A 72,089-nucleotide genomic window follows, 5' to 3' on the forward strand; every position below is an offset into this window, starting at 1 on the left:
AATTTCGAGAATCACAGATTCACGAAAAAATTACGAAGAACGATAGAACAAACAGATCTGAAAGCGGAATTAAAGAATAATTAGATCTGCAATTTAAAAACAAGATAACTTACTTGAATTTCAATGAACCTAAGCTCTGATACCAAATGATGTGAATCTTTGTACGAATGAATAGCAAACACGATTAAAATCGAATCGCGCCCTCAATTCAATAACAAACAAAGGATCGTTGTTGTCCCGATCTTTTGAATCAAGTGTGTGTGATGTGATATTCACCTCTAAACTATGAAAAGTCTAGCAACAAATAATCACGAGGTAAACAATCGAAATTATAACGAACCTTAGAAGAACTAATCGACGACAATCCGCACAAGCACGATCGACAAACGTCACAAAGTTGAAAACTTTGATAAGTTTGATTTTTGAATAACAAAGCGAAACTTTGAACGTTTGAGAGAAAAACTCTAAACTTTGATAAAAATCAATAATGTAATCTGAATTGTGTCCAAAAATTCGTCCAATATTCTTTACATACTCAAAAGATATCAATAATCTAGTTGCCAAATTAATTGAAACTCTAAACTAAGAAATTAAAATATTCTCGAAACTGGCTCGCGCTCGGACGGTAGGAAATTACCGCTCGAGCGCCGAGGGCTCTGGACTATTCGTGCTCGGGCGGTAGATTATTACCGCTCGAGCGCGAGGCTTGCTGTAAGTTTTCTCCGCGGGCAGTACATGTGGCGCTCGGACGGTAATCTTTGGCCGCTCGGGCACCGATGCTTCTGGACTCCTCTTCATTTATCACTTGAATAATGTTCTTGTGACTTCCAAACTCACTCCCATGCATCGAAAACCCTCCAGCACTTTGCACCTCGCTTGTAAGTCCTTCCTCCTTGCTCATAAGCCCTTGCAATGCTTCCTTGAATCTCTTTAGTCGTCCCCTCGTGATTGGTCCCTTCGGCAACTCTAAAGAGTCCCATGCTTTCCTTGGGACTTGACCATCCGTGTTCGCATCACTGAGGATATATGGGGGGAGCAGCTAATGGTGTTGCTGAAAATAATATATTGAATTTTTCAATTGAACACTCAAACCTGGTATTTATAGTAGAATACCTGGGTCTTTGATGGGCCTGCCTTCCATTTGGGCTTAACCCTGATGGGCCTATCCACGGGGTATCACCATGATTTTCTGACCACGCAAAAAATCATTTTATCTACTTTATTCACTTAAATTTCACTTACGACAAAAAATAAAACCCAATTTTTTAAAAAAATTAATTGCAAGCAGATAAATTTAAAATATCTTATTTAGTATTTAAAAATATATGATATTTTTAGACAATTTCAAAAATGCATATTCATACTTCAAAATATGTCAATGAAGTAAAGAATATATCAAACTCATGAGAAGAAGCTTGTATAATTAATCGAGATTAGACAAATGAATGACATTAGTCTATAAGTATGAAACATGGAAATAATATAAACTTTTTTTCAAAGTCGGCAAAATATTGAAACTCGCAAATGACTTTTACCTATTATTAATGAAGCAATTGATAAACAATTGCATATTTTCAAAAAACTAGAATATTCAAATAAGTTGACACGATCCAACACCCAAAATGATAATAAAACAAAAAAAAAATCTAAATAAGGTGACATGATCCAACACCCAAAATGATAACAAAACAAAAAAAAAATTCTAAAATGAAGATGATGAAGATATGCATTGGAAAAAAGAGATACAAACTATTAACATGAAAAATTGAATAGGTCTTTATAAGACGGTCTCGTGGATATTTATTCGTGAGACGATTAATCATGTCCATATTTACAATAAAATTAATTTGACATAAAAAGTAATACTTTTTCGTAGATAACCCATATAGAATATCCGTTTCATAAAATTGACCCGTGAGACCGTCTCACATGAGTTTTTGTTTAAAAAATTACAAACGTCTATAAAAAAAAGATGAAAAGATGTTTCATATAATAAGAAAATAATAGGTAAAAAATATGAGGCCCAAAAGTTATAATTACAATTAATTATCAAACAATATTAATTTAGTTTAAATATGCAGTGGAAAAATGATTTAAAATATTTAAAAATAGGCATCAGGGCCTGAAAAAATTTCGACATAACCTTTTCGTAAATAGGACATAAAAAAATTTAAAATACATGTAAACGAAAAATGACTCAAGGACTATGGTGCAGTATTCATAAACAATCACACAAATCAACAATTCACAAGCATCAATTCAAATACAGTCGGCAAAGCTCATAACAATATAAATTAAATCTAGACTCATCATAACAACTGCAAATAACCAAACAAATACACGAGACATCTATCTGATAAATAGACTCTGACATAAAACTGACCAGACTCAAAAATAATAAAAATGGACTACTTGAAAAACTTCAACTCTGACAAGCAAGTAATCATATCTCAATCACGAGCTTCACTGGTAGAACTTCCGCCTGGTGCTGCACAACTATTTGGGTGATCTACCATGGTGCCCAACATCAACCACAGTATCCCCTAATTATAAAATACCGATGTTAAGATTCTGGTATGAAATAGTTAAGCAACAATAACGATAATCATAAATAACGCATAAACATATAATAAAATGAAATATACAATGCATGACATGACTCAATAACAACATAATATGAGCCTGCACACGAATAAGTGCTGAAATCGAGCTCAATATATCTCTAGAATCGAAACTAGTATATGGATAGCAGCGACAACAGGTGTCTCACGGCGGTGCAGAGGATAGAGCCCACTAGAAACTCGTCGGAGCAGCTCTGAATTAACTCGACTGAAGAACTCACACCAACCAGCTCGTGAGCAAGACTCATGCTTGGCTTCGATTCAGCTTCTATCTTCTTCGCTTTAGGTCACAAATGGAATGGTTAGGTATCGGGCTACCTGCTGCGGTGTTCGGAGCTCCATTTCGTGGTGACGACGGCGACTAGCTGGTGAAAGGAGGGAGACGACGGGAACATGGGAGAAAGGAAGCTTAATGGAATAGCTTGTTCTTCTTGTCATTTTCCTTTCTTTATTTGGCAATTGTGTGTGTATATATGTATTTTAATATTAATTGGATAATAAAAATAGTAACACATATCCATTTAACTTGGTTTTGAATTTTAATGCTCTCGTATATTATTTAAATTTCTAAATATATTTTATATCGTATTAATTCTGATATTCTAAAATACATATTTTTAATATATTTTCTGAATTCATTTGACATAATTAATTATTTTAATTACTAATTAAATTAATAATTATTTTAATTAGGTCAAATGATCGGATAATTAATTACATAGATTTACAAAAAAATAAGAAAGAAAATAAAAATATCGAGATTATGATATGATAAATTAAAGAAATCATAAACAAGTACATGTTTTAATACACATCGTATATGTATGATATTATACAATTAATTTGTTAATGCACTAATGTGTTAATGCACAACTATATTTGTTAAATTAAATCGAAACAAAATAAATAAAAAATTGACGCAACATTAATTAATTTGGATAGTTAATTTTTACCAAAACAGCATTCTTCAACGTGCAACACATCATTTTTTTTTCTTATAGTTATGATGTAAATAATTACAAGATAAATTTGAGTTTCATCTATTTTTTTTTGAACTCATAGATTTTAAATGACTTAACTCAAATGTAAATAAGTAGAAGACGAAAATACCAATTGAAGTGTTGTGATATTTAAGTTTTGGTGATGAGCATGCTGTAAGGAATTTAATCAAGATTACTAAATTCAGCACTCCAAAAAATTCAATAGCCAATAGCTGAGGATCAGCTAAGTTTTCATAGAATACAAAACTTAATGGACAAAGAATTACTGAACACATCCACATACTGCTAAATTTTGACAACAATCATTTATGAATATTGAATATATCATCTTACTTATTGAAGCATAAAATCAACAAAAAAGAATATTAAAAAATGTTGAGGATTCTAGTTAAAGATGGCACATTCTGACTGATTGGACATATAATGTCAAGTATTTAATGTCACTTTCTATTTTTGGAGCATGACAAATTATATTTGACAATTTGGACAAGTGCATTAATGATCTTAATATGACCAATTTATAGAAGTTCAGATCCGAACGTTTGAAGATCACCTATATAAAATTATATCATATTTCAGCAAGTAATGACACACACGACACAAATATATCTCATTATTTAGAAGTACTGCTGAAATATATAGAAGCATACTTATACAAGCTTTATTAGATCTTCTAGAAGATCATCTTGTGTCATATTCTACTATCTTTAATCTAATGATTGTATTAGTATTTTGAGTAGATCTTTGTAACTGACAAAAAAAATATTTCTCATCAGAAGTAATGTGTAAGTCGTAAAGAAGTTGATATTAGGAGTTTCAATAGGCGGTATTAAGTGCTACCGAAGTGGGTGTTTACACAAGGCTACGTTTGGTACGAGGGATTAGGTGAGTTTTTAGTTTTTTAACCTTTCATAATCCCATATTTGGTATGATTTTTATTTAACCAAGTTAATCCATCATATAAATGATTATGTTATATTAACTGAGATAAAATAATCACTCCGCACTCTCTAGGATTATTTATCAAACTCTTAATCCATCATTTTTTTCTTCTAATTTTACCTTTCTCCTATATCCAAACTCATCACCACTTCCCGCCACCGACCGCCGTCGGCCGACCACCGCCCCCGGCCGACAACCGCCGACTGCCGACCGCCACCAACTGCCAGCCGAACGCCGTCGTCGAAGTGGATGTGCAATTTTGTCAATTCATCAAAAGATTCTTATTTATCTCATTTTTAACAATCAAACCAAACATCTTCGGACTTCTAGAAATAGTCATAGTGTCTTTTCTACTTTTATTATTGTTCACAAAGTTCACTAGAGTCATTCTGAATTGCGCATCAATTGCATACTGACATTTGAAGGTCGAAATCAGATTTTTGCTATTAATATCAGTATTGGTTGTCTGAAGTAAAAAAAATTCAAAATACGTAATGCTTTACGTATTCAAAAGATCATGGACTTCATTGCAAAATATTAAATTGTTGTCTTTTAAATTTTTTATTATATTTAATTATTTATGTTATTATTATAAATGGCTAGTTTTATTTAATTATCATATGTTTGATATTTTTAGAAATATTAAAAGAATATTCAAATTTATCACAACTTAATTTATAATCCGAACCTTAATACAAGAAAACTGAATCGAAGCAAAATAAAATAATTCGGTTTTCACATCTAATAATGTTACATGTACAACTAAATTTGTGTAACAATTCTTACAACATAAAATTTCAATTAAAAATTTCATTTATCAATATATCATAATAAATTTAATAAAAAATCTCACGATTTAATTGTTGTATCGTCCCTAACTAACAAATATTGTATATCGTAATTAAATTCCCTTTTTTTTTTAAAAAAAAATCTGTCAATCGTAAAAAAAATTATAAATTTCTTCACCAGATAAGGATGTTTTTGGAGAGAATAACTTGTGAATTATAGGCATACAAAATGGGAGAATAGAGCACGACGGCGAGGGCTTGTGAGAAAGTAGAGAATAATTACAGTAACTTCCGTAGATCAACGATGGCGTCGGAGACCCGTAAAGGTCAGTTTCTTCAAATTTGTAAAATTTTGTTTTTTTCTTTTTATTTATAGTTTGAATGTTCAGTTTTCCAATTACTTTGTTAATAATCCGATTGTGGTAGTTAATTATTCTCCCCCCCTCCATATTATCGGTTCGCATTGATTTTGATGCAGTGGTAGTTCACCTAAGAGCAACCGGTGACGCTCCAATCCTCAAGCAAGCTAAATTCAAGGTTTTGTTTTTCTTGCATTCGATGAATTGTTCGCATGATTGGGGAAATTTTGCGGGTTTAAAATCTTCTTCTTTGTGTTCGAATTTGATGGATCCAATCTAGACTGGTTAAGGTTCAGATCAGAATGGTTAAACTATTTTACTTACGTAATGCAAGAAGTAAAAAGAGCGTGGCCTTAGCTGAGAAACCCATCCCTTGATTCACTTACAGTTACAAATTCAGTTAGAACATGTTTTATTGATGATTGAAATAACATGTAGCAAAAATTAAATGACTATTACTTTAATGTCTGTGTATCAGGTAAAATGATTTATTATATCATCAATATTCACGCCCAAGTAATTTTACCCGATTTCTTTATTTGATTGGTAATTTGTAATGGATTAGGGAATATCACTGTTGAGTAGTTTCGTATTACAAACTTTCGATAAACTTGGTTGCTATAAAACAGGTTTGTTTATTTAAAATTCTCAAGGAAGAGATTTTCTTGTCTCAAATTTCACTTTTATGTTTCTATTCATTGAGTTAAGTTTTTTCTGAAATGCAGATTGCTGGGGCTGACAAGTTTGTAAAAGTGATTGATTTTCTTCGTCGTCAACTTCACAGGGAAACTTTGGCAAGTCATATTATGCATTACAAAATGGGCATGATATTTGAGTTTTACTCGAAATGTTTCTAAATTTCCTCTTGTTTTCATAGTTTGTGTACGTGAACAGCGCCTTCTCACCAAATCCAGATGAGTTGGTCATCGATCTATATAATGTAAGTCGTCTTATCTTATGAGTTATTCTTCTGTGGGATCTGCTGGTTGTGCTGTTGTTTTGGTCTCGGAGTTAGCCGAGTTATCCTTTATTTCTCATCTCTGTAGACTTTTTATTAGTTTTGAGTATATAACTTTTCATCGTTGAAACTGTTGCCGAGTTTTAATTTCTTAATGGTTCGGGATCCTATGAATTTAGGACATTACAATTTCTGTTTCTAACCTGATCCTATTCTAACTCCCAGCTTGAGAAATAGAGTTAAGCAGGTATTCTTGTGCTTGTCGCTAACAGTCATCTTCGCATTTCAGAACTTTGGTTTTGATGGTAAATTAGTGGTTAATTATGCGTGCTCCATGGCCTGGGGTTGACTACTACCAAATGCTGTCCCCTAACCACATACTGTATATTTGGTGTGGGCCACAATCATCCTTTTCCATACTTGTCTGCACACAGTGTTTGAGTAAGTTTTCATTGTTATGTTCCTCTATGATCCCTCAATTATGTTATATATCTTGATTTCATTTGGCAATCTATTGTTATGGTAGTTTGGCTTTACTAACTCATGCCAACTGTATGCAGGTTCTACTAAAGCAAATATGCATTCTTTCCATGGTTATTGTCATTGGATGTGAGCAAAATTAACCAATAGAAACGATCCTAAGCCTCCCCCACATAATATTTTTTTCCCTGGATAATATTTGATGGCATGATTCTGTATAAACGAGTTTGAATTTGAACTGTGATTGACACTTCCTAGTAAACGTCTTTGACTCCCTTGCACTTTTAGTTTTCACCCTTTCTTACGCTCTGCTCTTAGCTCGTTACTTCAAATTTTGCTACCTTTTAAGTTGGGACGGGTAATTGCTTTGCTTAATATTGATTTTTTATGTTGCTTGAGTTTATGAGCTAAACCAAAAAAATATATTAGTTGGATCATTGTTATAAAGTATATTTTAATACGATAGCAAATAGTAGATCCAAATCAATCGAGAGTAATAAGGAGAGAGTAGAATGTGACATCTGTGTAAGCAATAATTACTGCTATATCCAGTGCACGCATTGAATGTCTGACAGTTCTTTATTTTTGTAAGCGTATATGGATGCATGAATGGGAACTTGAAGCTTGGCTATTAATATATACGATTTGAGATGGTAGATTTTAAGAAGGGGTTGTAAAATTCGGTGGTTTCGAAACAACTCTATGAATTATGTTTAAACATGCAATGCACACTTCATTTTCTTTAACGCTACAATTGAAAACATACAAGGTAATGAAATGATTCAAAATGAATTACGATCATACTCGAGAAACTTGGTGACCCATTCCAATCCACATCAAAGCCGCTTTGCCAGCCTACCACAACACCACTACTAGTACTTGGGCTGCTGCTATTCACTTCTCTGGATAACTCGTCGTTCTTGGATCTTGATCTTGATCTTGAGATTTAATTTCTTCGCCTAATTTCTTGTTGCTGAGATGGGAATTCCAGTAGCTCTTTATCTCATTGTCAACAGACCGGTAACTTAAACTCCAAAAATTATAACCTAGTCGTTATAAAATAAAAGCTCATTCAACCTTGTGTTAAGTCTCACTTTGGCCTACACTATGAGCTTAGTGCACTAACACAAACGAGTTTCATTGAATGTCTTTCTCCTTGAATCATTCTTAGTACCGTAAGAAGAGTAAAAAATTATTATATTGCTCTTTCCTCAATACCCAAGAACTTCTCATAACTTATTTTATTTATATAAGATAATAGCCTATTTGTTATCTTAAAATAATATACATTTCTTAATCTAAAAATAATGTTCTCCACATTAATTTTAAACAAGATATTCCAATATACATATTTAAAGTTAACGCTTATAATTTAATGTTCACACAATTAACCATTGATACAAAAATCAACTTCTATATTATAATACCCAAAACTTATTTATTATATAATTATTATATCAGATTTTCTCATATTAGTTTTTCATAAATAATTTATCATCTCCGATTCAAATCTTTAATCTTAAGTCAAGTGATCTCTAATAGATACATTCCTAACAATATATGTTTTTCATAAATAGTTTATCATCCCCGATTCAAATCTTTAATATTAAGTCGGAAGTTTAAGTCAAGTTATCTATGATAAGTACATTCCAAACAAATCTTTAATCTCAAGTCGGAAACTTAATTCAAGTTATCTCTCATAGTTGCATTACCAACAATATATGCTGATACTAATTGTTTCTGTAATACAATTCCATAAAAATTCTACTAGCAGTACAATAAACGTGTGAATGAGGTTCTTCGAGAAATTTTCAAAAAATGAAAGGTTCAAGGATCGGCATATGGATTGAAGCATACATCGAGAGGAGTCTAGAACAATTGACGGAATCAAGTTTGGAATTTCCTACGAAAATAAGCTCTACGTTACTTTTCTAAAACGTAAAAAAATGCGATTTTCCGGAGGCCTAACCGAAATAATTTCGCGATTTAGAACCTTAACTCACACAAATTGCTGATTACTACAACATCGAACCTTTGATAAAATCAAACATTTTTTTGTTGGCAAATTTTTTTTCCCAACTCATTTTTCGTTGCTCGACTGTAAATACTCACACTAACTCCACCCAAAAAAATTCTAACAAAAAACAATCAGAACTAAACTGAAACAAATATAACAACACAACATTTGATTATATACTTAATTATCTACAAATCTTCAAATTTTCAAATGATTTTTGATTATTTTATCGTGAAAAACACAAAAATAACTAAATGAAATCTCAAATCGGGGAGAGAACCATAACAATTAAAAAATATTTTTTAAAAATGTAAAATCTAACTAACTAATTAATGAGCTAATAAATGACTTCACCTAACTAAAAGCAGTTAACTCCCTTTTCTCGATTTAAAAAAGTCCAAATCCTTTTTATTTAATTAAATTTAAAATAGATCATTTTTTTTATTAACCCAGCAAGAACACACCATTTAACTACATCTAAAACATAAAAATGCTTCAAATATGACTATATTATTATCCCAATGAATATAAGAAATGAGGGAGACATGAGAAAATGAGAGACGAGTCTCTTGTATGAATAAGTATACTGACTTCGTTATTTTTTAAAAAAGGTGAAAGAGACTGTTTCGTAACTTGTACTTTAGAAAAATAAGTTGATAAATAATATTTTTTAAAAACCATTGTCTTTTATCCAAAACACTAATAGATGACAATTTTAAAAGACAATGGTTAGATCCTAAAAACACGTTTATAGATAACAATTTTCAAAACCGTTGTCTTTTACCCAAAAAATGTTAATAGAAACGTAGAAGATCAGTTGAGTGTTTAGAGGAGAGAGTTGAATAAATACTAGACAAAATATGTTCTCTTCTTCGATTAGTTGAGATGGTTTGGTAACTAAACAGAATATTCTCGAATGTCTATGTCAGTTAGCTAACATATAAGTGCGGAAAGAAGCTAAACTGACAGATTAAAACAGATCACATAATGAATGGTGAAGGTAAATTGAAATATAAAATACACATGTATGTTTCTGGATGTTTGGAGAACAGAAGCTCCTATGTCATCCCTACTTCATTTTGGAAGGTTTCGTACTAGAAGACTTTGGATAATACAAGTAGTTTGCAAGATCCCGATTCTGTTTGGTCTTAAACAATGTCAAACTGAAAACTCATAGTATCTCAACTGATTGATAGACAGTCTGCAAACTTCTATACAAATGTAATTAATAATAATACTAACTTAGCATGAAATGATCCTTATGATCAGATATAATTCTTTTTAAGTTGTGCTGAACTGACTCAGTTTCGATCAAATATTTGACAGCCTTTAAGAGTATAAAATCTGGTTTACAATTCTATGAGATTCTATAAAAGTCAACAAAAAATCATCAAACCCACAAAAATCCATCATTTATAAGAGTGATTAAAAGTATTTAAAAACTTTAGAATGAATATACCCCCTTATACAAAACCAAATCCAAATGAGAACACCAGACTGTCTTCTTATATACATATATAGTTAGTTAATCACTTTATACTAAAACAATATGTGACTATATATACATACGTGTGTTTGTGTTTATTGAATTATAAAGAAGATATTTTAAAAGAATCTTTTGGAACATTTCATGTTCGCAATCTTGATTTTGATGGTAACAAAACTTGTTATTTTGTTTCTAATGATTTACCTTAGTGCGCAGGTAGCTGGAATTGATCAGGCTTCGAACTGATCATTGAAGCGAGGTAAAACTGAAGCTATAGTAAACTGAAAAGACCAATGATCGACCAAACAGAATCAGTTTAACTGACATATTAAAGAACAATTCAACTAATTGTCCAGCTGATAGGTGGTTCAGCAGAAGACCTTCAGAAGCCCGGCCAGCTGATGAAGAACACAACTAACCAGTTCAGCTGAAAGAGTGAAATCAGTTCAACTAACGAGTCAACTGATTTCACCAACCCAACCGAAGATCAGTTCAGATGACCAGTTAGGAACATCAATTAAGAATCATTCAGTTGCAGATCAAGATAAGCTTATATTAGTGGATTCCAGCTACGCACGAAGATTCAAAACATCTGTATGATCAAAGGCAGTGTTCTAAAAAGCTCGCTTAAGCCTCACTTAAGCTCGCTTAAGCTTGAAGCTTGGAAAAAACGCCCCGCTTCGGAGAAAGCGTAAAAAAGCGGTCAAACTGTAGTTTGACCGAATTAAGCATAATTAAAGTGTTTAATTAAGCGTGTTTAACCACAATTAATCGCATCTATTAATTTTTTTATTTTGAAGGTAATAAATTAGGTTTATAATTTAGATGTTTATTTTTTAATTTTAATTATGATTAAGCGTGTCTGATAATGATTTGACAAATATTTAATATTTTTAATGTGTTATAGTTGCAAAAACAAATTAAGATTGTAATTTTGATATTTTATGATTTTATAAATATGAGAATTAATGCATCATACATAAAATTTATCATATTTATGTATTATTTTATCTATTTATTGGTTTGAGATAATTACAATTACACTGAATATAAAAAACGTTTTTTCACGCTTAAGCATGTGCTAATCTCGCTTAAGCTTGAAAACCTTGAAGCTCGACATTCACGCTTCGGGGCACTTCACGCTTTTTAGAACCTTGATCAAAGGTACAATAATGATTGCGACAAATATTAAAGTCGAGAGATTCCTGGAAGCATGTCAGAAAAATCAAGACACATGTACCAAGGAAGGCATTCAAAGTTGCAACGATCACATGTGATGAGTCTTGAAGTACGACCTCAATGCCTCTATATATACAAGCTCAAGACCATCAGCAAGTAGTGAGAGCACATACTAGTGTGTGAAGATAAAAATAAATAGCACACTTATTTAATTATCAGCTTACAAGAAGCATTTTGCCTAGAGGGAATACTCAGTCATATCAGCTTAGTTTAGAAGCATATTTCCCTCAGTGTGTGAGAACACTTTCGGGTAGTTTTCATATATCAGTTCACACACACACACACCACCACTCAAATACAGTCTTGCACAAAGACAATAAACTTGTGTATGTTGTCTTTGACACACAAGTGTTGACTGGAAGGTGTTGCCTTCAGTCTAGTCTAGGAGTTCAGTTAGACAGTGGGTAAGTCCTAAGTTGGGTGGGTTATTACACTAGCCGTAATTAATCAAAGTCTTCTAGTGAATGCTACCCGATGTGGTAGAATGGGTGACGTAGGAGCAGTTGAAGTCTCCGAACAATCCACAAATATATCTTGTATATTTGATTGTTTAACTATTGTTTTCAAACTGATTTAACTAGTATGAGCATCCGTCGGTTCAGTTCTTCACCATAACTGAACTGATATATGTCTCAACTGATTCAAGTTATTCAGTTACACAGGATATACAAAATATATCAGTGTTTCTTAACGAATGATTATTTCGAGTATTTTCCGCTTGGTTCTATACCAAACTCGATCTAATTCATCGATATATACATTCTTAGAACACGAGCTATTGCAGCTCTTTGAGAATATTTTGTTTGAAGCGTCTCAAGGTGCTTTGCAAACGATCATTCAGAGTCCTACTACGTACTGATGTGTAATTTCTACTCATTAAAATTTGTAATATGGTAAGAGATGAAAAAAATTAAAACGAGTTTGAATAAAATATACATCACAGGGAAAGTTTTAATATATATATATATATATATATATATATATATATATATATATATATATATATATATATATATATATATATATATATATATATATATATATAGTAGGCTAACTGGCATGTACGTGAGTTGAGATTTCACTGGCAAAACATAATAATTTTCATGAATATGGAATCCACTTAATAATAATATGAGATTTTAAATTAGCTTAATATTATTGTTTTGGTGCATCAAATAAAAGATTGTAACAAATACCTCATATAATCCAACAAGTATTTGACCAAAATAAGAAAATAATTTACATTCTTCCCATATATATATTTTAATTGAAAATATATAGTCAACAAAACAAGCAGAGACAATAATAAGAATTTAAAGTTATGTGTATATAAATGCACATGCATCTCTGATTAATTATAAATATATTTCTTGGTTCTTGTAATGATTATTTGTAACCAATAAAAAAGAAAGTGGAATGTGGGATTTAACTGGGATTGAAGGCAGCTGCGTTAACGTTGAAATGGATTCATGTGGAATTCATGTTTTGCTTGTGGATCACGATAGTCCGCATGACACATCCAATTTGCTACACCTCTGCCATTACAAAGGTACGTAGTCAACACACGTTTTGATTTCCATGGAAAAACAATTTTAGATCTACCAGTTGTCCCATCTTTTTTTTTTAATGATTGTTGTTATTATCATTAATATAATTTCATTTCTATAATAAATACAAGCTACGATGTATTTTATATATTTGTCAGTGACATTTATGGAACTTGCTTCCGCTGCTATATCAATTCTGTCGAGCGGAAAGGTGAAATTTGACGTTGTGATGGCCAATATCAATTCTCCTGATCTTTATGGATTCAAGCTTCTCCAACTTGCTGTCAACAAGGGTTTACCAATAATTGGTAACTATATGAACTAGTTCCATCTTCATAACTACTACTATGTATATATGCATCATCCCTCAATATGATTTGTTCCTTCTGTATAGCGATGTCGTATAATGATGATACATTGGTCGCGATGAGAGCTCTGGAAAGTGGGGCACTCCTTTTTATCAAGAAGCCCGCGACGATGGAGGTACTCAGGTCCCTATGGCAGCATGTTTTGAGGGAGAAAGCGTGTGTCATGAAACGACGCGAGAGACTTCAAGAAATAACCGAAACAGAGAAAAAATTCAAGGGACGAAGGGAGTGCACTGACTGGACCCCGGAACTTCATGCAAAGTTCATGAATGCTGTTCAACTACTTGGAGAAGGAAGTATATTTCAAATCTCATTCTTTTTTGCTTCTTTTCTGTTGTTTTTTTGAGATGGTCTCAATCATTTCTATATTATGTATATAATATACTCGAAGGGTGCTTCCCAAAAGAGATCCTAAACCTAATGAATGTGGACGGTCTCACAAGGTTGCAAGTAGCCAGCCATCTCCAAGTATGTCACATTTCCTAAATATGCTGATAACTTTATGTATGATTATATATAATTTCATCACGGGCCCTGCTCCTCCATCCAGGGGTGGAGCCAAGAATCTGGCGTTACCCGGGTTAGAATTTTAAACTCTAACATCTTTTAATATTTTAAATTGATTTACCCGGGCTAATATCAAATTTATTCAAAATTATACATATAAATTTTTGTAAAAAAATTTGGACCACCCGGGCTAAAGTCCGGGTACGCAAGCTGTACCTCCGCCCCTGCCTCCATCGTCTGGCTGGATTTTCTGTTAGAGTAGGTGCCCGGCAAGCCAACTTGTGGCTCGGACTTTATTGACTCTAATGTAAAACAATCTTTATTTTAATAATATTTTACGATTTTATTCGATTATGGCATTATACTTTATCTGTATACCCATGCAAGCTGCATAGATAAAGTCCTTGAATATACAATAGGTACCATGAGGTCTGCGATTCCACGTAAGATCATGAAACTCATTAGGAAGAGTACCGTATATTCTAAACAGGTTCCTAGTCGAATCAGCCGCCTAAAACAAGGATAAAGGTCGCTCGAGCTCGAGACTAGCATCTGTGGAGTAAACACTATGTTTCATTGGTAAGGGCATGGAGATGTCCATTCACACAGATGGGTGATCATATGATGATGCACTGAACAACCCTCCCTCGGACTGTCCAAGTGGTTCTCACTTATCGAGTGGAATAGTCCGAAGTTATGGTTGTACACCATTAGTCCTTTGACCCGGGATAATGTAGGGGCTATACGTACTAGCATGCACTTTGATCCGTTTACCGACTCCATTGAGGGTCATCAGGTGGCGAGGTTGGGTGTAGTTTCGAAATACGTAGGAGCAAATGCATTGTAGTCGGGGATTCACTGTTCGCCTACGGGGGAAGATATCCTATGTGATCTGATGAGTTAATAGTGCAAGGAGTCTCTGGCCAGAGCAAGAAATGTGCTTTAGGGAAAGGTGTTTTCCTAGTTGCACATACCATGCCACTATTAATACTCAAAGATAAATCGCATCGTTATCGAATTCATATGCAACTCTCGATGTACCAATGGTTGCAGATTCGATCGGGATATATGTGTTGAAGGGACCGTACTGTACGCTAACCATGACTAAAGGTTCTTGCAGGCACTATCAGTGATACCTAGGGGATCATGGGGCGATGCTACTAGACGCTCTTACCATGATCCGATGGGTGCAATCAGAAATGAGTTCTGACATTCTTGATCAAGGTGTTGATGAAAAGAATGGGGCTAACTAGGGTAAGCCCGAATAAGAATAAATGTTATTCTGAATCACATGGAGATGTGAACCCACGGCTAGCTGTATCCCTGAACCATTGAGGGTCACACAAGTATCGGATTCTGTGTTCCCGTTGAGATAGTCAAATTTCAAGGAGTTGGAATTTGACGACTAGAGTTTGATGGAGATCAAACAAGAAGCTTATAAAGGAGTTTATGAGCTGATTCCATAGGATGGAAGAAGTGGAAGTTAGCATGATTGCTAAATAAGGAATGAGAGTGGAACTGCCTATTTTGTGAAGGAGTTCACTAAAACTAGCAGCTGCCAAATATGGTAACTGCCATATATGGTAAGTTCTGAATTTGGTAAATGAAAATTTTGATCTTCGAAATTTTTAATTTTCATTATTATATGAACAAGATTTGTATCCTTGGTACATCGGCGCTCTCGGATCGTCGATCGGGGTTATAATGAGTTCGGAATCATTTTTTTTAGTGAATTTGGAATTTACTAATTAAATGATTGTGCTAGTAGTAGTGACTACTAACATGAATAAATTCTCATAAATATTCTAGAGGAGTCTAGAATTAAATTTACTAAGGAGTTAGTTTATAAATTAAATAATAGTTATTTAATTTAATATACATATACATGTATATATTTTATATGGTGATATAAAATATATGTATATGATATTATTATATGATGTATTATTAAAAGTTAATAAATACATTATATAATAATTATATGAGAGTTTTAATATAATGAAATTATAAGAGTCCTTGTGGGAGAGGGACTCCTAATTAGATTAGGAGTCTCACTCTATAAATACACCAATTAGGGCTCATAGTTGAGGGATGAATTTTGGCACACAAAACAAAAGGAAAATTCTCTCCAATCCCAAGCCAACTCTCGGCCAACAACTTGAAGATTTGAAGAAATTTTGCAACACAAAAAGCAAATTAGATTTGCTTAATTGTGGATTAAGAATATATAATATTTTCTTAATGATTGATTGTGAATCAATTAAGAAAAATTCATGCTTATGCTTCAAGGAACCCACGGCCACTTTGCAATTAATTTTGTTAAAGTTTTGGCTACTTTGTCCTTCCACCGCCGCGCCGTTTCATGTCCGGATTTTGGAAATTCGGAGCTGCAGTCTCAACGCACAAATCGTTTGTGATTTCTAGTGCAATCCAAGCGAGGAACAAAGTTTCTGATCGTGGACCTAATTAGGCGATAATATTTGAAGAGCCGTTCGTAGGGATTTACAAGAAGGGTTATCTCCGCTTGAACACCGGAATAGTTTGGAGTCCAAGCGTTAAGAACGCAAAGGTATAATTCTGAACGCCCTATGAAAGTTTTGAACACACGACGCCCAAGAACAAATTTTTTAAACTTCCGCTGCGTCTTGGGTGCGAGAATACGATGTCCCAACAATGGTATCAGAGCCAGGTTATTCTTAATCGTGTGTTTTAATTAAATTGAGTTGAGTTTATTATTTCTAACCGCGTAAGAATTTTTATGAAAAACGCCCCTAAAATTATTTTTGAAAAAAAATAAAAATAAAAAATACTGTTCACGGTGAACAGTACCCGCGGGCAGCGTGAACAGTGCCCGCGGGCAGCGTGAACAGTATCCGAAAATTACTGTTCACGGGCAGCGGTACTGTTCACGGGCAGCGTGAACAGTCCCAAGGGCAGCCCAGTTTCGGGTCCGGGGCGATTTTCTGATTTTTTAAATTTTGGGTTAAATTGATATTTTATGAAAATACGGACGATTTTACACATACAATAATTTTTATAAAATCGATTTCTTACGAAATAAATAATTGAAATATGATTTTAATTATTTATGGTAAAAAGTGTTTTACAAGAAATTTAATTATTTGAAATTAAATAAAAGTGTTTATTTAATTTGATAATTATGGCGGTTAGTGATAATTTACGAGATACACGATTTATTGATAATATGTGATATTATCGGATTTATATAATATATGATATTATATGTTAAAAGGATGATCGAGAGCCATGACCAATTTGCTAGGTGTATGTTAGGTTTTTACATGTTGTAATTTTTTAATTATTTGATAATTATAAAGTGAGCTTGGTTTATGGCCCGTTCCCACCCCTGAAATTTGTATCCCTATGTGCCATGGAAATTTAATGTAAATATTAGATTTAGTGGGAGATCAAGATTTGAAGACGGTGGGTCCGAGATCCTCTAAAAAGAGTTTTGAAGATCGAAGACATGTAAATTTTGGAAGCTTATGTAATAGTTGCATTTGCATCCCTGCATTTCCCGAGGCTATGGACATGGATCCGTATGTGGCTCGTACGGATTAATTAGCTCTCGGTTATCGATCATCCTTTATTATTATTTGTGATGTATGTGATATATTATAAATAATCAGTATGTGCGTTATTATTATTATAATGACAAGAGTTGCATGAATCCGGCAATCATACAAACAATCATGGCAGAGTTTTAAAATTAATGATGAGACAAATTTTTAAAATTAAAATCCCTCATTTTGGATGAGATCCAAAATTTAAATCAAGCCCATTAAAAGGATAATTAAAAGAAAGTTTAATAATTCCTTGCCTTCCATCAACGGTGGTTGCATGATGAACGCTACCCGCGGTCAGTGTCTGGCTCATATTATTGGGGAGGCCTGGACGCCGGAAAGCTGTGACTTCCACTGACATATTTGATGTGAACTACGTGGAACTCCCATGACTTCGGCTCATATTATTGGGGGATCTCATGGCGACCGTCCACTAAGGTTCAACATTGATGGGCCGGGCTCGACACGTGAAGAGAAAGGGGATCATATTATTGGACCCTCCTCAAACGTGAGGCAAAATTACGTAAGAGTTGCAAGGAGTTGCAATTGGGCTCTACCTTTTGGAAGTTATGATTGGCTGATATTATTCGGGATCATAATCTCGCAATTGGGCCTTGCGTACTCACTAAGGAAATTGGATTTCCCGTTTGTCATCAGAGGGTGGTGAAAATGTCAAAATAGTGGGAGGCGATTCGTAAAAACAAAAGTCCATATTTTACGTCTTACAAAATATTTTAAAATAGTCGGTAACGTTTATTCTGTTTCCATATCAGTATATTTACGATTTCGTCATGTAATCCATTTCTATCATTAAAACAAGCTAACCGAACACTAATTTTCAAGATTGGCTGAGAAAATTGTTCTAAATTCGGAGAGAATAGCATACACACTAATGTCATGCATTTTATGTTTTTCAAATGAAAAGACATGATCTTTAATTCATAGAGGGTGTCCCTTGGCCATTGTAACTGATCACATGCATCAAACAATGCCAAAGGAAGTGAAAAACCATCAGAAAATTCGAAAAAAGCCGAAGGGACGCGTCTGTGCGCGCAGGGGCGCACGCCCGCTCGCCCGCTGCTCGGCAGCGCTCGGCAGCTCCTGCCGAGAGCTCTCGGCAGCGCCTGCCGAGAGCTCTCGGCAGGCGCGCGCACCAGCGCGCAGAACTGCGCGCGGGTGCGCGCCTGCCACTGGCAGGTGCGCGCACCGGCGCGCAGATCCGTGCGCGGGTGCGCGGGAGCTACTGTTCATCGACCAATTCTTTTTTTTTTTTCCGATTTTCGTCCCTTATATTTCCGACTACTCGTTTTAAGTTCGTTCAACATTTGACGAACTTTTTCGAGGTTTATTCAGAACAATCGAACTTAATATTCGTTCATTAAGCTTCGTTTTTCTTTTCGAATTTTTCCAAATCAAACACATTGATTTACTTGCTTAATTTTCATTCATTAAGCATCAAAATTCCAACAATCCCCCACATGAATGAAATTAATGCATGAATGCTCGTGATGCATAAGAGAGAGTATATACGAAAAATTATCACATCAGGAGAGGTAGCTTTTGGCTTTGAACCTGCCCTAGTGGAATACAATCGGATTTACTAGGCCACGAAGTGAACGTGATGTCTTGAACTTCTTAGCGGTTCATGTAAACCCAGACAACTGTACCCACATGATAACCTTTTTTCCATTTCCATTTTGTGTTATCGGTTGTGTCCGTTTTGGCCATGGAACACATCTTGGCTTCATACGTGTTTCATCGAGGCGGCCCGTCCTCACACGTACATAGGTGATCTCCTTGTAAAAGGGTATCCTACTTACCCCGCTTTTGTAAGCTACGGAATCATTAAAAGTACAATACTTAACCTCACTACCTTTGTAGGCAACTTCACTCATCGTCTTAGGAATGAGGAGTGATTACACAAGTTCTCATAATTTAGTTGTCCCATTGAACCAAGATCTTGGGATCTCCAATCTACAAGGTTGGGTTGCCACTATGAAACTTTATTTGGTAGGTTTTAAACATATTCCTCTTGACAGACAATACATTTGATCTCTATTTAATGCTTTTGTAAGCGGATCCGCTAAGTTATCCTTTGATTTAATATAATCAACAGATATAACTCCATTAGAGATCAACTGTCGCACAGTATTGTGTCTTCGACGTATGTGTCGAGACTTGCCATTGTACATACTGTTTTGTGCCCTTGCAATTGCCGACTGACTGTCGCAATGTATCATGATTGCTGGCACTGGACTTGTCCAACATGGAATGTCCTCTAGAAAGTTGCGAAGCCACTTAGCTTCTTCTGCAGCTTTATCTAGCGCTATGAACTCCGATTCCATAGTAGACCTCGCAATGCAAGTTTGTTTCGATGACCTCCAAGAGACTGCTCCTCGACCAATGCTAAATACATAGCCACTAGTGGATTTGGAGTCATTGGTGTCAGAAATCCAATTTGCATCACAGTATCCTTCAAGTACTGCAGGATACCTTGTAAAATGTAGTCCATATTCTGAGGTGTGCTTTAAATATCTAAGCACCCTTGTCAACGCCTTCCAATGTGCATAACTAGGATTACTTGTAAACCGACTTAACTTGTTAACCGCACAAGCGATGTCAGGTCTAGTACAATTAGTGATGTACATAAGGCTTCCAATAACTTTGGAGTATTCCAGTTGGGAAACTGGTTCTCCACGATTCTTCGCCAAATGGACATTCACGTCTAAAGGCGTTTTTACTGGGGTAGAGTCATAAGCGTTAAACTTCTTTAACACTGTTTCTACATAATGAGATTGAGATAGGACTATTGCTTCTGGAGTTCTAAAGATTTTAATCCCTAGAATTACATCAGCAATACCCATATCTTTCATATCAAAATGTTTTGTCAACATATTCTTTGTACCCTTAATAAACTCTTGGTTATTCCCCATTATTAGCATGTCATCCACATATAGACATACCATCACATAAGATTCTCGAGTGCCTTTAATGTAAATACATTTGTCACACTCATTAATCTTAAATCCATTTGACAATACCACTTTGTCAAATTTTTCATGCCATTGCTTGGGCGCTTGTTTAAGTCCATATAGAGACTTAATTAAACGACAGACTTTTCTTTCTTGTCCTTTAACAACAAAGCCTTCAGGTTGATCCATGTATATTTCTTCTTCAAGTTCACCATTTAAGAATGCCGTTTTGACATCCATTTGATGTATCTCAAGGTTATGCAAAGCTGCAATAGCAATGAGTACACGAATGGATGTTATTCTTGAAACTGGTGAATACGTGTCGAAGAAATCATGACCTTTTCTTTGTCTATAGCCTTTGGCCACAAGCCTGGCTTTGTATTTTTCAATACTTCCATCAACTCTCATTTTCTTTTTCAATATCCATTTGCATCCCAATGGCTTGGTACCTGGTGGAAGATCCACTAGTTCCCAAGTATGGTTTTGCAAAATGGAATCCATTTCTGAGTTGATGGCTTCTTTCCAATAAGGAGCGTCGGGGCTAGCAAGAGCATCTTGTATGTTCTTTGGTTCATTCTCCAACATAAAAGTATGGAAGTCTGGACCAAAGGACTTTGAGATTCTAGCCCTTTTGCTTCTTCTTGGCTCTTGCTCTTTTGAAGAGTCTTCCAATGGTATAACATTTTCATTTAGAGTTGGATCACGTGTAGGTACTTGACCTTCATTCTCCGTCTCTAATTTTCGCTTGCTAGAACCATTTTCTTTCCTTTCTTTACAAGGAAATGTATTTTCAAAAAATACTGCATTTCTTGACTCAATTGTCATGCCCGTATTCATTTCTACATTTTCAGATTTGTGCACTATAAACCTATAGGCACTACTATTATGTGCATATCCGATGAATATGCAGTCGACCGTCTTTGGTCCAATTCGCTCTTGTTTAGGCTTGGGTATTTCTACCTTAGCTAGACACCCCCACACTTTGAGATACTTGTAGGAAGGTTTGTGACCTTTCCACAATTCATAAGGTGACTTGTCATTTTTCTTGTGGGGTATCTTGTTCAGGATGTAATTAGCCGATAGTATTGCTTCCCCCCACAAGTTTTGGGGTAATCCTGAACTTATTAACATAGCATTCATCATATCTTTTAGAGTTCGATTCTTTCTTTCGGCAATGCCATTCGATTGTGGTGAATAAGGAGCAGTCGTTTCATGAATTATACCCACAGATGTGCAGAATTCATCAAACGGTGCTCCGTATTCGCCCCCTCTATCGCTTCGAACCCTCTTTATTTGTTTGCCTAGTCGATTCTCAACTTCGGTCTTATAACATTTGAATGCTTCAAGAGCTTCATCTTTCGACCTCAAAAGGTATACGTAACAATACCTTGTATTATCATCAATGAATGTCACATAGTATCTTTTCCCTCCTCTAGTTTGAACAAACTTTAAATCACCAAGATCGGTGTGTATTAATTCTAGAGGAGTTGTACATCTTTCAATCGAGTGGTAGGGCGCTTTGGTCATTTTTGCTTCAACACATATCTCGCATTTGTGTGTTGGATCGACGTTGTGTTTATGCAATAATTCAAGTTTCATTAAACGTTGCAAGGTATTAAAATTTACGTGTCCTAAACGAACATGCCATAAATGAGAACACTCAAGCAAGTAAATAGAACTCTTGTCTTTATTACTTTCAACAACATTTTGGCGTATAGCCATTACATTCAACTTGAAAAGGTTCTCATCGAGATATTCTTTTCCAATAAAATGACCATTCTTAGTCAATACAACCTTGTTAGACTCAAATACTAGTCTAAACCCATGTTTGACCAACAAAGACCCCGACACGAGGTTCTTTCTTATGTCTGGTACATGAAGTACATCAACAAGGGTTACTTGCAAACCCGATGTCATCTTCAGTACGACATTTCCGGTGCCCACCACCTCAGATGTAGCGGAGTTCCCCATGTATAGTTTTCTCCCGGTCGATGGAGTGTATGTGGAGAACATCCCTTTGTCGGAGCATATGTGTCGAGTTGCTCCCGTATCAACCCACCACTCGTTGGGGTTTTCAACCAAGTTTGCTTCTAAAACAACTGCAGACAAGTCAAGTTGAGAAAAATCAAATGGTACCGACCTTTCTTGAACTACGTTGGCTTGAGGATTTCCCTTCTTTGGTTTCCTACAATCCTTAGCCATGTGATTTGGTTTTCCGCAGTTATAGCAAGTGCCTTTGAACTTCTTCTTGTTTGGTGGTTGTTGGCCTTGTTGTGGTTGCTTTTCAAACTTTCTCTTCTTCCCTTTGAAACTTGTTTCAACAAAATTCACCCTTGTTGCCATTCCACTTGCCTTGGCCTGGGTGCTCTTGTTGTCCTCTTCTATCCTCAATCTCACAATGAGATTCTCCAATCTCATATCCTTTCTTTTATGCTTCAAATAGTTCTTGAAATCCTTCCACAACGGAGGGAGTTTCTCGATCATAGCAGCAATTGGGAAAGATTCGCTTAAACTCATCCCTTCCGCATGAATCTCGTTTTTAGCTATGGTGGGAGGATCCTCCTTCAAGAACCTTGACAAACTCAAGGTTGTGAGATAGAAAAGAATATTTTGTTGCCATCTTTTGAAATCCGCACCAGAAAACTTCTCCGGTTTCTCTCCTTGTGCAATGGTTGCATGTGGTGTTGTAGACGATGATGCCATTGAAATTCTTCTTGCAAATGATCAAAAAACCGAAATTCTTCTTAAGATTGTTGTTTGGGTATTCAAATATGAGGGAGAAACAAGAAGAAATCAATGGAATAACTTTGTAGAGGCAAGTGTTGAACACTTTCTCCTTAAGAAGAATTTGCCCTCACAATGTGCTAGAGTTTTGTGGCAATCTTCTCCCAAGATACAACTACAACTCTTGAATAATGAACACTCAAATATTCAAGTTCTATCACAAAGAAATGAAGAAACTCTCTCTTGTAGAAGAAGGAAGAAGAAGAAGATGCAAAATGATGTTATGTTTGAATGTGTTTTTGATTTTCAAATAATCATGCATTTTATGTTTTTCAAATGAAAAGACATGATCTTTAATTCATAGAGGGTGTCCCTTGGCCATTGTAACTGATCACATGCATCAAACAATGCCAAAGGAAGTGAAAAACCATCAGAAAATTCGAAAAAAGCCGAAGGGACGCGTCTGTGCGCGCAGGGGCGCACACCCGCTCGCCCGCTGCCGAGCAGCGCTCGGCAGACGCGCGCACCAGCGCGCAGAACTGCACGCGGGTGCGCGCCTGCCACTGGCAGGTGCGCGCACCGGCGCACAGATCCGCGCGCGGGTGCGCGGGAGCTACTGTTCATGGACCAATTTTTTTTTTTTTTTTTTTTTTCCGATTTTCGTCCCTTACATGTTCCGACTACTCGTTTTAAGTTCGTTCAACATTTGACGAACTTTTTCGAGGTTTATTCAGAACAATCGAACTTAATATTAGTTCATTAAGCTTCGTTTTTCTTTTCGAATTTTTCCAAATCAAACACATTGATTTACTTGCTTAATTTTCATTCATTAAGCATCAAAATTCCAACAATAGCCACATGATCTATATCATACCTATATCTATATAGATATATAGACAGCGTTAAATTTTTTACTACAGAAATTTATATGTTTCTTTTTTGTCTTGATTATATTGTTTAAAGAAATGTCGTAACCTTAATTGGCGAGTTGAAGAGAAGAGACCTTACCGACTAAGTCAACATGAAGATGGGTCCCTAACCAATCCAAGAAAGTTTGGGGCAATGCCTCGACGGGGAAGGGACGACTATCATGTTGCAGTCCAAGAGACTCACGTAGATGGACAGAACGCCGGAACAGAAAATATAATCAGTAATACTTATAATGTCGTCCATGGAAACATGGAAATTGCACCAGCATCAAACGATAAACATCCGTATTATGTTGTCTCTCCCCATCATCAGCAACATGGAGCTTTGCTGCCTGACGCATCAGGCACCTCGAACCCATCTGAGGACTTGTATAATTTGCTTGTTATGAATGGATTCAACCAGAACTTTTTAGGCAGGAAGTCCAAGCTATCATATTGATCCTGACCAGGTATTGTACGTGAAAACTAGCATAACACCTCCATTCTTTTAAAACTAGGAGCAGTCGACTTTAATTTATTGTTTTGCAGAACTCCACAATGCCGAACAATTGGAGCTTGCAGTCATCAAAATTTGGCAAGGGATGATTGACCCATTATAACTTGTCTGGGAATGACCTTTTGTCCTTTTCCCCCATTTTTCTTGAATAATAACTAAATTTGTGCATGTTCACTGAACATTTCTACAATACTTCAGCTGAATATTGTTACTGCCTTTTATGTTTTCTATGTAACGTACATATAATTGGTTTTATTTTTTTTAGTTGGAGAGATCAATGTTGCAATTGAGTCGTGAACATGATACGTCATATTAAACATGAAATCTTGATATCAGATGAACTACAAGTCATCGTAGTATATTATTGGTTTCTGAACTATATGATAATGGGAGTTTTTAAGAGACCCGTCCGCGAGGTCTTAGCTAACAGGATTGCAGATCAAGAAGCATGCATATATACACTCTTAAAATTATATTAATATCATACTAAAAATGTACTTGATTATTACAAAGGCTTCCTAATTTTTAATTATATGGAAACACTGTTTGGTACGCCTCTGCATGTTACTCCTGCTCCCGAACTAGGCGCCAGAAGTTCATAAGGTAGCACCCCAGGACCACACCTATTCCGACATTGAGGATCAGCATTTCTTTTCTCAATCTCCTTCTCGATCCGCCTAATCTCACTGGAGAACTCGTAAAAGGCTTCAATAACCTTAGGATCACACGACCAAATTGATGGATGATTCCTTTCACCCAAATATTCCTCATCGGGTGAATGAGTTGATAACGTGTCCACCACGGCCATGAACTTTGTTGCTTGTAATAAACTTGGCAGGGCACAGAAAAAGTACTTTTGTGGGTCTGTAAGGAAGATCGAGTACTCCGGGTCATTCTCATCTGGAATCAGGCGGCGCATGAGCGGTGGGCGGTTTGGGATGTAGCCACCATAAGGGTACTGGCCAAAGTTCAATGCAGCATGTTGTGCAGATGCAAGCCATATTATGGTTGTGAGGATTGAAGCCAGGTCCTCTGGGGTGGCTAATGTGGGCCACCAATCCTCATGGCGGAGGTCCGCATGGCCTACGTTAATCGACTCGGCATACCAGGCCTGGAGCTCCTTGTCATTGCAGACTTGGTTGGCGTCTTGATAGTAATGGGCCACATACTTGTGGACCCATTTTTCGATAGCTTCCCATATCATCAGCCCATCTGTGGCATAAGGGTAGTCATTTATGATAAGTTTAAGCCCATGGGGCTGAGTCGGATCTCTTGCAGCCATGCCTCTGAAATGAAAAAGATGATATTATTCGGGTTATGTTGAATGCATGATTGCGAGAAAATTGACCGTGTACGCCAATTTATAATGGCATAGCTCATGACTATCAAACATTTCTCATGATTTTAATAAACAATATGCTTAAAATCAGGCACCTTCTAATGAGATCAGCAGGGAGGCTTTCCAAGTCAAACCGCCAAGAACTCTTGTATGCTGCTGCACTGATTTCCATACAATAACGGCCGGGAGTAAAGCAAGATTCAATCACACCATCTACACTAATTAAACTCTGTCTAGCCAATGCATTGATCTCCAATGTGTATCTCATGTGTGGATCCAAAAGCTTAAAAATGGGATGCATCGCACTCATTTGCCTATGTGCAGCCAATATGAATGGCTCCAATGCTGCATGCGTACGTAACCTAAAAAAGTAAAACAAATTGGTCGCTACATTTTCTTGAGTTGAATCTTGCTAAAACTATAGTTATTACAATCGAGTGTAATTTTTACTGTCAGTACGTACCAATGGTTAACAAGTTGGTGCACACCGGCATCATTGGAACAAACGTGAGCCTTAGCCAATTGCCACATCCAATAAGTAGCGGCATCCACCGGTGGTGTGACCACACGCTTTGGCCGAGAGCTTGAAGAGGTTGGTGGGAGGCTGAGCTCTATGGCTATGGGTTTGAGGGTGCCCAAATCAGTCAAGAAAAAGACTGTGCGTGTTGCATATGATTTCCGTCCATCGAGGGCATTCATTCCATTGAGGAATGGCAAGTATATGTCATGGTAATCGATGATATATAGCCTGTTAGAATTCAAAGCCTGACAAAGCACCAAACTAGCTATGTTAATTGAATGACAATCAAAATTCAGAAACAGAGGCGATTCAGTTTTTGCATTATTCCTAGACCATGAATCAGTTATATCACTATGAACCCATTGTAATATTTATATATATGCCATGCCAGAATTTTCAAACTATTGCATACCTCTTGTATGGTAATCCCATTAAGTTGACCAGAAATGTGTTCGTCTTTGAGAGCTGATTCTGGTGATCCGTAACTTTCAGGGTCAAGCTTACTCACTGGGGGAAAAGCCTGAAGCCTTTCTATATTGATAGGATTGACCCCTGCCAAAGCTTGACGCCCGAATTCATCGTCTCGCAACCATGCATATTTGTCCTCTGCGACAAACATTAAAATCTCCCGAGTTTAAAATATTTTATGATAAAAGTTCATAATTAGGTGTCGCATGAGCCATAAAGTAAAGTACAGAACAATTTGAAAGTGGTGTCCATGTTATAACGTATAATAAATAATATATATGTCGAATTTTCTCGGAAATATCGGGCAGCCAAAATTTTTCAAAGGGGAAGAGGAGAGCACTCACTTGAAACGATCTTTGGAAGGTCAAATTTGAGTAGACCACCTTTTTGAATCTTGTTCACAGCCTCAGGTATGGGCATCTTATTCAAGATCTCATCATGCAGGCCGAGTTTAAGGAGTAGGCCTTCACTATAAAGGCTGTCAATATCCGAGAACCCCTTGAAGTCCTTGTTGTTAGCAGAAATGCTGGCCATTAATTGTGGAATAAGATTGTGAAGCACAGCCTTGAGTCTCCCCGTGGAGAAGGTGGTCATTTTGGACTCCTCAAACTGTTCGTCCCTTGGCACGTACATGGGCAATGGCTTCTCTACTCGACTCTCGGCGTTCAAATCTGGCATGAAATATCAATGTTTAAAGCAAGGCATACATTCGTATGGCGATCAAGAGGGGGAAGTCAGTCGACTAACTGGTATAAGTAGCAGGGCGTCCTGTGCGGCAACGCCGTGGATAAGGTATTTGTTGACCTCCAAGAATCGGCCGAGCGAAATCAATGCCTTTATCAGGATTCCCAAGATCATTGTACACATCAAAATCATATATTCTATCAGACAATTTTCTTTCACCATTTCCATCGCCTCTCAGTTCTCTGAGCTCCCTTTCTCTAAGAGCTTGAAGCCCTGCTGGTGTTTCATGGGGCAAATACGGCTGCCAAATGTTGAAAATCGTCTCAATAAACCAATCGCTGTAGCTAATTTGGGACTTCCTATTTCAAACTTTGATTGATAAACGCTAAACAAAATAATTATTAAAACTATTTTACTATAAATAACATTTAATAATTTATAGAATGACAAATTAAAAAATGTAAGGTGGGTCCAGCTGAATTAGGTGTATTCATTAATAATATAACAGGATTGAGGCAATTTGTAACCGACGACATCGCTAAATGAAGCATATTTTACTTTATGTAGAAAAAGGTTATCTCCAGCTTTCCCTAGCGTTTTAAATATGAACTTTGATTAAAATGATGATCAAGTGCACTAGGAAACTTGTCAAATTAAAAGGTTGAATATTTATTTATTTTCTCAGACGGGGGGCGTCGAAATTGGTCAAAAAAGTCAGCAGGACTATCATTTCATCTTTAACCCAGTCAACGATCATCAGCCTACCTGATTAGAGAAGAAAATTCTTTTGCCGGGATGATGTTTGTTGGACTGAACCCAAGAATCGCAGGGAAAATGCAGGGGACCCCGGGGAAATCCTTCGACTGTTATACTCTCCAAGAAGAACTCTTGCTGATGCTTGTTGCTCACTAAAATTGCACCGGGAGTCCCAAAATTCGAATCCACCACGAATTCTGCTATGTAATTCACTCTCTCTGTTTTGAGGTTTGACTTCTTGGACCAGTCCTTGAGAGCAGCTCGATTGCTTTTCTTGGGTGCCTTGGTTTCTAAAATCAAAGTTTGAATGATCCATTAGCACTTAGCAGAGCGTGTGTGTAGATATAGATTTAATCAAGTCGACTTACTTGGATCAAAATCATTGCTCACGAGTTCCAAAACAACATTCCTTCCGATCTTATCAGCAAAGGCATCCAAATGTTTGACCAAAGTCTCCTTGAAATCCTCCTTGTTCTTGTTCCTTATAGTCAGCACCGCTCTGACCTTAAACTTGAGAGCTTTCTGAGGCACCGATTTCACCAACTCTAAATCTTCACTGATGGCCGCAAAAGGGATCGTACTGATCTTCACACCCATGGCTTTTTGTTGGAAGGGAAACAGAAACCGGCGACTCTGTCTCTGCTTCAAAACCAGCCTAGACGATGACGCGAGAAATGGAGTTTTCTCCAGTAAAGAGGAACCCATGATCTCTTTAACAAGTGCCATCGATTGCTCACGACACAGAAACAATTTGGCTAGTGGAATGGAATGTGATGGTGTTTGAGATGCATTTATTTATATTTATAGGAAATAATTAAATGGTTTTAATGTGTCACCGGCCACACGTTTTTATTTCTCTTCCTTTTCTTGTTTTTGTTATTTATCTTCTCATATAATAATATCACATGCAAAAAGTCAGCAAAGTTTTTTTGAGTTCTGTCCAGTTTTGAAAATTAAAATAATTTACTCTGGTTAGAAATATCAGGACGTGTGGAAAACGTAAAATAATGAGACTCCAGACTCAATAATTGAATTTAGGGTCTGTCCTACTTTTCAAATTAAAAGTTTTGACTAAGACCTGGCACATATGTTAGGGCTGGTCCGGGTCGCTACTGCGTGGCCCTATTTGTCTTTAGGCCTTGCCCGGCCCGGGTCGCTACTGTGTGGCCCTATTTGTCCTTTAGCCTTCAATTGAATCCTCAATTGATTTACAGTGTTGTATGTAAAAGCACATTCAACCCATTATCGTATATATCAATTTTTTTATTCTTCTTTTTTCAGCACATAGCTAAATAAAGACAGATTCTTTTTTTAACTGTGATGTTTATAACTCGTTAATATATGAATGAATGAATAGTTTATTAGGAGAATAGAGGAAGCCGGAAAAAGTAAAGGGCGGAAGAATGAAAACTAAAATCGGAATGTGTTTATATAAAATTAGGCAGCATCTTTGACCATTGGAGGCAGTTTCATGGTTGGCCAGGGTCGGTCTTAAATATAAACATTACGTACACAAAATACTTGAATTTAGTGTGCTCAACACCAAATATACATATACATTGACAAAAGCTTAATAAATAGCATCATCCATATGTGAACGTGTGTGTGAGAGATTATACACATTTATTAATCTCTCCTTATAGAATCCTAGTCCTTCTTGGCTGTTTTTTTTTTTTTAGATACTCTAATTCAATTGATCAAAACTCCTGCCTAGATATTTTTTCATTGTCAAATATCTCATTTGTATTTTTCAGATTTTGCTTAATTAAATAACTATGATTTAATCATTTCATTCATCCTTCTACATTATTCTTTTGGATGTTTTGACTTATTAGGAAATCTTCTAATCAATATTTTATTAAATTTTAGTATTGTGAGTTCATCATCATCCCGACTGACGCTCTGACATTATCAATGTGACGAGAGCACAAAACTCGTTATTGTGACGAAAATTCAAAATTTTCACTTTTCATTTTTAACAGCTGATTATTTGGTAATATCCTCACTAATTTAGGTAGTTGCACTCACCTCACTAAATTAGCAGTTAAACTAACTTCATCAACTTCCAAACATGGAATCCACTTATAAAATTCATTTATAAGTTATATGTTTGATCTCCATCGAACTAAATTATCAAATCAACTCCTTTAATTTAACTATCTCAACAAGAACAAAAAATCCTATATTTGTGTGACCCTCAATAGTTAAGAGATACAGCTAGTCGTGAATTCACAACTCATGTGATTCGGAACAGCACTTCTTTCTTATACCCTTTATACGCTACTTATCACAATAATGTCAGAATTCAAGTCCGATCGCAACCATCGGATCATGGTAAGAGCATCTAGTAGCATCACCCCATGATCTCCTAGTTATCACTGATAGCACCTGCAAGAATCAATATTTTATTATTTGCGTAAAATACGGTCCGTTCAACTCATATATCCTGTTCTAATCTGCATCCATTGGTATGTGGAGAGTTGAATATGAATTCGATAATGATGTGATGTATGTTTGAGCTATCATAATGGCATCGTATGTGTAACTAGATAAAAATTTCTCCTAAAGCACGTGTCTTACTCTTGTCAGATATTTCTTGCATTATTAACTTATCATATCACATAGGATATCCATTCACATAAGTGAGCAGTAAATCTTTAACCAGAAAGCATTGGCTCATAAGGATTTTGGGACTACACCTAATCTCTCTATCTGATGACCCTCATGGAGTTCGTGATGCAGTCGTGGATGATCAAGCCACCAAAAAAAATGAGATCCTCTAGAGTTGTTGGAAGGACCTATAACGAGATACGAAGCAAGAAGTTTAACGAAGTTCTTCGAGGACTCATGTTGAGCTATCAAGAAGGTCCTACAAACATGACGCCAAGACTTGAGGGTTTTGGGGAGGATGACAACAATGTTGGAGGTTATTGACACATCATTCAAGTGTCAAATGATCAAGAGGATAGTAGCAACTGCGCATTCTAAGTGCACAGCCATGCGCATGTCAAATATCGAGGACGACTATGGGTTCCTAGTAGGGATTCACTTAGAGTGAAATTATGACAAAAGCCCGTAATACCCCTTATTCTATACACCCCGGAAATGCAAAAATGTACAAGGAATTGCAGCTCTTGTATTGGTGGCCGGGTAGGAAACGAGTTATTATGCACTTCATGTTCGAATGCTTGACGTGTCAACAAGTGAAGGCAGAGCATCAAAGACCAGCAGAAATGCTCCGACTACTTCTCATTCTCGAGTTGAAGTGGGAGAACATCACTATGGACTTCGTGGTAGGTTTACCAAAGACGGTGAAATGATTCAACGCCATTTGGGTAATAGTGGACCGTCTTACTAAGTCAGACATTTTCTACCAACAAAGACTACTTTCTCCATGACCCAGTATGTAGAGCTGTATATTCGAGAGATAGTCATACTGCACGGAATTCCAGTTTTCATAGTGTGACAGAGACATATGATTCACCTCATCATTCTAGAAGAGTTTTCATGCAGCCTTAGGGACCAAGCTACTATTCAGTACAACATTCCATCCCCAGACAGACGGTCAGTCCTGAGAGAGTCATAATTTAGAGTATCTACTCTGATCATGTGTGATCTACTTCCAAGGGAGTTGGTAACCGAAGCTACCCATAGTAAAGTTCACTTACAACAACAACTATCAGTTATCTATAGGGATGGCTCATACGAGACACTCTAAGGAAGGAATATAGATCGCCCATCCATTGGGATGAGGTAGGAGAAAGAGCTACGATGGGACCCAAGAAAGTTCAGCTGACCGCAGATTTAGTCCCCAAGATCCGACACAGGATGAACACTGCTCAAAGTCGACTGAAAAGCTATGATGATAAAAGAAGACAAGATCTCGAGTTTGCAGTCGATGATCACGTATTGGTAAATAGCACCTATGAAAGGTGTTATGAGATTTGGTAAGAAAGACAAACTCAATCCGAGATTCATCAGACCATTTGAGATACTCGACAGAGTCAGAGCATTAGCATGCAAATCTCATGCATGCAAATTATTTAAATAGCTTATTTACCTTATTTAATTGATTTTAAATGCTATATATTATCTGATTGAATGTTTAATTGCATGATTTCATGAAATTAAGGATTTGATTTGGGTATTCGACAATAGGTCGGGAAAGGAGATCGGGGATGACCAAGATGAAAATATTTTTCAATAAATGTTTTTAAGGCCCGATGATATGATCAAATAAGATTAAAATTTTCTAAAAATGCTGGAGTCTGATTTAATTTACGAGATGAGCCTGATTTTATCCGGAAAGTCAATTTTAGTCAAACGAAGGACTTTTAAAGGCCCCAAAATTATTATTTTTGAAAATGAATTTTTTAAATTTTTATTTTATAATTAAATAGGTCTTAATGGGCTTAACATACCTAAGTTTATTGGGTCTAATAATTCTTAAACTTCAAGCCTTAAAGACCCTAAAATCTAACACCTAAATTTCGAAAATTTAAAAGCACAAACCGGGGTTCTTGGATACTCCAAGTAGCCGACATACATACACATCACACACTCAAGGATATTCAAAAATTTGATAGCAAAAATACAAGGATTTTCGTCGCACGTTCGTTCTTCTTCGCAATTCACGCCAATGATCGAATATTCGAGCGTTCTAAACGCAAAAGCACGCTTCTAAACCTTCTTTTTTCACAATACAAATCATATAATGCATGATTTATATTTTATAGCATGAAAAATGTTTAGATCAAATTATTTAATTATTAGAGATATAATTTTCTAAGTTTTGAAATTTATACGCATATATGAGTTATGTTATTGATTCCAAAGGATATGCTGCCATTAGAGTATTATTAGGGGATGGGAATAAGTACGTTTAGTTATTGATAGTTGTGGTTTTTACGTGTTTTACTGCATTAGTTTGTGTGTGTTTGCATTGGGCATACGTATATTTCGTTTACATTGTGTTCGTTTTTAGAGTAATCATATGCATTTGATCATTTCTCACTCGAGCGTGACGAATTTGCAGGAAAAATGGCCGGGAAACTAAAACCAGAGCCAAGCGCCAAGTTAAGAAGATAATGTGCAGAAGAGGCGGCGTTCGGGCGGTGAAATTGTACCGCCCGAGCGCGAGAGGTGAAAGGCCAAGGAGAAGTCCAGAGAGGTCGGCGCTCGAGCGGTTGTTTTCTACCGCTCGGGCGTGAACAGGGATCCAAGAAGAGATAAGTTACAGAAGATGTGGCGCTCGAGCGGTAATTCTCTACCGCCCGAGCGCGAGAGGCCGCATCCTCCAAGCAGAATTACCGAAGATGTAGAGCTCGAGCAGTAAAATTCTACCGCCCGAGCGCCGTTTAATTTTGGAAAGATTTGTGGACGATTCCTTTCCTTATTTTCTGAAGGGGGATGATATGGTAGGGGTTGGAGGCACGATTTTACATCATTCAGACTAGATTTCAGAGCCGCCACAAGCTTTGGAGAGACTTTTGCGCTTGGATTGAAGATTCGAGGATTTCCGGGCACCATTCTTCGCGTTTTTCGTCAATTCTCGTATTTCTAATTCAGTTTTCATCTTTTGAACATTGTCATGTTTATTTTCAATATGGATTCTAGTAGCTAACTTTTATTATTTGTTGGGATTTAAGGGGATCCTACCCCAAACTTTGATATAATTAATTTACATCTCGATTTCTGATTTGTTCTTGATTGTACTATTGTTTTATCGTGTTGTTAGAGCATAGCTAACTGTAACAACGTTTTTATATTGCGAGTGAGTTCGAGAGAATAACTTGTGATAGGAACGAATAGTATAATCCGTGGATCTACAATTTGCATAGGTATATGAAATTGGATAAGCGCCGATAGTCATAGTCCTAAGGGTCGAAAACTAGGGGATTTCATAGATCGAAATGCGATTCACTCTTGATAAATAATTAAAGACATTTAATTACTTCATTGAGTAGAATTAGTTTGGCATAGCTCGAGAGAGTGTGTTCAATTGAATAGGAAATCCTATAGGAAGCATATAATCATTATCGAATAAATTAATTAATTAACAAGGGGTAGGTGAACTGATATTCCCAACAAATTCATTTCTTATTGAATCTTACTCAACCATTTTAGACATTATATGTCATTAATTGATTTTCAATAATTTTTGTTTGCATGTTTATTTGATTTTAGTAGTAATAAAACACCCAATCACTTTTCGTTGCTAAATATCTAATAACTGGAAATAATAATTGTTAAATACAGTCTTCAGTAGAACGATACTCGTACTCCGGTACATTATACTATTACTTGACATCGTGCACTTGCGATTAATTTTTGAGCATATAAAACTATATTTTTATTGAGGATTCCACAATGCAAGTTTTGCTCGATCAGTTATGAAACGAGGGCTAGAACTGTGCATGGCTAAGGGAGGATGAGCTTAGGGTTTCTTGATTAGTTTCCTTGTGGTCATGGAACGGCTAGGGATGAACCGCACCAGGGCTCGACCAAGGCCCTGTGCGTGGGTTAGGGAAGAGGTTAGGAAGGCTTAAGGTTGGTTGGACGTAGGCTAGATGAAGGAGGACATCAACTTGCAAACCCTAGGAAACCTAGGGTTCACGCGCGACTCGAAGAGTAGAGGAAGGGGTGCAGAGTGCTAAGGGCTGACCAGGGCGGTCGGGCAGGATCCCACGAGGGGTCAAGGGTCTGTGTAGGCTGGGTTAGGGCATGGAAAATGTAGCTCGAAGGGGAAGTGAGCCGAAAAATATGATATATGCAAAGGCTATATGAATTTTCCAGAAAAATATTATTTTAAGATTTTTGAAGGATACGATATTTTATAAATAAAATGAAAGGAACCATATTTTGAAGGTTGTGAATTAAATATGACACAGAAATGATCTGATTGGGGATATCGTGAGGAAAAAAGCCCCAGAGGGAACATGTTTACGGGAGAAGGACCCGGATGGACCCGACGATCGTATTTCTATTTTTTACCATGACATAGTGACGAGAGTTGCTGACGCCCCTCTCCCAGGTGCTTGGTGTAGCTAAGGCTGATCAGTCGACCAAATGATGATATGATTACAGATAGTCGCTTTCAAGGATCAAACTTCACCCTAAAATGATATGCGATGATGGAAAGCTTTACGATTTAATGATTTGAGATTTATTTATGCTTACAAATTTATGCTAGCTTATTTTAAATAAAATTATGATTTTTAATGCATGTGCCTTTATATGTATTATTTGCTACGTATGATTGAAACGTGCTTGAGTTGTAGACCCGTAAATTAGACTACGTATAAGCCATGCATAATTTCTAGTATTTAAATTAAAAATGATTTTTTTATTTGCATGAGTATTTAATTTCTTTACTTTAAATTTAATTATTTTATTCAGTAGTTAATTGTTAGCTTTTCAGTTAATTAAGTGAGGCCGGACTGGAGTTGGAGTAAAGAGATAAATTTTAATATTAAGAAAACATTCCAAAAATTTATTCAAGATAAATAATAAGTTAATTTAATGTAAAAGAAAGTTTAAATAATTATTTAATTAATTAGAAATGAGTAGTAAATAAGTCTTTATGTTCAAAAGTTAATTAAATCCTAAATTTAAAATGTGTCACTAATTGGGATAAAAATTTATCTAGGCCTAATATATTCAAGAAACTATAACATAACATTTTTTATAATTATTTTAAGACCTATCCATGCCATACAAGATGATTATTCTAATTTAAATTAGTAATTCACTAAAAATATATATTGGTTGTTAAAGCCTTAAGGATTAAAGTTTCCTAGATCTAATCAACAACTTCCTTGCAAATCCATAGCAAGTTTCGGCCACCCCTCAACCCATGTAATTAAGTTTGGTAACCTTCCCTTCTAGTCACCCCTCATTAGCTCTCCATAATATATTAATTCCCTCACTTTAAATCACCTAAAATTTATAATTTAAGCAATATTCTTCCTTGCATTCCAGAAGCTAATTTTGGCCCTCACATAGCTCCACAATCCCATAATTCTCGTGCAGCTTGGAAGGAAAAGAAATCATTTGATTTGCAATCCAACTCATTTCTTGCATCTACCATCTATATACCCTCCTTGATTCATTTATTTTTTCCATGTATCATCCCCTTCATTCCTTAGTATCTTTCCCCTCCTCTCATTCGAAATCTTAGAACAAAACAGCAGCAAGAACCGTGTGAAAACCAGCAGCCAAATCATGAACATCAAGAGAATTAAGTGAGAAAGAAGAACTGCGCCGCGCCGCACCGTCGTATATTTTGTGTTCTTCCTTAAACGAATTTCCAGGCATGTTTATGTTGTTCATTGCTCTTCAATCAACTCCTATAAGTATTTTTAAACATTTCATGTTCATGAATTTGACAACAAAAACCGAAATATGACAGCACCATCTCACAATAATCTGCACAGAATCTTTTTGTTCACTTCATGCTTCACGGTTTGCATGTTTTTGAGGATTTCAGGGTGTGGTTCGATTCCAGGCTTCCAAGGCTGCTTGGGGTCATATTCTAGGATGTATTATTTCCAAGGCTGCTTGGGGTCATATTCTAGGATGTATTATGATCAAGTTGATCAAGGGTGCAAGCCCAAAACCGTGAGTTGATGATCCCATCAGCAAGCAAGAAACAAGTGTCACAGTGGGGCTTTCATTTACTGTCATTGGCTTGCTTGGAGTAGTGTTCGGGTCATGGCTGGCTTAGGGCCAGTAGCCATGTCTCGCACCCTTTCCTAGCAAGCATGGGATGGTCAAGTCGGCCTTAAGTGGCTTGAACCATGTCCCAAGGCGTTTGGACAGAAACAAAACAAGTGCCCCTCGGTTTTCATTTCTGGAGTGTGTGTGTGGGTGGTTCAGTTTTTATGTGGTTGGGTGGATCTTGGTTGGCTCTTAGCCCTTAGCCACGGTCCATACCATGCCCTTGATGTCTAGATCATGCCATGGTCAACCAAATGGCCACTGGAATGATCCATGAAAACTAACAACAGCAAAGTCCCACGTGTGCAGAATTGTGCTCGCGGGTGGGCGTACTGTCATGTTTCGGGTGTGGGTTGGATTGTGGCTGGCCTAGGGCCCTTGGCCATGGTTCAACCATTCCCTAGGACGTTGGTAAGAGGTTCTGGTCGGTGGTTCAAGCCCCAATGGCCATTAGCCTTGCAAACGACGCAAGGAAACGCACTCACAGCTGCTGTATTTTTGACAGCAAGTGTACTGCGGTTTAGAGGTTGCATTTCGAGTTCTTGATTGGCTTTTAGCCTATGAACTTGGACTGGATAGTACCTCATCAAGTTAGGAAGGTCAAGTTTTTAGCCGCTCGTGATTTGGTCAAGTTTAGAGGTCGTACGAGAATTTACGGTGCAATGTGCCAAAGTGACTCTCGAAAGAGCGTTTCATGTTTTTGGCCTCCACTCACCAAAATTAGAAATACTGAAATTTTAGGAGCATTATTTCATCATTTTAAGAGTATTTTAATCATGACTAAATGATGGTTCGGTGTTGGTTCGGGTTGGCACGGAGTCATGATTAAATACTAAGTCATTGGGCGTAATTGTCTCGTTTTCGGATTCAATTACAAAGTTTGGTCAAACAAATCATATGCATATTTTCATGATATATTTAAGTCGCAGCGAGCCTGGGAACGATCCAACCCATGTGGTAAAATAATACAGGATATTTAATTATGCCATTTAGTTATGTTACGTGCATAAAAATATAAAATATTAATTTTTGAGATTTATGCGATATTGCTTGTGGCCATTTCACTATCATGGGATTATTGTATCACCCGGTAGTCACTTACCGGTTTAGTTTTGTTCAGTTCTACCCAGTATACTGTGGGATTAGTCTGATTAGACGATTATTACTTCACCCGGTGGTCACTTACCGGTCAGTTCAGTTCAGTTCAGTTCGGTGCAGGGGCCACTTGCGTAGAGCATAATCTCAACAGAAATTTTATTACATGCTATTTCATTACAAGGCTCTTTTGAGCAAACATTTCACTTATGATTTTTAGTTCAGCTATGCACGTATTATAATTGCTCATGATAAGATATTTTCACGTTATGCCTCATGACATTATATTTTTACTTTCATGCAATTTTATTATATTATTTACTCGTTATTTACGATATATGCATGATGAGTCTTTAGACTCATTAGACTTGATTGTTGTAGGTGCTAATGAGGTCGGGATCGAGGGCGGGGACCAGTGAGCCATCTTGGGTCAGCAGTAGTGGAATCCGAGGACCTCACTTTTCAGCATTTATTATTTTTATTGATCAAACATTTTTATCTATCGTTGGATAAATTTTTAACTGTTATTTCGCAAACATTAATTTCTTCCGCTGCCATTTTGAACATTAAACTTTATTTATCGGCCTATTTTATGAATGAGGCAATTTAATTATTTAAAAGAAAATTTCTAATTTTTCCGCAAATTTTCAAACACGAATTTTCGGGCCTTTATATGAGTAGATCGAGTCCGACAGTACACTCCCGAGGGACATTTATTTTCAGCATTTACTTAGTATTTAAATTTTTTATTTAAATATTTTGAGGATTATTTATTTAGAGATGTTATGCTTTATTTTAAAGTCTAATTTTGGATTATTTTAAAAGTTGACGTATGATTTTGGTGATTGATGATTTATGGATTTTTATGCATTTAAGATTTTTAAACGTTGAGTTATTTTAAATTAGAGTCTCGAATTGTATGATTATTTAAAAAAAGTAAACTTTTAAAGTTAAAAAGTAAATGATGTTCAGTACAAGAGAGAGCTGTTCAGTGAATCATCATATGATCACCCATATACATGAATGGACATCTCTATGTCCTTTCCAATGAAACATGTCGTTCACTCACATATGTTAATCTCAAGCTCTAATGATATTTATCTTTGTTTTAGGCGGCTGTATCGACTAGAAAACTGTTTAGAACATATGTTACACTTCCTAATGAGTTTCACGGTCTTACGTTGAGAGGCATACCTCATGGTACCGATTATATATTCAAGGACTTTATCTATGTAGTTTGCATGAGTATACAGATAAATTAAATATCATAATTGAATAAAATCGTAAAATAATATTAAAATAAAGATTGTTTTTACAATAGAGTGAATAAAACCCAAGCCACGAGTTGGCTCGCTGGTCACTTAATCTATGAAAAGGAATTTGTCCATTTTTTAGGTCTCAAAGGGGTGTGGAAACACATAAGAACTTTTGAATGGAAATAGAAAAGAGATGTAACTCCAGTTCCTTCGAAATCGCTAGTCAATCCTATTTTCGATAGGGGCAGTTGACAATTGAATCCGATTTTGACCATTATTTTACTATCTGTAATAATGCGAAAAGAAGACCCGGCTCTAAGTTGTTCAAGAACTTTCACTTGCCCTAAGCCAACTACCCATATATCTTAGACTCATTACTTCACGATTCTTCTCAAACAATGGTCCTGGTAGGGGATTATTCACTGCATCAGCAACGTTATCTGCAGAGGCGACTCTTTCTACTATCTCTCGGATTATTTGGAACTTTCTCAATATATGTTCGGATCGCTGATGAGACTTCGGTTCTTTTGCTTGCGTAACGGCACCGGTGTTGTTGCAGTACATCGAGACTGGATCAATCCTTGAGGATGACGGCTAAATCTTGTACAAAATTCTCATCGAAACAACCTCATTTGATGCAGCTATGTATTCGGCCTCAGTGGTTGAATCTGCTGTGGTGTCTTGCTTGGAACTCTTCCAAGAGACAACACCACCATTGAGCTTGAATACAAATCTAGAGGTTCATTTGGGATCATCCCCATCTGATTGGAAGCTAGAGTTTGTATAGCATTCCAATTTTAATTCTCCACTGTCGTAAACCTAGAACAAAGTTTTAGTCCTTCTCAAGTACGTAAGAATGTCTATCACGGCTTTCAAATGCAATGGACCACGATTAAACTGATATCTTCTTACAACACCCAGTGTATATGCAATATCGGGTCTACTAGATATCATACTACATAATACTACCTATAGCAGACAGATAATAGTTTCTATCTCATCATCAACTCTTAGGGCATATATACTTGGATAAAGTCACACCATGACACATATGGAGATACACTCTCTTGGACTCCTCCATAGAGAATCACCTTAGTATGATATCGATATATGTGAATTAGGTGAGCCCTAGCATCTTTTTTATCTATCCCTATAGATATATATTCTTAATATATAGTATGCTTCACCCAAATCTTTCATGGAGAACTTACTTGCTGCTAACCATACTTTGGTTGATTGCAACATCCCTATATCATTCCTAATGAGTATTATGTCATCAACATAAAGTACTAAGAATGTCACTGCACTCTCACTAACCTTCTTGTACACAGAAGGTTCCTCGTGATTCTTGAAAAAAATAACTCTTTGACAATGTTGTCAAATATTATGTTCCAACTCCTAAATGCCTGTTTGAGATCATAAATATGTCTGTGAAGTTTGCATACTTTATGCTCACTTCCTAATGATGTGAATCATTCACGTTGAGACATGTAAATCTCTTCCTTAATGTCACCATTAAAGAACGTTGTCTTCACATCCATCTGCCATATTTCATAGTCATACCATGCTGCTATGGCTAGCAGTATCCTAATGGACTTGAACATCAAAGAAAAGATTTTCTCATAGTCAATTCCTTGCCTTTGAGTATATCCTTTTGCTACCAATCTTGATTTGAAGGTCACTACCTTCCCATCCACCCCGAGTTTCTTTTTGTATATCCATTTGCTTTCTATGAGAACTATTCCCTCAAGTGGATCCACTAAGGTCCATACTTTGTTCGAACACATGGAGTACATTTCGGACAGCATGTCTTCAAGCCATTTAGATGATTCATCATTTGATAGTGCTTACTTGAAGTTCTTTGATCACATAATTGAATGGGCTCATCTTGGCCCTCTTCAAGAAGCAGGCTCATCTTGTTAGGTGGCATTGAGAGCCTTCCGGATTTTCTAGGAGCTTGTGCTTCTTTGACTTATTGTTGGGTTGTGGTTTATACTATTTCATTAGTGGGTGATTCCCGAACTTCTTCGAGTTCTACGAATCCGTCTTTTCTATATGATAGAAAATATTTCTCTAAGAAGACGAAATTCCTTAAATCAAACAATGTTGATTCTTTGGAATAATAGAATTAGTATCCAATAGAGTTCTTTGGATATTTCACAAAGTAGCACAAATTGGATCTACTATCCAAATTTTCTCACACTGCTTGCTTGACATAAGCAGGACATCACCATATTCTTAGAAAATAATATTTGGTTGGCTTACCCATTCATATCTCATATGTAGTTTTATCCATTGCCTTTGTATGGACTTGGTTCAACAACATTGTCGCTGTCTCGAGCGCAAATCCCCAAAAAAATGACGACAATTCAGTGAATCCCATCATAGATCTAACCATATCCATCAATGTTTGATTATGAAGTTCTGACACACAATTCACTTGGGGTGTGGCAGGCGGAGTCTACTGTGAGAGAATCACATTCTCCTTGAAATAGCCTTGAAACTCAATACTCAAGTATTCCACAACTCGATTTGATCGAAGTGTCTTAATACTTTTTTCCAATTGTTTCTCTACTTCAGATCTGAATTCTTTGAACTTTTCAAAGGCTTCATACTTGTATTTCTTATAATACACATATCCATAGCTCAAGAAGTCATTTGCACTCTCGGTTTAGGAATTCATAATCATTCCCTTACTAAGTGCCACATTTTCTTCAATATTTATTTATTGAACTGCTATATTTATTTTTACCATTATTATTATTAAAAAATATTGTAGATAAAAATTTAAATATTTTCTACTATTATTAAAAGATTATATACAAATATTTACATTCTTATTTCAAATATGTACAATTATTTTACAGTGAAAGTTTAACATTTATTTATAAACAGATCATCACGACTTTCAAATGCTCTTATTTCAGCTTCAGTTATTTTCCTCATGTTCCAATTCTAGGGTTCCTGTATCTGAAAATTACAATAGAAAAAAAGAAACTGGGAATCGAGTCTTTGAGGACATAGTGAGTTTAAATTAGTATATAGCTTTTAAATAAGTTAAAATAGTGCTTCATAATAATTATGCATGAAGTAATAGGCATAACAAATTAGATGTTAGGAATGCTATGAAATGTTAAATTACTAATAATAATATTAATAATAATAGATAAATGAAAATTTCATAAATTAACATTGATGGTTCTGATTGAGCACTTATAATATCATTTTACGAGGCGGGTGAACCATTCTCCGGACCGAAATATTCGGTGCGCGTTGTTCAGATGAACCATATACCCGGGACTTTTGACCTGTTGTTCATTGGACTCACTTTCCGGGCCGAAGTCACGTTGTCCAGTGGACTCAATTTCCGGACCGAAATCCGTTGTCCATGACTCCATTCATTAATGGTATATCAATTCATTCATAAATATACAAGAAAATATATCATTAATCGAAATGAAGTGTGGATGATATTTGAACATTGAATAAATGCTATTGAAATTTCCAGGCCAAATGACAAAGACTTTAATAGAAAAATGAATAGTAATTTTCTCACCTGATAACTTATAGTTTAGGCTTGATTAGTAATACGAATTGTTGGAGCAAGTCCTAAAAAAATATTATGAATGATATTTATATGTCAGAGTTTTAAGTAAATAGCTGATCATTTCCAGGTTATTTTTGTTCAAAATTTAATCCGGTTGATTTTACTTAAGTTCGCAAAATTCATATTAATTAGAAGATATCTCTAAATATTACGAATGTTGGCCAAAAAGTTGGAAACATCACCAGGAAGGTTCGGCCACAAGAAAAATGGGGATACGGCGGCGCGTGAGGTACACGCGCCGACAATTACAAGTCGTGACTGGCCTTCTGGCGGCCACGCGCAGCCAATTTTTTTCCACTTTATATAACTTTGTAAGATATTTAATTCTTATGTTGAAAGTATTTTGAAATTTCTATCCGATCAATACCAGATTTAAATATCGTTTTATGAAAAATTAAGGTACTCCGGCATTCCGAAAATGTTAGTTCCAGCAATATTTTGAGATGACAGACGGTATGTCTTTTATCTATACAACAAGAGGTACAACTTTTGTGTTCAAGTCAACCTCTAGTTTGGTGTGTAACTATAAGAAAAATGAGCGTAGATTACCTAGCTTGAAACGAGATTTCGTTGCCGGTTTCCGGAATATCTTGGTTTGATTTTCTTGTTCTTGATCGATCTTTTTACATCACCTCCGGTGCTACATTGCTTTAAGATATGAGGTGAATAGTTGGTGATTTATTGAAATTTTTCGAAAAGGGTTATAGATTTTTCTTCTATTTTTTTCTCTTTTCCCCCTTTCTTTCTTCTTCCCTCTTCCGTGTCTTTCTTCTCTCTCTTGTTGATTGTGAATTGAGAATGAGAAAGGAATTCAGATATATATAGCCGTAGACTACATACTTATCCATATTTATTTATTAAATGAAAAAGATTATATTTATCCAAAACTTAATATTATTATATACTTACATACATTTAAATACTTTGTACTTAGTTATAATACATTGTACTTAATGATTATATACATTGAATCTAATTATAAATTATATTACATTGAACCTAATGATTATATGCATTGAACTTAATTATAAATTATCTTACATTGAACCTAATGATTATATACATTGTACTTAATTACTTAACATATACGTTGAGCTTTATTATAATATCTTATTATATTTTGGGTATTTGGTCTTGGAATGAGAACCTCATAGTACTTGATGAATTTTTTAAGTGTATTGTGATGTATTTTAATGTATTTCTAGATACTTTGGACAAATAAAATTTGTATCGAACAATAATGTAGTAAAATTCTAAAATGAAAATAATAAAATTTAGTTATACTAATAAACTTTAAAATGCATTTATGCACCTTTGTGTTTAGGGTGTCACATCATCAGTAAACGTAATGAAGTAGGATTGGTCGTATCTCGTGCTAAGACTTAACTGGCCACACACATCTGTATGGATCAAATCCAATAGGTCATGCGCATGTTCCACTTTCCCTAGGAAAGGGTCTTTGGTCATTTTTCCTTTCAGACAGGAGTCATATGTATCTAAAGAGCTTATGTCTGACGAGTCAAACATGCTCTCTCCCACTAGCTTTTGCATCTTTTTTTTCATAAATACGTCCTAGCCTAACATGACACAAGTGTTCTTGATTTAGACTATCTCGCTTTCTTTTATTTGTTTTTGATATTTTTTTACTTGTACATCCATTTATCATTGCCAAAATAATTCTGGTCCAGATAATTTCTTATGTCCAGAATCTTTGCAATGAAATATACATGTTCTGGCTTATTGGGCTCTGTGGGCCTTTAAGTATCCTTTGGAACTTGCCTCTTTTTGGGTTTGTTTTTCCTGTAGGGAGCAGAACATTTCTTTCCCTTACCTTGTAGGTCATTTTTGTCCCTGATGAGAATCCCACTAAGAAAGCAATATTGACTAGCTCTTCAAGGCTAGCTTCTATCTTAATAATGTTGAATTTCACCACGAACCCGTCAAATTAGTAAGAAATTGACAACAAGATGATGTCATCATGTGACTCATTCGTAATCATCAATTCCAAGCCCACCACCTTCTTTGTAAGCCCAATCATATGTACATCATGCTCATGATTCGGAGCCCCATCTTGCATGCATGTAGTCATGAGCTCCTTAAAAGTAGTGTGCATCATTGTACGAGTTTCATCATCATACAACTATTGCATGTGCATTCAAATGTCAGCATCATTCATTATTTTCTCAAACTATCTTCACAGTTCATTTGACATAAAAGTGAACATTTTACACTTTAGTTTACATACTATGGTCTCACCATCTCGCATGCTTCGTCAGTTGAACAAGACTGACATTAGCGCGTATGTCATTTTCTCCGAATTCAGAACAATTTTTATCGACAATCTTGAAAATTAGAGTTCTGTTAACTTGTTTTAATCAAGAATCATGGATTATGCGAAGAAATCATAAATATACTGAATATGAAACAAACAATCATTGTTGACTATTTTAAAATATTTCATAAGACATAAAATACGGACTTTTAATTTTATGAATTGACGCCCACTATTTTGACATTTTCACCACCTTCTGATGAAAACGGGAAATTCAATTTCTTTAGTGATTACGCTGAGTCCAACTGCTAAACCATGATCCAGAATAATATCAGCCAATCATAATTTTGGTAGAGCCCAATTGCAACCCTCATGTAATTTTGCCTTACGTTTGAGAAGAGTCCAATAATATGATCCTCTTTATTTTCACGTGTCCAGCCCCACCCATTAATCTCGAACCTTAGTGGAAGGTCACCATGAGATCCCACAATAATATGAATCGAAATCATGAGAGTTTCATGTAATTCACATCAAATATGTCAGTGGGAGTTACAGATTTTCGTCGTCCAGGCCTCCCTAATAATATGAGCAAGACACTAGCCGTGGGTAGCGTTCATCATGGAACCACCATTGATGGAAGGCAAGGAAATATTAAACTTTCTTTGAATTTTCCTTCTAATGAGATTGATTTAGATTTTGAATCTGATCCCAGAAGACTGATTTTAATTTTAAAAGTTTGTCTCATCATTATTTAAAAATTCCTGCCATGTTTGTGTTAGAGTAGGTGCCCGACAAGCCAACTTATAGCTCCGACTTTATTGTCTCTATTGTAAAACAATCTTTATTTTAATAATCTTTTACAATTCTATTTGATTATGGTGCTATACTTTATCTGTATACCCATGCAAGCTGCATAGATAAAGTCCTTGAATATAAAATTGGTACCATGAGGTCTGTGTCGCAACGTAAGATCATGAAACTCAATAGGAAATATACTGTGTTCTAAACAGGTTCCTAGTTGAATCAGCCGCCTAAAACAAGGATAAATGTCGCTCAATCTGGAGACTATAATCTGTGATGTAAACACCATGTTTCATTGGCAAGGGCATGGAGATGTCCATTCACACAGATGTGTGATCATATGATGATTCACTGAACAACACTCTCTCGGACTATCCAAGTGGTTCTCACTTATCGATTGGAATAGTCCGCAGTTATGGTTATACACTATTAGTCTTTTGACTCGGGACAATGTAGGGGCTATACGTACTAGCATGCATTTTGAACCATTACCGACTCCATCGAGGGTTATCAGGTGGTGAGGTTAGATGTAGTTTCGAAATACGTAGGAGAAAATGCATTGTAGTCGGGGATTCGTCGTTTGCCTATGGGTAAAGATATCATATGTGGTATGATGAGTTAATAGTGCAAGGAATCTCTGGCCGGAGTAAGACATGTGAAGTTTGGAAAGGTGTTTCCTCAGTTGCGCATACCATGACACTATTGTTGGATCTCGGTTTTCTACACGTCCAAACGTAGCGGAAGTTTTAAAAATTTTATTTTATTTTGACAATCAAAATATTTTTTGCTTTGGGCGCTCGTATGATTTTATCATAACCATTCATAGGGAGTTGAAAATTATACCTTTGGTGAATAATTTCACTTGGCACCAACTACTCCGGTATTAGCGGACGTAGCTCTTGTTTTAAATCCCTATGAACGTTCTTCGATCTACTTCTTTAATCTTCGAATCAGGTCCACGACCAGATTACTTGTTCCTCTTCTAATTTGCACTAGAAAATTTGAAGATATTGTGCATAGAGATAGAACACTAAAACCCGGCACAACCCTCAAACCTTTTGAGTGGCTGAATTGGAGAGAAAAAAATGGGAGGAAATTTTGAGAGCTGCCATCTAATTGGGAGGAGCCGCGTGATTCTCAAAAATATATTGCAAAAAATTATTTTTTGATGCCCATTTACGTAAGATAGATTCAAAAATCTTATCATATTTTTTAATCTTATATTTACTTAATTAATCTCATTAATTAACGTAATTAAAGATTCTAAAATTGCATGCCAACTCAAAGTCCTTTTATTTTTCAAATCATGGACCAAACTTTCGAAAGGTGTGCAAATAAGAATAATAAAATTCTTATTATATCTTTAATCCATCATTTACTTAATTAATACAATTAATTATGTTAACTATAGATTTTAATTTAATATTTAATAAACTCAAGTTTTGAGTTTAATAAATTAACTCATTATAATTTATTATATAAATTCAACATTTGAATTTATTAAATAAATTCAACATTTGAATTTATTATATAAATTGTAAATTCAACTCCTTGAATTTTATCACCTCCAAAATTTAATATTTAATAAACTCAACTTTTGAATTTAATAAATTAAATCCTCAAATTTTATAAATTCAACTCCTTGAATTTATTCTCTCCAAATTTCATAAATTCAACTTCTTGAATTTACTATTTCATAAATTCAACTCCTTGAATTTATTTTCTCAAAATTTAATTATCATAAATTCAACTCCTTGAATTTACTATATCATGATATAAATTCAACTACTTGAATTTATCTCTCAATGGGAACAAACGATCCAGTGCTTGTGTGACCCTGAATGGTTAAGGGATACAGCTAGCCGTGAGTTCACAACTCTTTGTGATTCAGGATATAATCCTTTATTCGGGCTTACCCTAGTTAGCCACATTCTTTTCATCAACACCTTGATCAAGAATGTCAGAACTCATTTCTGATTGTACCCATCGGATCATGGTAAGAGCGTCTAGTAGCATCGCCGCATGATCCCCTAGGTATCACTGATAGTGCCTGCAAGAACCAGTCGATTGTGATTAACGTACAGTACGGTCCCTGCATCTCATATATCCCGATCGAATCTGCAACTATTGGTTCATCGAGGGTTGCATATTAATTCGATAACTATGTGATAACTATAATAGTGGCATCGCGTGTACTATTTGGAGAACTCCTTCTCCAACGTACATCTCGTACTCTGGCCAGATATTCCATGCACTATTATTTCATTAGATAACATAGGATATCCACACCCGTAGGTGAGCGGTGAATCCCCGACTACAATGCACTGGCTCCTATATGTGTCGCAACTGTACCCAACCTCGCCACCTGATGACTCTCCTGCAGCCGGTAAACGAGTCAAAGCACAGCCCTAGCAGATAGAGCCTCAGTGTTGTCCCGGATCGTAAGGACTAATGATGTACAATCATAACCACAGACTTATCCTCTCGATGAATGATAACCACTTGGAAAGTCCGATGGAGGGTTGTTCGGTATAATCATCATATGACTACCCATCTGCATGTTTGGACATCTCTATGCCATTACCAAGAAACACATTACACAACATCACAGATGCTAGTCTCGAGCTCAAGCGACCTTTATCCATGTTTTAGGCGGCTGAATCGATTAGGAACGAATTTAGAATATGCAGTGTTTACAAATGAGTTTCAACATCGAATTACGATTCATTTGTATTAAAGCATAATCAAGGACTTTATTTATGCTGTTTGCATGGGTATACAGATAAAGTATAACGAAACCATTAAAAGTTAAATTATATTAAAATAAAGATTGTTTATTTCACTTGAGTCAATAAATTCCCTAGATAACCGTTGGCTTGCAAGACATCTACTCTAACAATCTCCCACTTGCCATAGAGCCAACTACCCTTAATCCCATTGCTTCGCGATGCTTTTACAACAATGGTCCTGGCAAGGGCTTTGTAAGTGGATCAGCAACATTATCTGCAGAGGAGACTCTTTCAACTGATATGTCTCCTCTTCCAACTATCTCCCGTATGATGTGGAACTTCGTCAGTACACGTTTGGATCGCTGATGAGACCTTTGTTCCTTTGCTTGCGCAATGGCACCAGTGTTGTCCTAGTACAACGGGACTGGATCAACTCCTTTAGGAATAACGCCCAACTCTTGGACAAAATTCCTCATCCAAACTACCTCTTTGGCTGCATCAGATGCAGCAATGTATTCAGCTTCAGTGGTGGAATCCGCAATGGTGTCTTGCTTGGAACCTTTCCAAGAGACAGCCGCACCATATAGCATGAATACAAAATCAGAGGTCGATTTCAAATCATCTACGTCACATTGGAAGCTAGAATCCGTGTAGCCTTCCCATTTCAATTCTCCACCCCCATAGACCATGAACAAGTTCTTAGTCCTTCTCAAGTACTTAAGAATATCTTTCACGACCTTCCAATGCATTGGATCAGGGATTGCCTGATATCTGCTTGTAACACTCAGAGCGTAAACAACATCAGGACGTGTCTATATCACACCATACATGATACTACCAATGACTGACGCATATGGAATTCGAGTCATCATCTCTATCTCTTCATCAGTTTTGGGACACATAGCTTTAGATAGAGTAATACCATGACACATTGGTAAGTATCCTCTCTTGAACTCTTCCATAGAGAATCATTTCAGAATGATATCGATATAAATGGCTTGGGTGAGTCCCAGCATCCTCTTAGATCTATCTCTATAGATTTGTATTCTCAATACATAGGATGCTTCACCCATGTCTTTCATTAAGAATTTACTTGCTAACCATACTTTAGTTGATTGCAATAATCCTATATCATTCCCAATGAGCAGGATATCATCAACATAAAGTACCAGGAATGTCACTGCACTCCCACTAACTTTCTTGTACACGCACGGTTCCTCATGATTCTTAGAAAAACAAAACTCTTTTATAGTGCTGTTAGAGTAGGTGCCCGTCGAGCCAAGTGTTGGCCGAGTGTTCACAATGAAACTCTATGTATAAGCAATCTTTATTTTAATAATATTTGAAATTATTATTATGGCACATCTTTATCTGTATACCCATGCTAGTTGCATAGATAAAGCTCTTGAATATACAAATAGTAGAAAGAATATGAGATGCTCATATGATGAGTATCATGAAACTCATATTTGTAATACTGTATATTCTAAACGGTTCCTAGTCGATTCAGCCGCCACTAAGAAGGATATAGGCCGCTAGAGTTCGAGACTAGTATCTGCGATGTGAGTACCATGTTTCATTGGTAGGGGACATTGTGATGTCCGAACATGCAGATAGGTGCTCCTTGTAGAGTGCACTGAACAACCCTCCATAAAAGGACTTTCCAAGTGGTTCTCACTTATCGAGTGGAAATGTCCTAGTTTATAGTTGTACAGAATTAGTCCTTATGACCCGGGACAACATTGAGACTCTATGTGCTAGAATTACACTTTGACTTGTTTACCGACTCTCATGGGGTCATCAGGTGGCAAGGTTGGGTGTTCTGTCGAAACACATAGGAGTCGATGCATTGTAGTCGGGGATTCACCGCTTACCTTGGGGTATGGATATCCTATGTGTTATCATGTGTTAGTAGGTTGAAATCTCTGGCCAGAGTATGGTGGTAATTATGAAAGGGGTTTCATAGATTACACCATCGATGCAACTACGACATGACACATAGTATCGATTCATTGACAACTCTCGATAAACCAATGGTTGTCGAATCGATCGGGATATATGAGTTGAAGGGACCGTACTGTACGCTAACCATAATTGAATGGTTCTTAAAGGCACTATCATTTGATACCTAGAGAATCATGTAAGCGATGCTGCTAGGCGTTTAACATGATTGGTTGGGTACTATCAGACTTGAGTTCTGACGTTCTTATTATCAAGGAGTTGATAAATAAGAATGGAGCAATTGGGGTATGCTCATGTAAGGACATGTTTAGTCCGAATCACATGGAGATGTGAACCCACGGCTAGTTGTATCAATTAACCATTGAGGGACCACACAAGTACTAGCTTTCTAGATCCTGTTGAGAAGTAAAAATAGTTCAATGTGTTGAACGGCTTATAAAGGAGTTTATAAGCGTAAGGAAAATTAGAAGTATGACTTCTATAAAGGAGAAAATAGTTCAATGTGTTGAACGACTTATAAATGAGTTTATAAGTGTAAAGAAAATAGAAGTATGACTTCTATGAGTGAAATGTAAATTTTAATTTATGGAAGCGTTCCTAAATTAAAAGTTGGCCAAGTGAATAATGTATTTGAAAATTGTGATTTTCATAAACATTATTATGGACTAAATAAAATTAATTCAAGTGTTGAATTAATTAAACACTAGTGGACCTAGTAGAGTCCAAATAATTAAATTAATTCAAGTGTTGAATTAATTAAATTATATTGAGTCTTGTAGAGCTCAATTTAAATTAATTATTTAACTAGTGGGACTTGGGTAAATTCAAGTAATGTTTAATTAGTCTCAAAATGTTTGAGATAACTAAATTTAGTCCAAGGTTTTTATTTTGATAAAAAACATATAATATATGCATGCATGGGAGGTGAAGAGTTGGAGACAACTTTTTGGGTTACCAAGGCTTGGCATGCAAAAGTTGGTCTCTACTTTTTCACAAACCAAGAGAACTCATTCTCACTTCCCTCCTCTCTCACAATGGCCGAAATCTTCATGGCATATTCTCTCCATTTTCTTCAATTTTGTGTTCTTCAATTGTTGGAGAAAAACACACACTTCTCTTTGAAAAATCCTCATATTTTTCTAGAGCAAAATATGAGGGGATCTACCTAGTTGGTGGTGGGCCTAATTTGAAGGAAAGATTTCAAGAAAAAGGAAAGCTTGTAGAGGGTCTAGTCATTCAAGAGCTTAGTTGTTTGACAACTAAGTTGGAGCCATAATCAATCTCTTGAGATTGATAAGTATATTTCTCAAACACCCTATGAATGTGTTTTATTGTATTTGCTACACAAGATATGAGGTGGCCGAAATTTTTCCCTTAAAAATTCGATTTTTGAACTTCCGTTGCGTTTCCGGTCACCGTAACCGATCTCCTTTCAAGTGGTATCAGAGCTATGGTTACGTTTTTTGTGTAGCATTTACATAATATTATGTTGAGATCGATTTCTAACCGCATGAGATGAAAGTTTGCAACAAATTTCAAAGGCTTTGCGGGGATTTTTCCGGGCAGCATGTTGCTGCCCGTGTCGGACAGCTCGGGCTGCCCGAGGGGCTGCCCGAACAGCCCCTTGTTTTTTAAATAAATAAAAAAAAATTTGGTTGCCGGAATCCGGCGACGGAGCTCCGGCGACGGCGATGACGGCTAGGGTTTCCAAAAGTGTTTTGGAATATCAAAGTGTCATGGGCCTTGAGTTGTTGGGCTATTGGATGGCTAACATGTTTGTGATTTTAAATGGGCCAAAATGTTTTTGGTGAAAAATAAGTTTTTGGGCCCTTAAGTTTAAAATTAAAAAAGTTGCAATTTTTCTCATGAAATAAATAATTTAAGTTGGACTTTAATTATTTATAGTAAATGGTGATTTACAAGAAATTCGGTTATAAATAAATTAATTTGAAAGTAGACAAAGGTGTTTGTATACTTTGTTAATTTAGTTTATAATCGTGACGGTTAGTGATTGGATCAAGATATATAATATTGGATCAATTAATTATTGTGATAATTAATTGATGGTGTATGATATGTGATATTATGCATGAAGGATGATCAAAAGCCCAAGTCCAATTTGCTAGGTGTATGCTAGGATATTTTGTGTTTAATGATTGTAATAATTATCAATTTATAAAGTGGGCTTGGTTTATGGCCCGTTCCCACCCCCATGAGATGTATCCCTATTTGCCATGGATATTTATTTGTAAATATTAGTATAGTGGATGATCAAGATTGAAAGATGGTGGCCATGATGATTATGAAGATCGAAGACATGTAAATATTGGAAGCTAATGTAATAGTTGCATTGCATCCCGTGCATTTACCCTAGGATTGACCCTAGGCCCGTGTTTAGCTCACACGGGCCATTAGTATTGGGGCGATTGATCATCCTTGTTTGTTTACTGTTTATAATATATGCATGATATGTTATAAATAATGAGTATGTGCGTTATTATTATGATAATAACAAAGTTGCATGAATCCGACAAACATACGATCAAACATGGAGAGCTTTTAAAATAAAATTAATGATGAGACCTTTCAAAATTAAAAACCCTCATTTTGAATAAGATTCAAAATTCATATCAAGCCCGAAAAGGGGAATTATAAATTTGTTTATAATTTTCTTGTCTTCCATCGACAATGGATGCATGATGAACGCTACCCGTACTCGGGGCTCAGATCATATTATTGGGGGGGCCCTGAGTGCCGGAAAGCTGTGACATCCATTGACATGGTGATGTGAACTACGTGGAACTCCCATGATTTCGGCTCATATTATTGAGAGAACTCATGGCGACCGTCCATTAAGGTTCAACTTCGATGGGTAAGGCTTGACACGTGAAGATGAACGACGTCATATTATTGGGTCCTAATCAAACGTGAGACAAAAGTTTACGTTAAGGGTTGCTTTGTGATGCAATTGGAAACTACCTTTTAGGAATTGTGATTGGCTGATATTATTCGGGATCATAATTCGCTAATTGGACCTTACGTACCTACTGAGGAAAGGAGTTTCCCGTTTTCACTAGAGGGTAGTGAAATATGTCAAAACAGTGGGAGCAAATATTTATGAAGTAAAAGTCCAAACTTCATATCTTACTAAATATTTGAAAATAGTCATCAACATTTATCTGTTTTTACTTTTCAGTACAAATTGACAATGTCTTCGATTCGCAATCCGATATCCGTAATACTCGACAAACACATATTAACTGGACCTAATTACCTCACTTGGCTAAGAAACCTGAAAATCGTCTTGAATTCGGAACATGTAGCATATACACTGACTAAGTCGCCCCCTGTTGAGGCTCCGACTGACTGCACTCCTGAGGAATTGCAGACTTACAAGGAATGGTGTGACCATGACTTGATAGCCAGATGTTATATGCTGACTTCTATGAATGATGAGCTGCAGAGGTGTTTTCAGGGTACAAAGAGTGCTGCTGACATTCATTTGCATCTCAAAGAGCTCTTTGGTGAGCAAACACGACCTCTTAGGCATGCTACCGTCAAGGAGCTGATCACTATGCGCATGCGAGATGGGGCCTCGGTCCATGAGCATGGCCTGAAGTTGATTGGGCTTGTGGATAAGCTCGTTGGCATGGATATGATCTTGCCTTCGGAGTTGACCACCGACGTGTTGCTGTTATCACTGCCTAGCTCATTTGATCCTTTTGTGGTGAACTTCAACATGAACAAGATGCAGCCGACCCTTGAGGAGTTGGTGAATATGCTTGTTACGTTTGAATCAACCATCAAGAAAGAGAAGTCGGTTCTTTATGTGGGTTCTTCATCTGGTACGAAGATTGATCCAAATGGGAAGGGAAAGAAGAGTTCTTTCCAACGTCCCAAGAAGAACGTGCCCTTGATGAGGCAATCTCCGAATCCCGTTGTGGCAGCCACACCAGTTAAGGCTGACAAGACTAGTGATGTTTGTCATCACTGCAAGAAGCCTGGACATTGGAAGCGAAATTGCAAGGAATATCTGGCCCAGAAGAGTTCTGGAAACGGTATGTTCTAAATTGAAGTAAACATTTCAATTAGCTCTACTTCTTGGGTATTAGATACCGGTTGTGACTCACATCTCTGTAATGAGTTACAGGTGATGGGAAGAAGTAAAAAGCTTAAGGAAGGTGTGACCTTCTAGAGGATGAGCAATGGAGCAAGAGTTCCTGCCAAAGCTATTGGAGATGTTTACTTGCTTATGAACAATGCTTTTAAGTTAATTTTATGAGATGTTTTGTTTGTACCTAATTTTGTTAAAAACATTGTTTCCATTTCTATGTTGATAAAAATGGATATTCTTGTTTATTTTGCAAAAATGTTTGCAACATTTACATGAATGAATGTTTGATTGGTACTGATGAACTTGAAAACGATCTCTATAACTTAAAATTGAAAGATATTCTATTAAATGTCCATTCAAAGACAGATACCATATGAGATATGGATGTGTAAGTCTCCCAAATATTCTTATCTTAGAATATGGGGAGCCCTGCTTATTTGAAGCAGGTAGTGAGAGATAAATTGGATAGTCGATCCATTTTATGGTACTTTGTGGGATATCCACGGAATTCAGTTGGATCTCATTTCTATCATCCCCAAGAAACAAAGGTGTTTGTTTCTTGGAATGCAACCTTTTTGGAAAAGGAATTTCTATTAAATAGAAAATGCGAGATGATAGAACTCGAAGAGGTTCGAGAGACACCCACAATTGTAGAACCCACACCCGAAGAGCCAAGAGAGGAGATACAAGCTCCTAGAAGATCCGAGAGAGTCTCGAGACCACCTATGAGGTATGGTCTGCTTCTTGAAGAGGGCCATGATGAGCCTAACCGTGGATGTGATCCAAGGACCTTCAAGAAAGCGTTATCTGATGCAGATTCATCCAAATGGCTTGAAACTATGGAATCTGAGAAGAATTCCATGCATTCGAACCAAGTGTGGGATCTTATAGATCCACCTGAGGGAAAGGTTCTCATAGGGACTTGGGACGGATGGGAAGATATTGACCTTCAAGGCGCGATTGGTAGCAAAAGGATATACTCAAAGACAAGGAGTTGACTTTGAGGAAACTTTTTCTTCAATTGCAATGTTCAAGTCCATAACGATTTTGCTAGCCATAGCTGCATGGTATGACTATGAGATATGGCAGATGGATGTCAAGACAGACTTTCTTAATGGGGATTTTAAGAAAGTTATTTACATGTCTTAACCTGAAGGGTTTACATCTATCGGAAGTGAGAATATGGTATGCAAACTTCAGAGATCTATTTATGATCTAAAGCAGGCATCTAAGAGTTGGAACCTCAGATTCGACAGTACAATCAAATAGTTTGATTTACTAAGAATCCAGAGGAACCCTGTGTGTATAAGAAGGTCAGTGGGAGTGTTGTGACATTCCTGGTGCTGTATGTTGATGACATTCTACTCATTGGGAATGATGTAGGAATGTTGCAATCAACTAAGATATGGTTAGCGAGTAAGTTCTCGATGCACGACTTGGGTGAAGCATCTTTTATATTGGGAATACAGATCTATTGAGATAGATCGAGAAGATTGCTTGGTCTCACCCAGTCTACATACATTGATACCATCGTGAAGCCGTTCTCAATGGATGAGTCCAAGGGAGGACATCTACCAATGTGTCATGGCGTGTCCCTATCCAAGTCTGTCTCCCAAGACTGATGCAGAGATAGTGGCGATGACAAGCATTCCTTATGCATCTGCGATTGGTAGCATCATGTATGGGATGATATCTACACGTCTTGACGTGGCTTTCGTACTAAGTGTAATGAGTAGATATCAATCGAACCCTGGTCTTCCACACTGGAAAGCTGTGAAAAACATCCTCAAGTAGTTGAGAAAGACCAATAAATTGTTCTGGTCTATGGGGTGGAGAACTAAAATTGGAAGGCTATACGGACTCTAGCTTCCAAAGCGATATCGATGACTCGAAGTCAACCTCTGGTTTTGTATTCATGCTCAATGGTGCTGTTGTCTCTTGAAGAGTTCCAAACAAGACAATACTACGGATTCCAGCACAGAGGCCGAATACATTGCTGCATCAGATGCAGCAAGGGAGGCTGTTTGGATAAGGAATTTCGTCTAAGAGTTGGACGTCATTCCAAATGGAGTTGCTCCTGTCCCGGTGTTGTGTGACAACAAGAGAGCTATAGCTCAAGCAAAGGAGCCTAGGTCTCATCAAAAGTCCAAACATGTATTGAGAAAGTACCACATCCTCGGAGAGATTGTGGAAAGAGGAGATGTGTCTTTTGACAAATTCGGCTCCGCCGATAATGTTGTTGATCCACTAGCTAAGCCTTTACCTGGACCATTATTAGAGAAGTATCGCGAATCAATGGGTTTAAATCATATGGGTAGTTGGCTCTAGTGCAAGTGGGAGATTGTTAGAGTAGGTGCCCGTCGAGCCAAGTGTTGGCCGAGTGTTCACAATGAAACTCTATGTATAAGCAATCTTTATTTTAATAATATTTGAAATTATTATTATGGCACATCTTTATCTGTATACCCATGCTAGTTGCATAGATAAAGCTCTTGAATATACAAATAGTAGAAAGAATATGAGATGCTCATATGATGAGTATCATGAAACTCATATTTGTAATACTGTATATTCTAAACGGTTCCTAGTCGATTCAGCCGCCACTAAGAAGGATATAGACCGCTAGAGTTCGAGACTAGTATCTGCGATGTGAGTACCATGTTTCATTGGTAGGGGACATTATGATGTCCGAACATGCAGATAGGTGCTCCTTGTAGAGTGCACTGAAAAACCCTCCATAAAAGGACTTTCCAAGTGGTTCTCACTTATCGAGTGGAAATGTCCTAGTTTATGGTTGTACAGAATTAGTCCTTATGACCCGGGACAACATTGAGACTCTATGTGCTAGAATTACACTTTGACTTGTTTACCGACTCTCATGGGGTCATCATGTGGCAAGGTTGGGTGTTCTGTCGAAACACATAGGAGTCGATGCATTGTAGTCGGGGATTCACCGCTTACCTTCGGGTATGGATATCCTATGTGTTATCATGTGTTAGTAGGTTGAAATCTCTGGCCAGAGTATGGTGGTAATTATGAAAGGGGTTTCATAGATTACACCATCGATGCAACTACGACATGACACATAGTATCGATTCATTGACAACTCTCGATAAACCAATGGTTGTCGAATCGATCGGGATATATGAGTTGAAGGGACCGTACTGTACGCTAACCATAATTGAATGGTTCTTGCAGACACTATCATTTGATACCTAGAGAATCTGTAAGCGATGCTGCTAGGCGTTTAACATGATTGGTTGGGTACTATCAGACTTGAGTTCTGACGTTCTTATTATCAAGGAGTTGATAAATAAGAATGGAGCAATTGGGGTATGCTCATATAAGGACATGTTTAGTCCGAATCACATGGAGATGTGAACCCACGGCTAGTTGTATCAATGAACCATTGAGGGCCACACAAGTACTAGCTTTCTAGATCCCGTTGAGAAGTAAAAATAGTTCAATGTGTTGAACGGCTTATAAAGGAGTTTATAAGCGTAAGGAAAATTAGAAGTATGACTTCTATAAAGGAGAAAATAGTTCAATGTGTTGAACGACTTATAAATGAGTTTATAAGTGTAAAGAAAATAGAAGTATGACTTCTATGAGTGAAATGTAAATTTTAATTTATGGAAGCGTTCCTAAATTAAAAGTTGGCCAAGTGAATAATGTATTTGAAAATTGTGATTTTCATAAACATTATTATGGACTAAATAAAATTAATTCAAGTGTTGAATTAATTAAACACTAGTGGACCTAGTAGAGTCCAAATAATTAAATTAATTCAAGTGTTGAATTAATTAAATTATATTGAGTCTTGTAGAGCTCAATTTAAATTAATTATTTAACTAGTGGGACTTGGGTAAATTCAAGTAATGTTTAATTAGTCTCAAAATGTTTGAGATAACTAAATTTAGTCCAAAGTTTTTATTTTGATAAAAACCATATAATATATGCATGCATGGGAGGTGAAGAGTTGGAGACAACTTTTTGGGTTACCAAGGCTTGGCATGCAAAAGTTGGTCTCTACTTTTTCACAAACCAAGAGAACTCATTCTCACTTCCCTCCTCTCTCACAATGGCCGAAATCTTCATGGCATATTCTCTCCATTTTCTTCAATTTTGTGTTCTTCAATTGTTGGAGAAAAACACACACTTCTTTTTGAAAAATCCTCATATTTTTCTAGTGCAGAATATGACAGGATCTACCTAGTTGGTGGTGGGCCTAATTTGAAGGAAAGATTTCAAGAAAAAGGAAAGCTTGTAGAGGGTCTAGCCATTCAAGAGCTTAGTTGTTTGACAACTAAGTTGGAGCCATAATCAATCTCTTGAGATTGATAGGTATATTTCTCAAACACCCTATGAATGTGTTTTATTGTATTTGCTACACAAGATATGAGGTGGCCGAAATTTTTCCCTTAAAAATTCGATTTTTGAACTTCCGTTGCGTTTTCGGTCACCGTAACCGATCCCCTTTCAAGTGCTATCAAATCTGAGGTTCCAACTTCTTGACTCATGCTTGAAACCATATATTGATCTCTGAAGTTTGCATACCTTATGCTCAATTCCTACTGATGTGTATCCCTCAGGTTGAGACATATAAATTTCTTCTTTGATGTCTCCATTGAGGAATGCAGTCTTTACATCCATTTGCCATATCTCATAGTCATACCATGCTGCTATGGCTAGTAGTATTCTAATGGACTTAAACATAGCAACTGGTGAAAAAGCTTCCTCATAAGCAACTCCTTGCCTTTAAGTATATCTTTTTGCAACCAGTCTTGCTTTGAAGGTCACAACCTTCCCATCCGCCCAAGCTTTCTTTTGTAGATCCATTTGCATCCTATGGGAACGATTCCCTCAGGTGGATCCACTAATGTACAGACTTGGTTTGAATACATAGAGTCCATTTCTGACCGCATGGCTTCAAGCCATTTGGTTTAATCATAATCATATATTTCTTCTTTGAAATTCATTGGATTACATCCAACACAAGACTCATCATTGCCTTGTTCATGAAGAAGCGTATATCTTGCAGGCGGTCTAATAACCCTATCAGACCTTCTAAGAGCTTGTACTTCAACTACTGGTTTTTTGGAAATGGGTTCAACTTCTATAGTTGAGGGAGTATCTTGAATTTCTTCAAGTTCTATCATCTTGCCTTTTTCTATCTAATAGAAATTCCATTTCCAAAAAGGTGGCATTTCTTGAAACAAACACTTTTGCTTCATTGGGATGATAGAAATAATATACAATATAATTCTTTGGATATCCTACAAAGTGGATCTGCTATCCAATTTTTCTCCCACTGTCTGCTTCACATAAGCATGACATCCTCATATTCTCATGTAAGAATATTTGGGAGTTTTTCTCATCCATATCTCATATGGTATTTTATTCACTGCTTTAGTATGAACATTATTCAATAACATTGCCGCAGCTTCAAGCGCAAAGCCCCAAAACATTGTAGGCAATTCAGTGAATCCCATCATAGATCGAACCATTTTCATCAATGTTCGATTATGACGTTTAGAAACACCATTCAGTTGTGGTGTTGCTGGTGGAGTCCACTTTGAGAGAATCTCATTCTCTTTTAGATAACCCAAAAATTCATCACTTAAGTCTTCTCCATCTCGATCAGATCGAAGTGCCTTAATACTTCTTTCTAGCTGATTTTCTACTTCAGATTTGAACTCTTTGAACCATTCAAATGCTTCAGATTTGTGTTTCATCAAATAAACATACCAGTACCTCAAATGGCCATCAGTAAAGGTAATGAAGTAGGATTGCCCATATTTTGTGCTAACACTTAGCGGGCCACAAACGTCTGTGTGGATCAAATCCATTAGACCATGTGCACGTTCCACATTTCCATTAATGGAGTCTTGGTCATTTTTCCTTTTAGACAGGATTTACAAGCACGTAGAGAATTTATGTCTGACAAGTCACATGCCTTCTCCCACTAGTTTGTGCATCCTTCTTTGGGAAATGTAACCTAGTCTAGCATGCCATATTTGTGTGGAATTTGGATCATCTAACTTTCTTTTGTTTGTTGTTGAAATCGTGTTTACTTGGACATTCACTTATCATTTCCAGAACATTTCTGGCGCATATAATTTCTGATGTCCGGACTTCTTGCAGTGAAATAAATATGTTCTGTCTTATCGGGCTTTGTATGCCCTTTAAGTATCATTCAGAGTTTGTCTCTTATTGAGTTTGTTTTTCTTGTGAGGAGCAGAACATTTCTTTCCCTCACCTTGTGGGCTATTTTTCGTCTGACGAGAGGTCCATTAGAAAAAACAACAATTCCTTGTTTTATGGTGATTTCATAAATTATAAGCGTATTGACTAGCTCTTCAAGGCTATCATCTATATTATTCAAATTGAAGTTCACCATAACCCCGTCAAATGAGGAAGAGAAAGACAACAAATTCATGTTACCTAGTAACTCGTTAGGAATCACATATTCCAGGCCCACTACATCCTCAATAAGCCCAGTCATACGTACACTACACTCATGGACCAAAGCCCCGTCTTGCATTCGTGTAGTCATGAGCTTTTTGAAAGTGGTGTGCATTGTTTCATGCACCATGCAACTCTTGCACGTGCAGTCGAATGTCAGCAACATTCAAAATTTTCTCAGACTGTCCCTACAGTTCATTTGACGTAAAAGCGAGCATGTTACACTTTAGCTTGTATAATATGGTCCTACCATCTTGCATGTTTTGTCAGTTCAGCAGGACTGACATTAGTGTGTATGCCATTTTCTCCGAATTCAGAACAATTTCCCAACCAGTCTTGAAAATTAGATTCGGTTAGCTTGTTAATAACAAAATTAGATTATGTGACGAAATCGAAAAATATATTGATATGGAAACAGAATAATAGTTGCTGATTATTTTAAAATAATTTTAAGATATAAAATATGGATTTTATTTTATAAATCTCCCTCCCACTATTTTGACATTTCCACCACCCTCTGATGAAAAAGGGAAATCGTATGTCCTTAGTCGGCATGTAGAGTCCAATTAGCCAATTATAATCCCGAATAATATAAGCCAATTATAATTTCTAAAAGGTAGAGTCCAATTGCATCCCTATGCAACCTCCGCGTGTTTTGCCTCACGTTTAATAAGGACCCAATAATACGACGTCGTTTATTTTCGCGTGTCAAACCAACCCATCAATATTGAATTGTATTAGACGGTCGCCATGAGTTCCCCCAATAATATGAGCCGAAGTCATGGGAGTTCCACTCAATTCACATCATATGTCCGGTGGAAGTCACAGCTTTTCGGCGTACAGGCCTCCCAAATAATATGAGCCAGACACTGTTCGCGGGTAACGATCAACATGCAACCACGGTTGATGGAAGGCAAGGAAAAATTAAACTTCTTTAATTTTTACTTTTTCGGTTTGATATAAATTTTGAATCTTATTCAAAATGAGAGATTTTAATTTTAACGTTGTCTCATCATTTTAATTTAAAAATCGCGTGCCACGAGTTTGTATGTTTGCCGGATTCATGCAACTATATTGTATAATAATATACAAACATGCATACTACTATATATCGCATATATCATAATATGACATTCAACAATAAATAAAGATGATCGATCGCCAACACTATTAGATCCATGTGATCCATACATGGATCCAGGTCCAAACTTAGGTGAATGCAGGGATGCAAATGCAACTATTACCAGAGCTTCCTATATTTTACATGTCTTCATCTCGTTCTTCGGGCCCACCATCTTCCAGTCTTGATCTCCCACTATTTCTAATAATTACATTTAAATAGCCATGACACATAAGGGATACATCTCATGGAGTGGGAACGGGTCATAAACTAGGCCCACTTTAATATTATCAAATATTAAAAACGAATAAAACAGTAAAATATCCTAACATACACCTAACACATTGGTCAAGGCTCTCGATCATCCTTCATCCATTTAATATCAAATATTAACATCAATTTAATTAAACAATTTACTTAATTGACAAAACATATATCTAATAATTTTATCACTAACCACCACAATTATTAAAGAATTTAACAAATTAAATAAACTCTTTTATTTAATTTTCAATTAAATCAATAATAATTGATTTCTTGTAAAACTCATTTTTACCATAAATAATTAAAATCATAAATTATTTATTTCACAAGAAAATTATTAATTTTCTATAAATCAATTTTCAAAAATAAAAATTGAACCGATTTTAAAAAATATCAATTTTGCCCAAAAATTTGAAAAATCAGAAAATTGCACCATGAGCCCAAACAATTCAAGCCCATTATTCAGCGCGCTTCCCGAGACGTTCCCGAGCAGCCGCCCGCCCACTGCCCGAACGTTTCGGGCAGCGGCAGCGGCCCTGTGCGCGAAGAACGCGCACAGGCGCACCGACGCCGCGCGCAGGCGTCCGGCGCCTGCGCTAGCGCGGACGCCTGCGCGCACGCTGCGCTCTGCCAGTAAGCGGCCTTGCGCGCACGGACTGCCCGGAACAGTTTCGGGCAGATTTAATTTTTTTTTTCGAAAATCTGAAAAAATAAATAAATTTCTGTGGTGCTAAATTTTCTGAAAAATTTTCTTGTGTGGTTAGAAATAAATTATTCAATATCAAACCACACGATTTAGAAAAACCTTGGCTCTGATACCACTGTTGGATCTCGGTTTTCTACACGCCCAAACGCAGCGGAAGTTTTAAAATTTGTATTTTATTTTGACAATCAAAATATGTTTTGCTTTGGGCACTCGTACGATTTTATCATAACCATTCATAGGGAGTTGAAAATTATACATTTGTTGAATAATTTCACTTGGCACAAACTACTCCGGTATTAGCGGACGTAGCTCTTGTTGTAAATCTCTACGAACGTTCTTCGATCTACTTCTTTAAACTTCGAATCAGGTCCACGACCAAATTACTTGTTCCTCTTCTAATTTGCACTAAAAAATTAAAAGATATTTTGCGTAGAGATAGAACACTAAAACCAGGCACAACCCTCAAACCTTTTGAGTGGCCGAATTGGAGAGAAAAAAATTCGATGAAATTTTGAGAGCTGCCGTCTAATTGGGAGGAGCCGTGTGATTCTCAAAAATATATTGCAAAAAATCTTTTTGATATTCATTTACGTAAGATAGATTCAAAAATCTTATCATATTTTCTAATCTTATATTTACTTAATTAATCTCATTAATTAAGGTAATTAAAGATTCTAAAATTGCATGCCAACTCAAAGTCTTTTTCCTTTTCGAATCATGGACCAAACTTTCGAAAGATGTGCAAATAAGAATAATACAATCCTTATTATATCTTTAATCCATCATTTACTTAATTAATACAATTAGTTAAGTTAACTATAGATTTTAATTTAATATTTAATAAACTCAACTTTTGAGTTTAATAAATTAAACTCATTATAAATTCAACATTTAAATTTATTATAAAAATTGTAAATTCAACTCCTTGAATTTCATCACCTCCAAAATTTAATATTTAATAAACTCAATTTTGAATTTAATAAATTAAATCCTCAAATTTTATAAATTCAACTCCTTGAATTTATTCTCTCCAAATTTCATAAATTCAACTTCTTGAATTTACTATCTCATAAATTCAACTCATTGAATTTATTTTCTCATTTTACTATATCATGATATAAATTCAACTACTTGAATTTATTCTCTCAACGGGAATAAACGATCCAGTGCTTGTGTGACCCTCAATGGTTCAGGGATACAGCTAGCCGTGGGTTCACCACTCTTTGTGATTCAGGACATAATCCTTTATTCGGGCTTACCCTAGTTAGCCCCATTCTTTTCATCAACACCTTGATCAAGAATGTCAGAACTCATTTCTGATTGTATCCATCGGATCATCGTAAGAGCGTCTAGTAGCATCTCCCCATGATCCCCTAGGTATCACTGATAGTTCCTGCAAGAACCAGTCGATTATGATTAATGTACAGAACGGTCTCTTCATCTCATATATCCCGATCGAATCTGCAACCATTGGTTCATCGAGGGTTGCATATTAATTTGATAACTATGTGATAACTATAATAGTGGCATCACGTGTACTATTTGGAGAACTCCTTCTCCAACGTACATCTCGTACTCTGGCCAGATATTCCATGCACTAGTATTTCATTAGATCACATAGGATATCCACACCCATAGGTGAGCGGTGAATCCCCGACTACAATGCACTGGCTCCTATATGTGTCGCAACTGTACCCAACCTCGCCACCTGATGACTCTCCTGGAGCCGGTAAACGAGTCAAAGCACAACCCTAGCATATAGAGCCTCAGTGTTGTCTCGGGTCGTAAGGACTAATGGTGTACAATCATAACCATGGACTTATCCTCTCGATGAATGATAACCACTTGGAAAGTCCGAGAGAGGGTTGTTCGGTATAATCATCATATGACTACCCATATGCATGTTTGGACATCTCTATGCCCTTATTAAGAAATGTAGTACACAACATCACAGATGCTAGTCTCGAGCTCAAGCGACCTTTATCCATGTTTTAGGCGGCTGAATCGACTAGGAACGAATTTAGAATATGCAGTGTTTACAAATGAGTTTCAACATCGAATTACGATTCATTTGTATTAAAGCATAATCAAGGAATTTATCTATGCTGTTTGCATGGGTATACAGATCAAGTATAACGAAACCATTAAAAGTTAAATTATATTAAAATAAAGATTGTTTATTTCACTTGAGTCAATAAATTCCATAACCAAACTTTGGCTTGCAGGGCCATCTACTCTAACAACTATTACTCAAAGATAAATCACATTGTTATCGAATTCAAATGCAACTCTCGATATAGCAATGTGTTGGAATATTTTATGTTTGCAATCCTGGTTTTGATGTTAACAAAATTTGTTATTTTGTTTCTAACAAATTTACCTAAGTGCGCAGAAAGATGAGATCAGTTTGCAAGCCAACTGAAACTATCGAGACACAAACTGAAGCGCCAAATGATTGCCCAAACCTAACCAGCCCAACTGGAATATCAAAGAATAGTTCAACTGATTGTCCAGCTGATAAGTGGTTCAGCAGAAGACCTCCAGAAGTCCGGCCAGCTGATGAAGAGTTCAACTGATGAAGAGCCTAGCTGACCAGTTCAACTGAAATAGTGAAATCAGTTCAACTGAAGAGCCAACTGATTTCACTAGCCCAATTGTAAACTAGTTGGTGATCAGTTTAAAGAACCAGTTCAGAGCATTAGTTAGCAGCCGATCAGTTTGCAGAAAGACAGGTCATCTAAAGTGGAATCTAGCTTTGCACGAAGGTACAAATCAAATTGTCTGATCAAAGGACAATAACACCGTTGCAGCAGAGCCTAAAGCTAATACGTTCCAGAATGACTGTCAGATAGTACAGACGCAAATTTCGAGGAACATATTCAAACTGCAACGGACATATTTGATGAGTCTTAATGTACGGATTCATTGCCTCTATAAATAGAAGATCTAGACCATCATCATACAAGTGTGTGAAAGAAATAGAAAATCAAGAGAGGGAACGCCTAAAAATATATCAGCTTACAAGAAGCGATTAGCCCAGGTCTGAATGAACACTTCAATGTGTTATCAACGTAGATTAGAAGGACAATTCCTTCAGTGTGTGAGAACATTTTCGTGTTGTATTCATAGATCAGTTCTCACTCACTTGTACACCATCACTCACATATACATAGAGTTGAGCTTAAAAGAATAGTTGAGTGAGTCTTTCACAAAGGCGTAAAACTTGTGTACATATTCTTTGACTCATACACATAGACGTTAAACAAGAGTTGGCTGGAAGGTGCTGCCTTCAGTCTAGACTATGAGTTCAGTTAAACATTTGTGTAAGTCCTAAGTTGAGTGGGTTTGTACAAATGATTGTATGAATCAAAGCCTTCTAGTGGAACCTACTCGAGGTGGTACAAGGGGTGACGTAAGAGCAGTTGAAGTCTCCGAACATCCATAAACATATCTTGTGTTATTTACTATTTAACTAGTGTTTTAAACTAATTTGATCAGTTCAGCTGATATCATCTCAGTATGATTAAAGTATGCAAATCTACCGATAATGTACAGGCCCAGCTACTATTGCCTCATATGCCAAATGTACCACCAAATGCACCATTACTGTGAAAAAAGATGGTGGAAAAGCTCTTTCCAATTGCCATAAAGCCAATACAACCCCTTCTTCAGCCTTATGCAATTCATCTTATCTCAACTTCGCACACACTGTCATAAAATATTCACACAAAACAATCAATGGCCCAATTACTTTCTTGATAACATGCGGCGAAGAACAATTGTAAGGAATTGTTCCATTATGACGTGAAAATCAAGAATTTTCAAACCAATAATCCTACAACGTCTAACATCCTCACACTTTGAAATATTGGATGACATACCATCAGGGACACAAATATCTTTCAACACCGAAAAAAATATTTTCTTTTCATCTTTGCTCATACAATAACATGCAGGTGGCAAATACTCTTTTCCATCTAGTTGTATCCGCGGCCATAATTGGCTAATAATACCTAATATTTCAAATCTCTACATGCAACAACATTATCTTTACTCTTGGTCGAATCATCTAAAAGTGTCTCAAGAATATTGTCACAAAATTTTTCCCAATGTGCATAGAATCCAAATTATATCTGATCAAGTTAAACTCCCAGTATGGTAGACTAAAAAATAAGCTTTGTTTTTTCCACATTTGTTCCATCGACCCTGTTTTTACTCGTGCAGCTGGTTTAGATGCATTACTCTTATCATATACCACATTCTTGTATTGAGTTATTGAAAGAACATCAGATCCAGACAATGGTGTTAAATCTAACTCACATTGCTCTAGCTTGCCATAACTTGCAATCGTTCTAATTTCGTAATCTGGAGATAATAGAGGCAGTTTTCTACTAGAACTATAGAGGATGAAAATCGAGCTCATAACATTCAAATTGATCTAAGAAGAACAGATGAAATCATCTCCAAAGAAAACCCAACCGTCAAGAACAAAATCAGCAGACAAATGAACCGGAGAACAATTATCAACCGCAGAACATTCAAATAGAAGTAGAGGCACCAGAACAAGAAAATAACATCAATCATCCAACCGAGCCAAATCCATATGGACCTTGCCTCCGGTCGAACAAGGATCATCCACTCGAGCTGGTCATTGGTAACCCTACTGCTCCTCTTAGAACTAGAAATCAGATGATAAATGAAGTTATGCAGGCTGCTTTTGTTTCTCAAATAGAACCCAAGAAAATTGATGATGCTTTGCTAGACGCAAACTGGATAGAAGCTATACAAGAAGAATTTAATCAGTTTGAAAGGAGCAGAGTATGGCACTTAGTATCTCGACCTAATAATGCTCACATAATTGGAACTAGATGGGTTTACAGAAACAAAATGAATGAAAGTGGTCTTATCATCAGAAATAAGGCTCGCCTACTAGCTCAGGGTTATAGACAGGAAGAAGGAATAGACTTTGATGAATCTTTTGCCCCTGTTGCCAGATTAGAAGCCATTAGAATATTTCTAGCTTTTGCAGCATTTAAGAATATATCAAATGGATGTTAAATCTGCTTTTCTGAATGGTTTATTAAATGAGGAAGTCTATGTAGAACAACCACCTGGTTTTGTTAATCATGCCTTTCCTGATCACGTTTACAAACTGGATAAAGCTCTATATGGACTCAAGCAAGCTCCGAGAGCATGGTATGACACACTAACCAAATTTCTGCTCGAGCATGGATTCACTTTTGGTACAATTGATAAAACCTATTTAAATTCTCCAGAAATGATGATCATTCACTTTTTGTTCAAATTTATGACGATATTATTTTTGGATCAACTAATTCCAAGTTATGTGAAAGATTTTCTAAGATGATGCAGGAACAATTTGAAATGAGTATGATGGGCGAATTGAACTACTTTTTAGGGCTGCAAGTCAAGCAGTCTGAAAATGGTATCTTCATTAATCAAGCCAAATATACACGAGATATGATAAAGAAATTTGGTATGGAAAATTGCTCGCCAGCACTCCAATGAGTTCATCAATCAAATTAGATAAAGATGAAGGGGGAATTTCAGTGGATGAAAAATTGTACAGAGGATTAATTGGGTCCATACTATACCTAACCGCAAGCCGACCTGATATTATGTTTTCCGTATGTTTATATGCACGGTTTCAAGCTAAACCCATGCAATCTCATTTTACTGCATGCAAACGCATACTCAAATATTTGAAGGGAACTGCAAATGTGGGTCTTTGGTATCCCAAAGACTCAAGTTTTAATCTTGTAGGTTACTCAGATGCAGATTATGCTGGATGCAAAATCGATCGAAAAAGCACAAGTGGTTCATGCCAATTCTTGGGTGAAAGACTTATTTCATGGGCTAGTAAGAAACAAACGCCAATTGCTACATCAACCGCTGAAGCAGAATACTTAGCAGCTGGAAGTTGTTTTGCTCAGATACTATGGATACAGCAACAGTTAAAAGATTATGGAATCCAAGCTGCTGAATCTTCAATATTTTGCGACAACACAAGTGCTATAGCTATAACATACAACCCTGTCATGCACTCTCGGACAAAGCATATCGATATCAGACACCATTTCATTCGAGAACATGTCATGAAGAAAGAAACACGGCTTGAATATGTTCATACTGATCAACAAACAACCGATATCTTCACAAAACCACTACCCGAGGCAAAATTCTCTTATTTTCGTAATACGCTTGGTTTGATTGACTTATCGTAATATGATTATTTCTTGTGTATGCTCAGTGTAATTTTGCAGGAAATAAAAGAAAAAGGCAAGAAACAGTCTGTAATACAAAATAAATTTACTTTATAATCAGAGGCAGGGGGCAGTACAAAATCAGAGACGGGGGCATTACAAAATCAGAGACGGGGGCAGTACATCAACAGAGGCGGGAGCGCACACTCTTAATCTCCCTATCTACGCTCAACCTCCAGACTGCAAACCAGCGGCTCAGGCCTCCAATGGAAATACGTGAAAACTCATCTGAGATGGCTATCCTTTTCAAAGCACTCTTTTCCTTCAACGGCATGAGAAGATAAACGCCATTGTCAGAAAAGACGCTAACATTATCAGCCACGCGAAGACGTCGCCGATATCTTCTCAGTGCCGAAGTCTCTCTGAAGGAAGCAGCTCGTCCGTCTTCACAGATAGACTGGAGTTTCTGAACGTTTTCCCATATGGCCAGCACTTTCTTCATCACTCGATCCTCGATAGCTATTTTGCGCGAAGCCACCACAGAACTCATGAACTCTCCGACTAAGTCAGGGCTATTATCTCTCTCCATTTTTCCTCTTTGATTCTATTGATAAGATCGTTGCTTGTATTTATAGGTGAAAAACGACGCACCAAACGTTTCAAGTCATCATGACTGCGGTGGGAAATGTGAAGCGTTCTATAAGAAGCAACCGATGGTTCATTATCATTCATGCACGTATTTAGGGGGAACAGTGGTTAAGAATAATTATTATCTTCTTTAACCGATCCCTTCCTAAATCACATCAATTAGTCGGTTCAAATTCTGTGGACATAATACATCCATGTCATTTTCGTAAAAAACACTCCAACTCTTTGACTGCGCTTATGAAGTGACGGTTATATCCTTCAAATTTAAAAATACTCATTTTACCGCCGTTCAAATTTTCAAATATTTAAAAAAAAAATCTTCCACTAACAGTCCTCCACATGGACTAACTAGTGCACTCTTGAACCGGACATACATACCCTCATTCACTTCATCGTTCTCAGTGAGCTCACTCTGCAGGCACAAGCAAACAAAGTTCTTTGCAAATTGAAGACAAATGGCCGCCTCCATTGCACAAAATACAGTAGCCATCAACTTCCCATCCATATTCGCGATGCCCAACAAATCTATGAAGGCTATGTTTCGTTCACTCGAAGAATCTGGACTTCGCACTTTTCTGGGCTGCAGCTACAACTACTCTGAAACCTTACTGAAAGAATTCTTTGATTCTGCTCATATGAAGAACGGAGAAATTCTTTGCTCGGTTCAAAACAAACAACTTATCTTCACCCAGAAAGTGTTTGCTGAATTGTTTAGCTTACCAACGAATGGCATGACTGACTTCTCTACACTACCGAATAACATTGACATTTGGCGAAGAAACTTCTCACTTACTGATTCTCCTATCTCTTACCCAACCTGCCAGAAGCGAGATTTAAAGATCGAATTTCGACTGTTAGCCGATATTGTGGCAAAAGGAATTCTTGCAAAAGCTGGTGCATATGATAAAATTACTTTGGAGAAATTCCTTGTTATGGCCACCCTCTCCTCAAATCTCGGAATCAACTGGTCTGATATTCTTTTCAAAATACTGGTAGCCATGATTAAGAAAGAAAATCAATCTTAAGGTTTCGCGGTTCAAATATGTCACATGTTGATCAAAGCAGGAGTCCAACCGGTTGACATGATTGAGGTTGGAAAAACAAAACTGTTTTCTTGGGTATCGGTTGACAAATTCATTCAGAAAAACAAACGTCCCTGTCAAAACAGAAATTGGTGTTGAGTATGTGAAACAAAAGAAACAGAGTGTCTCTACTTCCAAAGAAGCCAAAATAAGACTGGTTGTTCAAAAAAGCTATGATGATGAGTCCAAAGAGGATGTTCCAGTTGCTCAGGTTTTCAAGAAACAAAGAGCCGCTCACCCA

The 72,089-nt window shown here is 36.5% G+C and overlaps 3 protein-coding genes across 5 annotated transcripts; 2 read left to right on the top strand and 1 right to left on the bottom strand.

The window, feature by feature from the left end:
- The first annotated feature begins 5,519 nt into the window (after positions 1-5,519).
- LOC140803977 (ubiquitin-like protein ATG12) lies at positions 5,520-7,430 on the top strand. 2 transcript variants are annotated; one of them, XM_073159825.1, is made up of 6 exons: positions 5,521-5,678; positions 5,831-5,889; positions 6,437-6,505; positions 6,589-6,651; positions 6,959-7,110; positions 7,230-7,430. In XM_073159825.1, exons 1-5 carry the CDS (start codon positions 5,657-5,659, stop codon positions 7,016-7,018), a joined length of 273 nt encoding a protein of 90 aa, XP_073015926.1. In that variant the 5' UTR covers positions 5,521-5,656; the 3' UTR covers positions 7,019-7,110; positions 7,230-7,430. The 2 variants fall into 2 exon arrangements, with proteins under 2 accessions (XP_073015925.1, XP_073015926.1); XM_073159824.1 differs by lacking the exon at positions 6,959-7,110 and having other exon boundaries at positions 5,520-5,678.
- Positions 7,431-12,951: 5,521 nt separating this feature from the next.
- On the top strand, positions 12,952-25,239 carry LOC140803522 (two-component response regulator ORR26-like). Of its 2 annotated transcripts, XM_073159428.1 has the most exons (6): positions 12,952-13,440; positions 13,597-13,746; positions 13,833-14,102; positions 14,198-14,274; positions 24,557-24,971; positions 25,051-25,239. In XM_073159428.1, exons 1-5 carry the CDS (start codon positions 13,308-13,310, stop codon positions 24,959-24,961), a joined length of 1,035 nt encoding a protein of 344 aa, XP_073015529.1. In that variant the 5' UTR covers positions 12,952-13,307; the 3' UTR covers positions 24,962-24,971; positions 25,051-25,239. The 2 variants fall into 2 exon arrangements, with proteins under 2 accessions (XP_073015529.1, XP_073015528.1); XM_073159427.1 differs by having other exon boundaries at positions 24,557-25,239.
- A 234-nt stretch (positions 25,240-25,473) lies between these two features.
- Positions 25,474-29,569, bottom strand: LOC140803521 (linoleate 13S-lipoxygenase 3-1, chloroplastic-like). The gene is made up of 8 exons (XM_073159426.1): positions 29,154-29,569; positions 28,795-29,075; positions 28,093-28,330; positions 27,690-28,016; positions 27,290-27,483; positions 26,821-27,122; positions 26,453-26,719; positions 25,474-26,304 (listed from the first exon to the last, which is right to left on the bottom strand). Exons 1-8 carry the CDS (start codon positions 29,509-29,511, stop codon positions 25,548-25,550), a joined length of 2,724 nt encoding a protein of 907 aa, XP_073015527.1. The 5' UTR covers positions 29,512-29,569; the 3' UTR covers positions 25,474-25,547.
- Positions 29,570-72,089: the final 42,520 nt, after the last annotated feature.

This window comes from Primulina eburnea, chromosome 10 (assembly GCF_022965805.1).
Source record: "Primulina eburnea isolate SZY01 chromosome 10, ASM2296580v1, whole genome shotgun sequence".
Lineage (NCBI taxonomy): Eukaryota > Viridiplantae > Streptophyta > Magnoliopsida > Lamiales > Gesneriaceae > Primulina > Primulina eburnea.

Coding starts and splice junctions, on each gene's coding strand:
- LOC140803521 (XM_073159426.1), bottom strand. CDS start 29,511: ATGGCACTTGTTAAAGAGATCATGGGTTCCTCTTTACTGGAGAAAACT. Junction 29,076..29,153: donor GAGCAATGATTTTGATCCAA/GTAAGTCGACTT, acceptor CTTTGATTTTAG/AAACCAAGGCACCCAAGAAA. Junction 28,017..28,092: donor ACGCCCTGCTACTTATACCA/GTTAGTCGACTG, acceptor ATTTCATGCCAG/ATTTGAACGCCGAGAGTCGA.
- LOC140803977 (XM_073159824.1), top strand. CDS start 5,657: ATGGCGTCGGAGACCCGTAAAG. Junction 5,679..5,830: donor GGCGTCGGAGACCCGTAAAG/GTCAGTTTCTTC, acceptor ATTTTGATGCAG/TGGTAGTTCACCTAAGAGCA. Junction 6,506..6,588: donor AACTTCACAGGGAAACTTTG/GCAAGTCATATT, acceptor TTGTTTTCATAG/TTTGTGTACGTGAACAGCGC.
- LOC140803522 (XM_073159427.1), top strand. CDS start 13,308: ATGTGGGATTTAACTGGGATTGAAGGCAGCTGCGTTAACGTTGAAATG. Junction 14,103..14,197: donor TCAACTACTTGGAGAAGGAA/GTATATTTCAAA, acceptor ATATACTCGAAG/GGTGCTTCCCAAAAGAGATC. Junction 14,275..24,556: donor AAGTAGCCAGCCATCTCCAA/GTATGTCACATT, acceptor TATTGTTTAAAG/AAATGTCGTAACCTTAATTG.